Raw genomic sequence first — 72089 nt, 5'->3', positions numbered from 1 at the left:
ATAGCAGAGAATCAGGCTTCACGTCACCCACCACTGGAACAGTCCATTGTCACATATTTAGGCCCAGGCACCCAGGCAGAGGAGAGAGGTCCCATAACAGAGATTCAGGCTTCATGTCAGCAGAGAATCAGTCTTCATATCATAGCAGAGAATCAGGCTTCATGTCACCCACCAATGGAACAGGCCACTGTCAGATATTTGTAGGCCCCGGCACCCAGACAGAGGAGAGAGGTCCCATAACAGAGATTCAGGCTTCATGTCAGCAGAGAATTAGTCTTCATGTCATAGCAGAGAATCAGGCTTCACGTCACCCACCACTGGAACAGTCCATTGTCACATATTTAGGCCCAGGCACCCAGGCAGAGGAGAGAGGTCCCATAACAGAGATTCAGGCTTCATGTCAGCAGAGAATCAGTCTTCATGTCATAGCAGAGAATCAGGCTTCATGTCACCCACCACTGGAACAGGCCACTGTCAGATATTTTTAGGCCCCGGCACCCAGACAGGGGAGAGAGGTCCCATAACAGAGATTCAGGCTTCATGTCAGCAGAGAATCAGTCTTCATGTCATAGCAGAGAATCAGGCTTCATGCCACCCACGGCACCCAGACAGAGGAGAGGTTCATTCAACTTTGGGTTGCCCCGCAATATAATGGTAAAATGAAAATAAAAATAGGATTGAATGAGGAAGTGCCCTGGAGTACAATAATATATTGTTAAGGGGAGGTAGTTAATGTCTAATCTGCACAAGGGATGGACAGATCCTGTGGGATCCATGCCTGGTTCATTTTTATGAACGTCAGCTTGTCCACATTGGCTGTAGACAGGCGGCTGCGTTTGTCTGTAATGACGCCCCCTGCCGTGCTGAATACACGTTCAGACAAAACGCTGGCCGCCGGGCAGGCCAGCACCTCCAAGGCATAAAAGGCTAGCTCTGGCCACGTGGACAATTTGGAGACCCAGAAGTTGAATGGGGCCGAACCATCAGTCAGTACGTGGAGGGGTGTGAACAGGTACTGTTCCACCATGTTATTGAAATGTTGCCTCCTGCTAACACGTTCCGTATCAGGTGGTGGTGCAGTTAGCTGTGGCGTGGTGACAAAACTTTTCCACATCTCTGCCATGCTAACCCTGCCCTCAGAGGAGCTGGCCGTGACACAGCTACGTTGGCAACCTCTTGCTCCTCCTCTGCCTTCGCCTTGGGCTTCCACTTGTTCCCCTGTGACATTTGGGAATGCTCTCAGTAGCGCGTCTACCAACGTGCGCTTGTACTCGCGCATCTTACTATCACGCTCCAGTGCATGAAGTAAGGTGGGCACATTGTCTTTGTACCGTGGATCCAGCAGGGTGGCAACCCAGTAGTCCGCACACGTTAAAATGTGGGCAACTCTGCTGTCGTTGCGCAGGCACTGCAGCATGTAGTCGCTCATGTGTGCCAGGCTGCCCAGAGGTAAGGACAAGCTGTCCTCTGTGGGAGGCGTATCGTCTTCGTCCTGCGTTTCCCCCCAGCCACGCACCAGTGATGGGCCCGAGCTGCGTTGGGTGCCAGCCCGCTGTGAACCTGCTTCATCCTCATCCTCCTCATCCTCCTCATCCTCGTCCTCCTCGTCCTCCAGTAGTGGGCCCTGTCTGGCCACATTTGTACCTGGCCTCTGCTGTTGCAAAAAACCTCCCTCTGAGTCACTTCGAAGAGACTGGCCTGAAAGTGCTAAAAATGACCCCTCTTCCTCCTCCTCCTCCTGGGCCACCTCCTCTTCCATCATCGCCCTAAGTGTTTTCTCAAGGAGACATAGAAGTGGTATTGCAACGCTGATAACGGCGTCATCGCCACTGGCCATGTTGGTGGAGTACTAGAAACAGCGCAACAGGGCACACAGGTCTCGCATGGAGGCCCAGTCATTGGTGGTGAAGTGGTGCTGTTCCTCAGTGCGACTGACCCGTGCGTGGTGCAGCTAAAACTCCACTATGGCCTGCTGCTGCTCGCACAGTCTGTCCAGCATGTGCAAGGTGGAGTTCCACCTGGTGGGCACGTCGCATATGAGGCGGTGAGCGGGAAGGCCGAAGTTACGCTGTAGCGCAGACAGGCGAGCAGCGGCAGGATGTGAACGCCGGAAGCGCGAACAGACGGCCCGCACTTTATGCAGCAGCTCTGACATGTTGGGGTAGTTGTGAATGAACTTCTGCACCACCAAATTTAGCACATGCGCCAGGCAAGGGATGTGCGTCAAACCGGCTAGTCCCAGAGCTGCAACGAGATTTCGCCCATTATCGCACACCACCAGGCAGGGCTTGAGGCTCACCGGCAGCAACCACTCGTCGGTCTGTTGTTCTATACCCCCCCCCCCCACAACTCCTGTGCGGTGTGGGGCCTGTCCCCCAAACATATGAGTTTCAGAACGGCCTGCTGACGTTTACCCCGGGCTGTGCTGAAGTTGGTGGTGAAGGTGTGTGGCTGACTGGATGAGCAGGTGGAAGAAGAGGAGGAGGAAGCTGAGTAGGAGGAGGAGACAGGAGGCAAAGAATGTTGCCCTGCGATCCTTGGCGGCGGAAGGACGTGCGCCAAACAGCTCTCCGCCTGGAGCCCAGCCGCCACTACATTTACCCAGTGTGCAGTTAGGGAGATATAGCGTCCCTGGCCGTGCTTACTGGTCCACGTATCTGTGGTTAGGTGGACCTTGCCACAGATGGCGTTGCGCAGTGCACACTTGATTTTATCGGATACTTGGTTGTGCAGGGAAGGCACAGCTCTCTTGGAGAAGTAGTGGCGGCTGGGAACAACATACTGTGGGACAGCAAGCGACATGAGCTGTTTGAAGCTGTCTGTGTCCACCAGCCTAAATGACAGCATTTCATAGGCCAGTAGTTTAGAAATGCTGGCATTCAGGGCCAGGGATCGAGGGTGGCTAGGTGGGAATTTACGCTTTCTCTCAAATGTTTGCGAGATGGAGAGCTGAACGCTGCCGTGTGACATGGTTGAGATGCTTGGTGACGCAGGTGGTGGTGTTGGTGGTACATCCCATGTTTGCTGGGCGGCAGGTGCCAACGTTCCTCCAGAGGCGGAGGAAGAGGCCGAGGCGGCGGCAGCAGCAGAAGAGGCAGCAGGGGGAGCCTGAGTGACTTCCTTGTTTTTAAGGTGTTTACTCCACTGCAGTTCATGCTTTGCATGCAGGTGCCTGGTCATGCAGGTTGTGCTAAGGTTCAGAACGTTAATGCCTCGCTTCAGGCTCTGATGGCACAGCGTGCAAACCACTCGGGTCTTGTCGTCAGCACATTGTTTGAAGAAGTGCCATGCCAGGGAACTCCTTGAAGCTGCCTTTGGGGTGCTCGGTCCCAGATGGCGGCGGTCAGTAGCAGGCGGAGTCTCTTGGCGGCGGGTGTTCTGCTTTTGCCCACTGCTCCCTCTTTGTCTTTTGCTACGCTGTTGGCTCGGTCTCACCACTGCCTCTTCCTCCGAACTGTGAAAGTCAGTGGCACGACCTTCATTCCATGTGGGGTCTAGGACCTCATCGTCCCCTGAATCGTCTTCCACCCAGTCTTGATCCCTGACCTCCTGTTCAGTCTGCACACTGTAGAAATACGCAGCAGTTGGCACCTGTGTTTCGTCATCATCAGAGACGTGCTGAGGTGGTATTCCCATGTCCTCATCATCAGGAAACATAAGTGGTTCTGCGTTAGTGCATTCTATCTCTTCCACCCCTGGGGAAGGGCTAGGTTGATGCCCTTGGGAAACCCTGCCAGCAGAGTCTTCAAACAGCATAAGAGACTGCTGCATAACTTGAGGCTCAGACAGTTTCCCTGATATGCATGGGGGTGATGTGACAGACTGATGGGCTTGGTTTTCATGCGCCATCTGTGCGCTTTCTGCAGAAGACTGGGTGGGAGATAATGTGAACGTGCTGGATGCACTGTCGGCCACCCAATTGACTAATGCCTGTACCTGCTCAGGCCTTACCATCCTTAGAATGGCATTGGGCCCCACCAAATATGGCTGTAAATTCTGGCGGCTACTGGGACCTGAGGTAGTTGGTACACTAGGACGTGTGGCTGTGGCAGAACGGCCACATCCTCTCCCAGCACCAGAGGGTCCACTAACACCACCACGACCATGTCAGCGTCCGCGTCCCTTACTAGATGTTTTCCTCATTGTTACCGTTCACCACAATAAGAAAAATATTATTCGGGCCAATGTATTGAATTCAAATTCAGGCCTTTTTTTACAGACGCCTAACACTATCTGGCTATGTATTTAGGTACCGTATTACACTAATACAGGCACACCAGTAATGACAGATTTAGCTGAATATAAATTTGAGGCCTATTATTTAGGCGCTGGGTGACAGGTATACGTTTACGGACAGAATTAGACTTGGATCTGCACTGTAGCGTGTGTGTGAAGTTCTTGAGAATTACCCTATCAGCACCTTGAATCTAATATACCCTTTTAGGGATAGATTTAAAGTAGGCCTGATATAGCAGAAACCACTAATTTTGAGAATTGCAAAATTGGGAATTGTATTTCAACCCAGAACAAAAACTGTGCTTTGACGGACACTAAATAACTTGACCAGCTAAAACAGTAATGACAGATTTGGATGAATATAAATGTGAGGCCTATTTTTTAGGCGCTGGGTGACAGGTATACGTTTAATCACAGAATTAGACTTGGATATGCACTGTAGCGTGTGTGTGAAGTTCTTGAGAATTACCCTATCAGCACCTTGAATCTAATATACCCTTTTAGGGATAGATTTAAAGTAGGCCTGATACAGCAGAAACCACTAATTTTGAGAATTGCAAAATTGGGAATTGTATTTCAACCCAGAACAAAAACTGTGCTTTGACGGACACTAAATAACTTGACCAGCTAAAACAGTAATGACAGATTTGGATGAATATAAATGTGAGGCCTATTTTTTAGGCGCTGGGTGACAGGCTCAACTTGCCCCTGATGTAGTATATGGCCAAAAAATAACCACACTATTGATGGTTAAATGCACTTGATGACAGCTTGACCCTGATGTAGGATATAGCCAAAAAATAACCACACTATTGATGGTTAAATGCACTTGGGTGACAGGCTCAGCTTGCCCCTGATGTAGTATATGGCCAAAAAAATAACCACACTATTGATGGTTAAATGCACTTGATGACAGCTTGACCCTGATGTAGGATATAGCCAAAAAATAACCACACTATTGATGGTTAAATGCACTTGGGTGACAGGCTCAGCTTGCCCCTGATGTAGTATATGGCCAAAAAATAACCACACTATTGATGGTTAAATGCACTTGATGACAGCTTGACCCTGATGTAGGATATAGCAAAAAATAACCACACTATTGATGGTTAAATGGACTTGGTGGCAGCTTGTGCTGGCGCACCACAAGCCACAAAGTGGCCGCCGATCACCCCAGAAAAAAGTGACTGAAAAACGCTCTGGGCAGCCTAAAAACAGTGAGCAATTGAATAGCAGCAGTTCAATGATCCACAGCTGTAGATCGATCACTGAATGAAGTCTTTTGGAGGAGTTAATCACTGCCTAATCTCGCCCTAACGTCACAGCTGCAACCTCTCCCTACACTTGTATCAGCAGAGTGACGTGCAGCACTACGTGACCCAAGCTTATATAGAGGCTGGGTCACATGCTGCACTGGCCAATCACAGCCATGCCAAAAGCGCCGAACACCGAACTCGAACTTTTACGAAAATGTTCGGGTTCGGGTCCGTGTCACGGACACCCCAAAATTCGGTACGAACCCGAACTATACAGTTCGGGTTCGCTCATCCCTAGTATCAAGTCTTGCAATACTTTTTTATGGTATCGAAATCGAATCAAAAATTTGGTATCGCAACAACTCTACTCTGTACACTGTCACTGTATATGTGTGTGCGATTCTGTACACTGCCGCTGTATATGTGTTTGCGGTACTGTACACTGCCGCTGTATGTGTGTGCGATTCTGTACACTGCGACTGCATATGTGTGTGCGGTACTGTACACTGCCGCTGTATGTGTGTGCGATTCTGTACACTGCCGCTGTATGTGTGTGCGATTCTGTACACTGCGACTGTATGTGTGTGTGCGATTCTGTACACTGCCTCTGTATATGTTGTTAATGCCCATGTTGTTTGGTTCTAGACTTCTTTATATGTTAATTTAAGAGGTGTTATTTTTGTCACTGAAAATAAGGCTTTATAAGGTAAAAAAAAAAACGGCTCCTAACTTTTTTAGCTGGCTCCTAGATTCCAAGGAAATTTGTCAAGCCCTGATATAGTGTGCCATATCTCCGCCATGAACTGTCCTGCTGACATATACAGTGTGTCACCCAAGGTCTGACTTACTGCATGCTATGAGTAGGTGTTACTGTAGAAAAGGGCAGCAGTCAGGGCCCAGGGCAGATCTTCCCAGTGCTGGACTGGAGTGGTGAGGACTGGTCAGGTCACAATGCAGCACAACTCAGTTCAGTTTCTCTGCTGCGTGCTAGGCAAGTCAATCAGCAGCAGGCTCTGCTAACAATGCTAATGCTGATTGACCAGCCCAGTGTCCAGCAGAGAGACAACACAGAGAGCTCATTGGGACTTCAGTGCGCCGGCTATGAAGCAACTGATGTGCTGGCCTGCTGTGTAAGGGGGGTAGCAGGCATAGGGGAGGTGGAACGCAGGGCCCAAGCGGTTGCTTTAAGTGTAATTAGTGGGCAGGGACTTTCATCTATAGCTGGGCCCTCTCCCTCAAGCTACGGCATGTGACCCCCGCCAAACTGGAAGTTTACAAGCAGAGACCAGAGCACGGCAGCAAGTGACTAAACAAACTGGAACCCATTGGCGGGAAGCAGGTAAGTATGCTTCTCTTTGCAGGTCCGGCCATGTAAAAGGGTCTGGTCAAAATACCCTAGAAGAGGGACAACAAGGGGTTGTCTAGCCTTTACTATGTAATTGCTTAACCTCAGGCCATCACTAGCTGAGTGGCAGGGGTCCGACACCGAGCACCCTGCAAGATCAGCTGTTCGATTTCAAAAATGTAAAAAAAAAATTCAAGCAAAAAACTAAAATAAAATCGCCTTTTCACTCACAAGCATGATAATTAAAATTAGAAAAGAATAAAAAATGACCCATACAATAAAATGATCATATTTCTTTATCCTTTACATTGAAGAGCATAAAGAATGCAATAAAAAGTGATCCAAAAGTTGTATGTACCCCAAAATTGCCCCGATGAAAACTAGACCCTCTTCCGCAACAAAACAAACCACACAGCTCCATCAACAGAAAAATAGAAATGTTCGTGGTCTTTGAGTGAAAATTATTTTTTATTGTGCAAAAGTAGATAACATTTAAAACAACTGTGTCACTAAGGCCTCATGCACACGACCGTGTCCGTTGTTCCGTTTCTCGTGATTTTCTGCAGACCCATTGACTTTCAATGGGTCCGTTGAAAACTCGGCTAATGCACCGTTTGTCATCCGCGTCCGTGATCCGTGGTTCCAGTCCATCAAAAAAATATAACCTGTCCTATTTTTTTCACGGAAAACGGTTTGCAGACCCATTCAAGTCAATGGAACCGTGAAAAAACGCGGAGGCACACAAGATTGTCATCCGCGTCCATTTTTTTACTATCATTTGCATGGCAAACTTGACTTAGACTTTTTTTTACTTTCCTTCATGTCTGGTGATCCTCCAAAAATAAAGGAAGACACACGGAAACAAAAACGTAAACAGATCACGGAACGACGGAACCCCATTTTGCGGAACGGAACACAACAACGGTCGTGTGCATGAGGCCTAAGACTGAGTTCACACTTCAGTTATTTGGTCAGTTATTTCCATTAGTTATTGTGAGCTAAAACCAGGTGTGGGTTGAAACAGATTCAGATGAAGAATCTTTCCATTATACCTTATCTCTGAAGGCTTCACCACTGGTTTCGGCTCACAATAACTGATGGGAATAACTGATCAAATAACTGAATTGTGAACTCAGCCTTAGGCCTCATGCACACAAACATGTTTTTTTCCGCATCCGAGACGCATTTTTAGAGGCTCAGATGCGAACCCATTCACTTCATAGGGGCTGCAAAAGATGCGGACAGCACATGGAGTTGCTCCGTTTTGAAAAACAGAACATGTCCTATTCTTGTCCATTTTGCGGACATGAAGAGGCATTTCTACTATGGGCGGCCCATTCTGTTCCACAAATTACGGAACACACACGGGTGGCATCCGTGTTTTGCGGATCCGCAATTTGTGGACCGCAAAACACGGAGCGGTCGCGTGCATGAGCCCTTATACTGACTGCAAGGTGGACGCCATAAAAACAAACCCAAAAAACAGTGGCAGGATCACTGTGTCTTTTCTTGTCGTCAACACCCCCCTCCTTCCAAAAAATATAAATAAAAGTTATACAATACAATAAGTTGTACAATATATACATAATTAGGGCTCATGCACTTGAACGTGTGCCGTCCGATCCTGTGGTGTGGACTGCAAATTGCGGAGGCATGGACAGAAAACCATGGAAGCACTCCGTAGTGCTTCCGTACCTCAGTTTCACCCTCCATCTTCCGGATTGCAGACCCATTCAAGTGAATGGGTCCGCATCCGTGATGTGGTGCACAAACGGGCAGTGCCCATATATTGGGTGTGCATGAGGCCTTAGATACTGAACCCCCCCCTTCCCTAAAAACTATTTGTAAGTGTCCCTAAGACAGGTGTCACACACAGAGCTTTTTTTTGCTTGTTTTTGAGGGGTTTCGCTGTTTTTGGTGCACTTTTGGCCACATTTTTTAGGGTGGGGTTTCTCTCTTTAACGCAGCATGCTCTAGGTCTGTTTTTTTTCAAGTGGTGTTAAGGTGTTTCTGCCCATATAGTGTACTTTAGCACCTAGTAATTTTTAGTGGTGTCTTTTGCACTTTCTCTGGACAGCTGTATGTGGAATAAAGCATTGCTAAAAAAAAGTCATTCAGAAACACTATGAAAAAGTGCCAACACATACCCAACTCAAACACTGATGGCATATCACTAGGATATGCCATTATTGTCAGGTGAGTCCCCCCTCTGGGACCCGCTCCTATTACTAGAATGGAGCCCCTTCTATTGGAGTGTCAAAAATAGCGGCGCTTGGCTGTTTTCAGAAGTCTTATAGCGGTGAATGGAGAGAACACCATGTATGCACGGCCAACTCTCCATTCACTACTACGGCACTGCCAGAAATAGGCGATTTCTTTTTTTTTTATCGATCAATCACACAGTCGAGTTGAAGGGGTTAAAGTGTAACTGTAATTGCACTTTAACAAGCGATCAAAAAGTGTTATATACCCCAAAATGATGCCAATGAAAACTACAAGTCTTACAGCAAAAATCAAGCCCCCACACAACTCCATAGAAAGAAAAATATGTTTTATTGTACAAAAGTAGTAAAATGTAAAAACTATATGTATTTGGAATGACTGTAATCGTATTGACCCATAGAATAAAGATATCATGTTATTTATGTCGAATAATCCAAATCACCTCCCTTTGCCAAATTTACATATAAAAATAAATAAACAATAAAATAATAGCAGGTATTGCAGCATTTTACTATGTGGTGTATGCCGTAACAAAAAAAAAATTTTTTGGTCACCTCCCCCTCAAAAAAACAAAAATTAAATAACAGTGATCAAAAAGCCTTAGGGTACTTTCACACTAGCGTTATTCTTTTCCTGTATTGAGTTCCGTCCCAGGGGCTCAATATCGGAAGAAAACGCTTCCGTTTTATCCTAATGCATTCTGAATGGAGAGCAATCCATTCAGTATGCATCAGGGTGTCTTCAGTTCAGTCCCTTTACGGTATTTGCTGGATCTGGCATTAATTCCCATTGAAATGTATTAATGTCGGATCCGGTATCAAGTGTTCCGGAAAACCGGATACGGATTCCCGGATCCGTCTACAAATTATATCCGTTTGCATATGGATCTGCCGGATCCTCACAACGCAATTGTAAAAGTACACTTACGTACCCCAAAAATGGTACCAATAAAAACTACAGTTTCTCCTGCAAAAAAACAAGCCCTTATACAGCTCTGTAGACAGAAATATAAAAAATAGTTATGGCTGTCAGAAACGCAAAGAAAATTTTGATCTTTTTCAAAGGTTTAATTTTAAAGTAAAAAAAATAAATACAAATTTGTTTTCGCCGTAATCGTCTTGACCCGCAGAATAAGGATGGCGTGTCATTTTTAGAGCACAGTGAACACCGTAATATCAAAACCCAAAAAAAGTTGTCGGAATTGTGTGTTTTTTTTTCAATATCACCCCACAAAGAATTTTTTTCCCGTTTTCCAATATAAAACATGGTAAATTAAATGCTGCCATAAAAAAAAATACAACTTATTCCAAAAAAATAAGCCCTGATATGGCTATATGAACAGTGTTCCCTCTAAGCTGCGCGGGTGGGCGGCCGCGCAGCAATTATTGTGGCCCCGCTCACAATTTTATAATGCCCGCTCACTCAGCCTACAGCGCGCCGCTAAGTTCGCTAACGCTGTTGGTAAAATGCCAGCACTTGTCGTCAGACTCATCTGCGTGACGGCGCCGACGTCCTCCTCGTAGTCTTGTGCGGCTCAGCACAGCGGGGCGCCGCCTACCAGCTACCACGTGCTACTTCTGCCTCCTCCTTCTTTTTGCAGGAAGAGGAGGACTGAGCAGCAGCAGCAGCAGGCAGTAAGGTGCGATAGTGGCGGCGGCACCGCCATCTTAGAGCCAGGCCAGAGGCACACAGTGAGAGTGAGTTTCTCTTATGGGCTACCTACAATAAGTAAAATCCTAGAAACAGTCATTGATTGCTGAGCTGGTCTGTCCTGGTATTTCTAGAGTGTGAACTCGTGACAAGAAGTGGAGAACAGCGGGGGACAATAGTGGCACTAGTAGACTACTAGTGCCAATATTGTCCCCTGCTGTTCTCCACTTCTTGTTACGAGTTCACACTCTAGAAATACCAGGAGAGACCAGTTCAGCAATCAATGGCGGTAGAATGTCAGTAGTAGGGGAGAACACTAAACAATCAAAGTTATTTTTAATCCTATAGGCTAGAGTGAGTGAAGTGAATGCGTCTCTGGCCTAGCCTGATAGTGATAAGTCCTTCATGTGGGCAGCAGGAGCTGTGTCTGTGAAAGCAATGAAAACAGCATGTTCTGTATGGGCGGTTTTATCACAGCAGACTCGCCAATGCAAAACAAGGGAATGCTGGTTGGTGCCGCCATCTTAGAGAGGCTAAAGTGAGTCTCTCTGGAACAGCATTGCATTCCCTTCAGGTTTTGCATTGGCAATGTTGCTTGTCTCAGCCAAGGAAAATGGGGGGAAAAGTAACATATATGACTATATAAAACAGGAAGTAAAAGGTCCCCCCTGCGCTCCTATTGTTTGGATGTGTAAATCTACCTTAATAGGAAGATCCCACTGCTTGCTGTCTATCAAGGAGCTATTGTTCTCCTTAGGAAAGTATATATAAAATGGTATATCACCCATGGGTGATGCGAGACAAAAAGCGCTTTTTGTCTCACATCACCCACGGGTGATATACCATTTTTTATATACAACAGGAGACGCCTGGGTTATACCAGCATGTTCCATATCACTGTATACAAGAAGATGTATATCTTATACCAGCTGTACGTATATAATTATATACAGAAGATACCCAGGTTATACCAGCATGGTCCATATCACTGTATACAAGAAGATGTATAAGTTATACCAGCTGTACATATATAATTATATTATATACAGGAGATGCCCAGGTTATACCAGCATGGTCCATATCACTATATACAAGAAGATGTATAAGTTAGATGTCCTAGCCAGTGTCAGGTTAGCACTTAGCAAGGTCTTTCTTCACTCCGCAGGAGACATTTTGTGTGCGGTTCTGTTCTGACCCTTATGTTAAAACATAACTTTCATTTGATTGCTTTAATACCTAAAGGAAAAAAATAATTTTAAAAACCTGCTGTTTCTCTAGATGACCTTATGTTTATGGTAGTGGTAATAGAGTCTCAAGGGTCTATAAAAGCAGCTACACTATTTTTACAGACCTTTGAGACTCTATTAACACTACTATTAACATAAGGTCATCTAGAGAAAAAGCAGGTTTTTAAAATTCTTTTTTCCCCCGTTTAGGTGTTAGAGCAATCTAATTAAAGTTATGTTTTAACACCTAAAGAGAAAGAAAAAAAAGAAAAACCTACTGTTTCTCTAGATGACCTTATGTTGATAGTAGTGTTAATAGAGTCTCAATGGTTTGTAAAAAATAGTGTAGCTGCTTTTATAGACCCTTGAGACTCTATTACCACTACTATTAACATAAGGTCATCTAGAGAAACAGCAGCTTTTTAAAAAAAAAAAATAAATATTTAGGTGTTTAGGTATTAAAGCAATCAAATGAAAGTTATGTTTTAACATAAGGGTCAGAAACTGGGTTTTGTTTTAGCCTCTTGGTTATTAGTTTTTCTATGTAAGTTCTCTGGATCAAAGATTTTTTTTCCCTGTATGGTTTTTATATGGAGAGCAATGTCCAGTGATCACAGAGAGGACTATACTGTATATTGTATGGGATGGCGCAGGGGTTATACTGTATATTGTATGGGATGGCGCAGAGGTTTGTATGCTCTTTGAAGTGACAATTATCTTAGGTTTTCCTATCGCCCACCTTTGATGGCGCTGTGCACAGCTCTGAGCCGACCCCGCTCAGCAGCTGCCAAGGCTTAGAGGGAACACTGTATATGAATGGAAATTTTAAAAAGTTATGGCTCTTGGAATGTGGGGAGGAAAAATGAAAATGCAAAACGAAAATGGAACCAGTTCTTAGGGGGTTAAACTAGAATAGGACAAAATGTATTATTCTATTCTTTGCTCCACACACGAGTACAGTACTTCCTATATTTATACTGTATATAGCAGTGGACCACGCTAACATATTTCTTCCTTGTATTAGCTGTGAAAAAATCTATTTCAGTTGTCACCTCAAATAGTGACGGTAACGGATTCCACCCACCCATAACCCTGTTTCTAGGGATACAGTAGGTGGAGCATTTCATGTTCTCTTTGTTTTCAAAGTTTGAAGCCGTGGGGAAAACTGGTTCTGTTGTGTACGGAGACATTCAGTTTGTACAGCTGGACTCCACTGGAATTACCAGTCAGCAAGGACCCGCTAAGATGATGGAAAGACTTCTGGAACACATGACAATACACAGGGGTCAATTTGTCATGAGGGCAATATCTGAGGTCAGTTTTGCTTAAGTTTGTCTTGGATTACCAAATTTATCAAATGTTGCACGATGTTGATAAATTTGGCGCATCTTAACACTTCTGTCTAGATACGCTACTCCACTTTGTTGATCCCTCCCCCCTACTGGTGCAACTTTACAACTCTACAATGCTAAATCTGGAGTGAAACTCATTAACATAGCTAACCATGCTCACTTTCCAAACGTGGTAGGGGTGGCACAACAATGCAAAAGTTGCACATTTTGGCGAAAAATCAGGACTTTTTTACGCATCCCCCTTTTTGTCAAGTTTAAAGCAGCTCTGTCACTACTCACCCCAATTAAACCAGGCACATACCTTCCTCCTCATTGTCCACCCCACGGTTGTTGATAAAATTGTACTTTTAGGGTACTTTCACACTAGCGTTATTCTTTTCCGGCATTGAGTTCCATCCTAGGGGCTCAATACCGGAAAAGAACTGATCAGTTTTATACCCATGCATTCTGAATGGAGAGCAATCCGTTGACGGAACTGCCTGCCGGAATCCTCTGCCACAAGTGTGAAAGTACCTATATTCCTTTGCTGGCAGGCAATGTCAAGCACCAGGAGGCGGGCTTTTTTAGTACAAGTACCGCTATGCAATGCCTACCGATGTCTAAACATACCCCACCCCTTGATTGACACCACTAGACCAAGTTGAAGTTGTACTCCAGTGCTATCAATCAAGGGGAGGGGGGTGTTTAGATGTTGGTAGGCATTGCATAACGGCGCTCGTACTAAAAAAGCCCGCCTCCTGGTGCTTTACATTGCCTGCCAGCAAAGGAATAAAAGTACAATTTTATCAACAACCGTGGTGCCGACGGAGGAAGGTATAATTTTAAACTGCAGGATCACCCCTACTAGGCTATGTGCCTGGTTTGCTTGGGGTGATCTGGTGACAGGGCCGCTTTAACAATAAAACAAATTATCCCGTAGAGGACCCGCGCCGTACATTTTTTTTTTTTCTACTCTTTTCTCTATATTTCAAATTTATAACAAGCCCCTTCACGTGTGAAAACACTACATACACACCCCATACTAAATAAAGTTTTACACATTTCACACAAAACACCCCAATAAAATAAAAATGGCCTGTCCGTTCCAACAAGTTTACTCAGCTGAAGAGGCATACGCCTATCTTGCCTCTGATACTGAGTCGGCCAGTGAGGGAGAAGAGGATGCAACTTTCCTCTACTCCTCTACCCCTCATCATCATCATCATCCTCTGATGAGGGACCCTCTAGAAGGCGCCCCAGGGTAGCAGCGGAGGCAGCCCCTCCAGAGTGACCCCATATGGACCCCACCCCCTGACGATTATCAGCCCCAAATTCCGGATTTTGTGGGTAACTCCGGAATACAGATAGACAGTGTGGGCTTCACATAACAAGATTTTTTCAAAATCTTCTTCTCTGAAGATTTTGTAAATTTAATAGTGGCCCAAACCAATTTGTATGCCCAACAATTTATAGCTCAGAACCCTACCTTGCCATATGCTAGACCGCTAGGTTGGACCCCAGTAAGTGCAGCAGAGATGATGAAGTTTTGGGAACTAGTGCTGCATATGGGCATAGTAAAGAAGCCAAACGTCAGACAATATTGGAGTTCGGACACTTTCTACCAGACTCTAATTTACAGTCAGACCATGACCCGGAAGCGTTTTGAGTCAATTCAGAAATTCCTACACTAAAACGACAATACACAGTGCCCACCCCAAAATGACCCGACATTTGACTGTTCAAGGTTAGGCCCGTCCTTGACCACTTTAACACCAAGTTTGCTGAGGTGTACACCCCTGATAAAAATGTATGTGTAGATGAGTCCCTGTTACTTTTCAAAAGGAGGTTTAGATTCCGCCAGTACCTGCCTAGCAAATGGGCAAGGTATGGCATAAAAATTTACAAACTTTGTGAGAGTAGCTCCGGGTACACCCACAAGTTCCGCGTTTATGAAGCGAAATATTCCCGCATAGAACCCCCAGAATGCCCCCCCATCCTAAGAGTTAGTGGAAAGATTGTGTGGGACTTGCTGCAAGCACTGCTGGATAAGGGTTACCACCTCTATGTGGATAACTATTATACCAACTTTAGGTCCCTAGCTGCCAGAAGTACTGTGGCTTGCGGCACAGTGCGCAAAAATCAGAGAGGCCTCCCTAGATCCCTGTTAGGGCAACCACTGAGAATGAGTGACAGCAGGGCTCTCCTCCATGAGAACATGCTGGCGGTTAAGTACAAGGACAAGAGGGATGTCCTTTTACTGACCACCGTTCACACAAATACCAGCTCCCCTGCTCATGTGCGAGGTACCACTACCACTGTCCCCAAACCAGTTTGCATCCTGGACTACAATAAGCACATGGGAGGGGTTGATCTTTCAGATCAAGCTCTGAAGCCCTAAAGTGCCACTCAAAAAACAAAAGTGTGGAACAAAAAGCTGTCCGTACACATTGTACAGGTGGCAATGTCCAATGCGTACATGCTATTTCAATCTGTAGGCCACACAGGAACTTTCCTCCAGTTCCAGGAGGTGGTTATCAAGGCCCTAATTTTTCAAAGCCAGGCTGGGGAGGGTCCCAGTACTATTTGAAGTCATGGTGTCTGTGTCGTACCAGGGCAACATTTTCCAGGTCAAGTCCTCCACACAGCAAGGAAGGGAAGGACCCCAAAAAGATGCAGGGTGTGTTTCAAAAGGGGGATAAGAAAAGACACCATTTACCACTGCGAAACCTGCCCTGAAAAACCTGGACTATGCATGCAGGAGTGTTTCAGAATCTACCACACATCCATGGAATATTAATTTCATCCTTGATGTACCCTGTAATTTTACCACCTTATACCTCTGATTTAGTTCACATAGCTTACATATCCACTTTTCACCAACCACTACATATTCATTTCTATGAAACACCTGTTAGGTCAAAAGTGCCCTTTCCACCACTTAAAATGTTCGTACGGGGGTGCTCTTTCTGAAATGGGGTCTCTTCTTTGGGTTTTTCATTTCTGGGGACCTCAGGAAAGGTTTTAAATGTGACATGGCAGCTAAAATCCATGTCTGTTTATTCAAGCCTGCAAAAACCATATTTTGCACTTTGCCTCTAGAGGCCTGCTGTGCGCCAATACAGCAGGCTGCGAGCACATATGGGGTGTTCGCAAAATGGGGAACACATACTGGGGTGGATTTTCTCCTTTAACCCCTTGTGAAAGTGAAAAATTGGGGTATGCTAGTAATTTTTCATTTTTATAAATGTGTGCTTTAAAATGCTTCTCTCAAGTAATTCTGCCTTCTGTGAGACACCTGTTTGCTAAAAAGTACCCTTTCCACCAGTTAAAATGTTCGTACGGGGGTGCTCTTTCCAAAATGGGGCCCCATCTTGGGGTTTTTCATTTCTGGGGACCTCAGAACATTTTTTTAATGTGACATGGCAGCTAAAATCCATATCTGCCAATTCAGGCCTGCAAAAAACATATTTTGCACTTTGCCTCTAGAGGCCTGCTGTGCGCCAATACAGCAGGCTACAAGCACATATGGGGTGTTTGCAAAATGGGGAGAATATGGGGAACATATACTGGGGTGCTTTTTCTCCTTTAACCCCTTGTCAAAGTGAAAAATTGGGGTCTGCTAGCAATTTATACAAATGTGTGCTTTGAAATGCTTCTCTCAAGTAATTCTGCCTTCTGTGAGACACCTGTTTGCTAAAAAGTACCCTTTCCACCACTTAAAATGTTCATACAGGGGAGCTCTTTCCAAAATGGGGTCACTTCTTGGGGTTTTTTCATTTCTGGGGACCTCAGGAAATTTTTTAAATGTGACATGGCAGCTAAAATTCATGTCTGTTTATTCAAGCCTGCAAAAAACATATTTTGCACTTTGCCTCTAGAGGCCTGCTGTGCGCAAAAACAGCAGGCTACAAGCACATATGGGGTGTTTGCAAAATGGGGAGAAAATGTGGAACATATACAAAATGTGGTCACTACTTGAAGTTTTTCATTTCGGGGAACCTCAGAAATTTATTTAATGCGACATGGCACCTAAAATCTATGTCTGCCAATTCAGGTCAGCAAAATCCATATTTAGCTGTTTGTATCTAGAGCCCTGCCATGCGCCCATACATAATTTTTTGAGCACATATGGGGTGTTGGCGTATTTGGGGGGAAATGGGGAACAAAATGTGGGGTGCATTTTGTCCTGTTATCCCTTGTGAAAGTAAAAAATGTGGGTGTTTTTCTGGAAAAAAAATGCAATTTTGCCCACTACACAATATTCCTTGAGGGGTGTAGTTTCCGGAATAGGGTCACTTTTTGAGGGTTTCCACTCTAGGGCCACCTCAGGGTGTCTTCATATGCGACAGAGCTCCCAATTACCATTCCAGCTAAATCCTCTCTCCTAACCGCCATATGGTGCTCCTTCCACTCTGAAGCCTGCCGTGCAGCCATACATATTTTTTTTTAGCACATATGGGGTGTTGGTGTATTCGGGGGGAAATGGGGTGCATTTTGTCCTGTTACCCCTTGTGAAAGTGAAACATGTGGGTGTAAAGCAACTTTTTCTGGAAAAAAAAAATATATATATATTTTCACAGCCAAGCGTTTCCTAATTCTATGAAATGCCCGATGGGTCTAAGTGCTCACCACACAACTGCAATTTTGCCCACTACACAATATTCCTTGAGGGGTGTAGTTTCCGGAATGTGGTCACTTTTTGGGGGTTTCCACTCTAGGGCCACCTTAGGGTCTCTTCATATGCGACATAGCTCCCAATTACCATTCTAGCTAAATTCTCTCTCCTTACCGCCATATGGTGCTCCTTCCACTCTGAAGCCTGCCGTGCGGCCATACATAATTTTTTGAGCATATCTGGGGTATTGGCGTATTCGGGGGGAAATGAGGAACAAAATGTGGGGTGCATTTTGTCCTGTTTTCCCTTGTGAAAGTGTAAAATGTGGGTGTAAAGCAACTTTTTCTGGAAAAAATTGTTTTCATTTTCAGAGCCAAGCGTTTCCAAATTCTGTGAAACGCCTGATGGGTCAAAGTGCTCACTACGCACCTTGAAATATTCCTTGAGGAGTGTATTTTCTGGAATGGGGTGACTTTTTGGGGGTTTCCACTTTAGGACCACCTCAGGGTGTGTTCAATTGCAAGATGGCGCCTGTCAATTATTCCGGAGAAATCTGCCTTCCAGAAGCCATTTGGTGCTCCTTTCCTTCTGACCCCTGTGGTACGCCCATATAGCAGTATACAAGCACTTGTGGGGTATTGCTGTAATCAGGAGGAAATGGGCAATAAATTAGGGGGTGCATTTTCTCCAGTTCTACCTTGTGAAAGTGAAAAATGTGGGCCAAAATCCATTTTTCATTTTCACAGCCAATTCCATGAATCACCTTGGAGGACAAAGTTCTCACTACACATCTTGAAATGTTCCTTGAGGGGTGTAGTTTCCAGAATTTAGTCACTTTTGGGGGGTTTCCACTCTAGGGGTACTTCAGGATGTCTTCATATGCGACATAGCTCCCAAAAGCCAATCCTGCAAAATCTGTCCTGCAAAAGCCTTATGGCTTTACTTCCCTTTTGAACCCTGCCGTGCATCCATACATCATTTTTTGAGCACATATGGGGTGCATTTTATCCTGTTTTCCCTTTTGAAAGTGTAAAATGTGGGTGTAAAGCAACTTGTTCTGGAAAAAATGTTAATTTTTCATTTTCACAGCCAAGCGTTTCCTAATTCTGTGAAACGCCTGATGGGTCAAAGTGCTCACTACATACCTTGAAATATTCCTTGAGGGGTGTAGTTTCCAGAATGGGGTCACTTTTTGGGGGTTTCCACTCTAGGGCCACCCGTGTCTTCATATGCGACATAGCTCCCAATTACCATTCCAGCTAAATCCGTTCTCCAAAAATCATATAGTGCTCCTTCCACTCTGAAGCCTGCTGTGCGCCCATACATCAGTTTTTGAGCACCCATGGGGTGTTTCTGTAAACTCCAGATTCAGGGTAATAGATTTTGAGCTTTGTTTGTAAAATCAGTTTTGAATACCTTGAGGGGTGTAGTTTCTAAAATGGGGTGATTTATAGGTGATTTCTAATAGGTAAGCCCCAGAAAGTGACTTCATAACTGAACTGGTCCTGAAAAAATTGGGGTTTGGAAATGTTCTTGAAAATTTTAAGATTTGCTTCTAAACTTCTAAACTTCTAAGCCTTCTAACGTCCCCAAAAAAATAAAATGTAATTTTCAAAATGATCCAAACATGAAGTAGACATATGGGGAATGTAAAGTAATAACTATTTTCGGAGGTATTACTATTGTAAAAGTAGAGAAATTGACATTTGGAAATTTGCTAATTTTTCTATTTTTTTTGGTAAATTTGGTATTTTTTTATAAATAAAAATGAATTTTTTTGACTTAAATTTACCACTGTCATGAAGTACAATATGTGACGAGAAAACAATCTCAGAATGGCCTGGATAAGTAAAAGCGTTTTAAAGTTATCACCACATAAAGTGACACATGTCAGATTTGCTAAAAATCGCCTGGTCTTTAAAGGGAGTCTGTCACCAAAATATGACATTGTACACCACTTACATGGCTCTCTAGCACACCTATCCATGATTCAAATGGTACCTTTGTAATTTTCTTCTGAGTTTCACCAGCAGGAAAAACGCACTTTAATCCATATGCAAATGAGGGCTCACAAGTGCCCAGGGGCGGCGTTCTGTGTGTAGGTGCCCAGGCTGCTCTGCCTTCTTTTTACATTACTTCTCCCGAGCCTCTTCCTTGGCCCGCCCTGCAAGTCCCTTGCGTCATCCACAGGACCGGCCGATATCCCACGCGTGTGCAGTGCACCGCCGGCGCGAGCATGCGCACTGTGATGTCCATTGTGGGCACGGCATCTCTACATGTAGTGCGCATGCGCCGGCCTCCAGTCCTCCTGTTTGCTTCTGGTCCGCCCTCTAGTCACTGGTTTCATGCCCGTGCCGGCGGCGCACTGCGCACGCACGGTATATCGGCCGGTCCTGTGGATGACACAAGGGACTTGCAGGGCGGGCCAAGGAAGAGGCTGGGGAGGAGTAATGTAAAAAGAAGGCAGAGCAGACTGGGCACCTACACACAGAACACCGCAGAAATGGATGGAGAGTGCACCGTGCACCAAAGTACACCAGCCAATAGGTGGTACACAGTTAGAGCTTGTTCACATGACCGTGTGCTGCTCGTCCTGTGGACCGCAAATTGCTGCATGACCGTGGGGCAGCCGCATGCGGATCGCGGACCCATGGGGTCCACGATCCATCTGTTCCGCAAAAAGATACAGCAAGTTCTATCTTTTTGTGGTGCGGAGGCACGGAACGGAACCCCACGGAAACACTCCGTAGTGGTTCCGTTCCATGGTTCCGTTCTGCACCGCATCTCCGGATTTGCGGACCCATTCCGTGATGTGGAATGTACACGGCCGGTGCCCTGTGTATTGCGGACCCGCCGTATGCGGGCCGCGATACGGCAATGGAGGAGCAACGGCCGTATAAATGAGCCTAAGGCAAAGGTGTCTGCAGTGTATGAACGAGGCATTAAAGGGGTTTTCCAGTATTAGAAAAAAGATGGCTGCTTTCTTCCAAAAACAGCACCACCCCTGTCCACAGGTTGTGTGCAATACTGCAGCTCAGCCCCATTGATTCCATTGGAGCCAAGCTGCCATACCAGACACAACCAAGGGGCAGGGGTGCCATAGTTTTTTAAATAAAGCAGCCAACTTTTTTTTTTATCCTGTACAACCCCTTTAAGCCACTGTTTTTCAAATTGATCACTATAAGGCCCCATTCACACGACCTTATTTTTGTTCTCCGCATCCGTTCTGCAATATTGCAGCACCCGGTCTGCTTCCGTTTCACAATTCTGCAGCACACAGTGTGCTGTCCACATCTTTTGCAGCCTTGTTGAACTGAATGGGTCCGCATGCGAGCTGCAAAATTGCGGAACGGATCCGCACTTCTGTTCCGCGGCCCTACAAAAAAAGATAGAACATGTCCTATTCTTGTCCGTTTTTGCAGACATGAATAGGCATTTCTATCATAAAATGCAGAATGCACACGACTGGTATCCACGTTTTGCAGATCCGCAATTTGCAGTCCGAAAAAACGGATACGGTTGTGTAAATGAGCCCTAAGGCTGGATTCACAAGTGACTGAAAATCCAGCAGAAAATCTATAAGAAAACCGCATGTATTACATGTGGTTTTCACCAAGAAAAGGCCAGCAGATTTTACCCTCTCCATTGTAAAGGGAGAAATCCGCTGTATAAATTGACATGCTTTCGTTTTGTTTTTTTAAGCAGCGTGTGAATTCTGAATATTTCATCTACTTTACTGGTACTGTACAACGCTGCAGATTTGCTGCGTGAAAATCTGTGATGACAAATCGGCAGCTATTCAGTCACATGTGAACCCAGCCTAAGGCCTCCTGCACACAAACGTTTTTTTTTCCCCATTTACAGGCCGTTTTTTGCGTTCTGTATACGGTCCGTATACGGAACCATTCATTTCAATGGTTCCGCAAAAAAAACTGAATGTACTCCGTATGCATTCCGTTTCCGTATTTCCGTTTATCCGTTGAAAGATAGAACATGTCCTATTATTGCCCGCAAATCACGTTCCGTGTCTCTATTCAAGTCAATGGGTCCGCAAAAAAAACTGAACACATACGGAAATGCATCCGTATGTCTTCCATATCCGTTCCGTTTTTGCGGAACCATCTATTGAAAATGTTATGCCCAGCCCAATATTTTCTATGTAATTACTGTATACTGTATATGCCATACGGAAAAACAGAACCAAAACGGAAACGCAACGGAAACAAGAAAACGGAAAAACGGATCTGGAAAAAACGTCCTGCAAAACACTGAAAAAGCCATACGGTCGTGTGCAGGAGGCCTAAGGGTACTTTCACACTTAGGCTGCATTCACACTTCCGTGGAACACGGTCTGCGCGATACCGGCCTGGATTTCTTTGTGCGCTTCCTGCTGCCGCCGCAGTGCAGTAATACACTGGTATAATCATAGCAACCAATAACGCTGTGCGCTCCTGCACTCTGAAGAAATCCAGGCCGGTATCACATGGACCGTGTTCCACGGACATATGAATGCAGCCTTAGCGTTAAAGTTTTCCAGTATTAAGTTCCATCATAGGGGCTCAATACCGGGAAAAAACGCTTCAGTTTTTTCCACATTCATTGTCAATGGGGACAAAACTGAACAGAACGGAATGCTCCAAAATGCATTCCATTCCGTTTAGTTGCGTTCCCAGACCGGAGAGCAAACCACAGCATGTTGTAGTTTGTTTTCCGTCCTGGGATTTCCAATGGAGTTCAAAACGGATCCGTCTTGGCAATGTTAAAGAAATGTTAACGATAATACAACCGGATCCTTACATAACGGATGCAGACTGTTGTATTATCAGTAATGGAAGCGTTTTTGCTGAACCCTGCCGAAACCAGCAAAAACCCTAGTGTGAAAGTAGCCTAAGACTATTTTCACAACATTCTAAAACCAGTGGCAGAGCTGTCGTCTGATCAGTCTCTGAGGACAGCTCATTCTTGGCTGTGGAACACCCCCCCAAAACTTGCCAAATACTGCAACCTATTTTAGCCCTTTCTCTTTGGCTTCAATAAGGATTTCAGTTGAAATATGCTTGTAAGAAGGCCTCATGCACACAGCCGTTGTTTTGGTCTGCATCCGAGACGCAATCACTTCAATGGGGCCGCAAAAGATGCGGACAGCACTCTGTGTGCTGTCCGCATCCATTGCTCCGTTCCGTGGCCCCGCAAAAAAAAATATAACCTGTCCTATTCTTGTCCGCGCTTTGCGGATAAGAATAGGCAGTTATATTAAAGTCTGTCTGTGCCGTTCCACAAATTGCGGAACGCACACAGACGCCATCCGTGTTTTGCAGGTCCACGATTTGCGGACCGCAAAACACACAACGGTCGTGTGCATGAGGCCTAACACAGATGGAATACACCGTGTATTTTAGCTGTGTGATGGCAGATTTTCTTGCAGAAATGAGTTCCGATCCCCTGAATGGGGCTTGCAGAAATCCGTGCACTTGCCGCCAAAACAAACCCAATCAGATGAATGGAAGCAATTTTCATTCAAGGAAATTTCTTCCTAACATAATCTGCGGTGTGTGAAAGCACCCTAATGAGGGATCATAATGAGCTGGACACCTTTTGCTGTTTTTTGGAGAGTCATTGTGGAGCCGCCATTACTCACACACTAAGATCAGTATCATTCCCAGGGACTTTTCACCAATGAGTGACTGATTTGGAATAGGTTAGAGAACAGCATTTTATTGACACATGATACATGTCTTTGTGGTCACTGAGCAGGAGCACGGGGTTTCTGCAGATTACACGGGTCAGGGGTGCTGTTTGACCCCACCCAACCTCTAAACGTACAAATGCCGCGACTTCTCTCCTCCACTACAAGGACATAGACCTTTGTCATGCAGCGCACATTATCGCCGCTCCACAACACACCCGGTCATGTGAGGCTTCAATGAATGGATTATTATTAGGACTCTTTTTACCATTTCACTTCCTCTTTTCTCAACGTCAGCCGACCTTCCCTACAGCCAATCAGCGTTCTCCCTCTACAACCCTGTCAGCCAATGCCAGTGATCCACGCAGAGAAGGTCCTGGAAGGTTTCCGCCCCGCAAATAATTAGCGGCTACTCCAGCCAATGACACATCGTCATCTAGTTTTAGCCTCGCCCCAACGCATTTTGTAGCCAATAGATGAGCGAGTTCTAGGCGTGGCCAGTGTGGGGGTTCGGGGAGGCTGTGTCCTACCTTTTAGTGCGTGACTCCTCCCCCTCTGCTTCACTCCCGGCAGGACACGTGACGGAGCGGTTGGTGCAGCGACGGAGGGTAGCCGGTGTCTGTGGAGGAGGAGGGGAGAACCCTGTTCGTACGGTGAGTGGGTTTCTAGCAGGCATAGAAAACAATGGCGGCCGGTGTGGAGCTTCTGCACTTTTGCAGCATTAGGTCCTGGTCGCCTGAATCAGTGATACACCGGCTTCCACTCTGTCATAGCCCTAACGCTAGGCCTCAAATACTGTTCACCCTCATTACGGTAGGCGAACGTATCCTCTGACATGTCTTATCACCGGGTCATTCATTAACGCTGCTCTCGGTGACTGTGCGTGTGAATAAAGCCGACACCGCATGCGATTTCTGCTGCTCCGTCGAGTGTTGCAGCCAGTCTTTCATGTAGATTTGATGTGGTGTATATATTACCCCTTTAATAGGCGGTGTTATGTAATGACTACTTGCCAACGCCAGCTTCTATTGCAAGATGTCACAATCAGTGACAGAACCCGTTAGAGTGGGGTGAATGTATTGTCTGGCCCCTGTCACACTGCCCTTCTATTGAAGACTTGGGTGGGTGCCTCATGGACCCCTCCCCCATCTTGAGCATGGTCAGTCGTGGAAGGCCATTAGTTACACTGGGTGATCTTCTCTGGTTGTATATAGGGGGTGGGGTACCCTATGTTAAGAGCTATGGGTTATCAGCCACCCGAAGAGATGCCCTATCTCCACACATGTCACCTCTCCGATCCCTGCAGAGGTACAGGTTATCAGCCACGAGCTGAGATGCCCTATCTCCACACACATCACCTCTCCGATCCCTGCAGCGTTATGGGTTATCAGCCACCCGAAGAGATGCCCCATCTCCATACGTCACCTCCGATCCCTGCAGCGTTATGGGTTATCAGCCACCAGAGGAGATGCCCTATCTCCACACATGCCACCTCTCCGATCCCTGCAGAGGTACAGGTTATCAGCCACGAGCTGAGATGCCCTATCTCCACACACATCACCTCTCCGATCCCTGCAGCGTTATGGGTTATCAGCCACCCGAAGAGATGCCCCATCTCCATACGTCACCTCCGATCCCTGCAGCGTTATGGGTTATCAGCCACCAGAGGAGATGCCCTATCTCCACACATGCCACCTCTCCGATCCCTGCAGAGGTATGGGTTATCAGCCACGAGCTGAGATGCGCTATCTCCACACACATCACCTCTCCGATCCCTGCAGAGGTATGGGTTATCAGCCACCAGAGGAGATGCCCCATCTCCACACGTCACCTCTGATCCCTGCAGACTCGCAGAGGTATGGGTTATCAGCCACCAGAGGAGATGCCCCATCTCCACACATGTCACCTCTCTGATCCCTCGAGCTGAGATGCCCTATTTCCACACATGCCGTATTGCCACCTCTCTGATCCCTGCCCCCTGCTGACTCATTCCTGTTGTGAAGATAAAAAAAAACTGTGCGAAATGCTGAACCTCTTGCGGGCAAGTCCCTGGTGGTTACAGAAGCAGTCTGTGGGGGCACTGCCAGTAATGTAGGCAGGGTTACATGTATTTCCTCTTCTGAACCCTTATTCCAGGCCGCATTATTATGGCCCGTTATGGTGACCTAGTTATACATGGCAGCTGCCTGGGGCTGTCATGAAATGATGGGAGTTGTAACCTTACAACATTTGGGGGATCCCAGGTTGGCAGTGTGATGTCTGGTACCCTCGCCTTGTCATTTTCATGGCATGTCAGCCAGGTTTAGACAGATTTCAGGTCGCTGTTTTGCTGGGATTATTTTCTGTGGATTTAGTTTTCTTTGGTTGCCACAAAAAAAAAATCAAGCTCTAAAATGGCTTGTTTCACAACGCGCCTGGCAAGTGGCGGAGATACCGCGAGGCAGACGCCTGAGTCATTAGTTGTCCATGTCATACATCAAAAGCCTCTTCATACAGAGCAGCTGTCACTCATGGATTCGGGTCACAAGCCAACAAGAGGGTAATTTTAGGGTCCATTCACACGACTGTAAAAGTTTTGGGCCTGTATTGCGGACCGCAAATGGCGGATCTGCAATATATGGGCACTAGGGCTGCATGATATATCGCAAAAATAATCGAATCGCGATAATCGGCAAATGCGATTCGGCCGACCCGAAAATGCTGCGATTTATATATGAAGGGGCCCCTATTGATAAAATGTCCTCTCTCCTCTGTACTTTCACAATGAATGCACTGCAGCGAGCGAGGCGGCCGGCGCGTGACTGACGTCACTTAGTCACGCTCCTGCTTCCTGAATTAAGTGGGAGGAGCGTGACAGTGACGTCAGTCACGTGCCTGCCGGTGTTCTATGAAAAAGCCTTAAGTCACGTGGTGTGCCGGGGGGTGTGTGTGCTCATAATCAGTTATACGGTGGCCGCTCGCTCGGCAGTAATCCTTCACCAGCATCCATGATCCAGCATATTGGGGGGCATTGCTGGCTTTGGGGGGCATTGCAGTGTGAGACAACAAAACAAAAGATCTTCTTACACCAGAGGGCGGTTGGGCGCACGCGCGGCGTCCGTGCACGAGCGCCTGCACGAGTTAGCCAGCGCTGACTGTAATTTTAATTTTACTTTAACCTGCACGATGTTACTGCACTTGCGTGGAGGGGCCGACACACCCACTACGTCACGTGGGTTAAGGGTTTTTGCCGAGCGAGCGCTGGCTGTAATTTCTCTTTAGCAGTGCAAAGCAAATAGACCTCTAGCACAATTCCCTTAAAATATCGCATCGCACATCGTTATCGCAATTTTTAGGGCCCTAATCGCAATCGCACAAAATTCCCATATCGTGCAGCCCTAATGGGCACTGGAAGTGTGCACTCCAGGGTGTGGATATGTGGGCACCTGCCATGTGAATCCCGTATTGTGGTGTGGACCCATTGACTTGAATGTGTCCACGATCCGCAAATTATGGCAACAGGCCATGTCCTATCTTTTGCGTAGAGGAAGCACATCTGTGGGCTTTTGGGTCTGTATCTCAGCACTGGAAAAGATGATGGGACATGTCCTATCTTTTGCTGTATTTTGCAGATCGTGGACCTATTCAAGTCAATGGTTCTGCACCACAATACGGGATTCACACAGCCGGTGCCCGTGCATTGCAGATTGCTATTTGTGGTACACAGCATGGTAACGGAGCCCTTACTGTCGTGTGAATGGGCCCTAAACAAGCACAAATTATGAAGCCTAAATTAAAGTCTTTTTTTTTCAGGACTTAGATATTGATGACTTCATTAGTATCAGAACGGTGGAGTTTTGGGGGTGCTCCATTGGGTACGGGGCCTCTGTTCTCGTAATCGGTGAGGGTCCCAGTAGTAGGACCTCCACCGATCTGCTAGTTATCCCCTATCCTGTGAATATTGAATAACTTCATATAACCGCAATATCCAATTAACTATTCGTCACCTATGATCAGCTGATAACATAATGAGACAGATCAGGGTGAGCTAGGCCTAAATCTGCGGTCTGAACTGGAGGTCCAATGAGTTTGAGAGGGGCTGCCTGGATGTTACAGTATGGCTGCAGTCACATGATGTGGTGCGGCTGTTGGGCTGAAAGTTGTTCTGATGAGGAGGAGAGACTTAGACACTTGACCAGAGCCAAACCCTTTGGTTGCCAGATTAGATGACGTCTTGACACAGGCTAGAGAAAGCTGTTCAGAAGTTCTGGTATCAGGCAAAGCAGTGAAGTTCTAAATGAAGGTAAATGACTATAATGTGTATGTGGGTAAGGGGTTTCTAATGGAAACAATTTAACCCCTGGAATACCCCTTTATAAGGGTCATCTGACCACACTGCCATTTTACTTGCAGCCCTGAAAGTGCTCAGCCTAAGGCACCTTTCACACAAGTAAGTTTTCCGCCACACTCGTGTGAAAGAGGCCTAAAGGAAAAAACCTTCTAGCGCTCCATACCGGACCTGATCCCCGCTGCTTCCTGCTCATATACAAGGAAAAATATGTGCAGATGCCTGTAGGCTGCTGCTGAATTACAAAAGCAAGAACACCCTGAATACAGGGGTTATGCATCATACTCCATATATATTCAACTAGCAGAAGGACCCGGCTTCGCTCGGGTATATTTCATTTAATGTTTGTGTGTGTCGTTAAAAGATATCGACAGTATCCCCCATAACAGTGACATCTATAGCACCCCACCCCTGTAAAGGGCTTCCGTCACCCCCCAAAAATCATTTTTGGGCTAATTAAAATCCTTATAGTGCGATTATTCAATATATAGTGATCTTACCTTTTTCTGTTTAGTTTCTTTAAAAACTGCACTTTTATAATATGTTAATTACCTTGCTACCAGCAAGTAGGGCGTCTACTTGCTGGTAGCCGCCGCATCCTCCTTTAAAAAAAACGCCCCCTCCTCCTGTTGATTGACAGGGCCAGCGAGCGCTCTCCTCCTCCGGCTGGCCCTGTCTGCAATTCAAATCCCGCGCCTTACGTGTCTTCATTCGGTGCAGGCGCTCTGAGAGGACGACGCTCGCTTCCTCAGCACTCCCTCAGTGTGCCTGCGCCGATGACGTCACCTCTAAACCCGAAAGAGAAGAAGTCATCGGCGCAGGCGCACTGAGGGAGTGCTGAGGAAGCGAGCGTCCTTCTCTCAGAGCGCCTGCGCCGAATGAAGACACGTAAGGCGCAGGCGCGGGATTTGAATTGCAGACAGGGCCAGCCGGAGGAGGAGGAGAGCGCTCGCTGGCCCGGTCAATCAACAGGAGGAGGGGGCGTTTTTTTGAAAGAAGGATGCGGCGGCTACCAGCAAGTAGACGCCCTACTTGCTGGTAGCAAGGTAATTAACATATTATAAAAGTGCGGTTTTTAAAGAAACTAAACAGAAAAAGGTAAGATCACTATATATTGAATAATCGCACTATAAGGATTTTAATTAGCCCAAAAATGAAAAATGACTTTTGGGGGTGACAGAAGCCCTTTAACAATGAACTCCACAGTGCCCCACCCCTTAACACTGAACCCCATCCCCCAAGCCCATTCCCTTAACTTTGATCTTCACAACAGCCCGCCCCTTTATCAGTGAGTTTGACAGCACCCCACTCCCTTGACAGTGACCTCCTCAGGGGCCCGCCCCCTTAGCAGTGACCTCCACAGCGCCCTGCCCCTTTTATGCTAGGGCTACATGATGACACAAGACATTTTGTCTCAACAATTTTTATAATGATAGTCTATGGTGTCGCACTATAACATGTGACATACTGCGACTGTCGCCGTCGCAGTGCAACACCATAGACTATCATTATAAAAATTGTTGCGCGACATATGTAGCAGTGTAGCCCTACCCTAAAGCTGACCTACAGCAGTGAAGAAAAATGGCTGGGTTGTTATGGAAACCTGGAGTAAAGCTGTGTATGTGGAGACTAAGGGCCTGCGAGCTTCTATTGGCTGATAAGGGATATGTGACCGTGTGTACGGCAGTTGGGATATGAAGAGCGAGACTTGCAGGCTTGTATTGGCTAATGCAGGAATATCTCAGGAACAATATGTCCTAGAGAGCTGTGACTAGGGATCGACCGACTATCGGTTTTACTGATATTTTCGGCCGATATTCAGTATTTTGATCGTTATCGGCATCTATTTTGCCGATATACCGATAACGTATTGGGAACACAGAACGCGCTGCTGACTGCGCTCTCCGTGTTCCCTCGGCAGCACAGGGGAGAAGGAAGCAGTGTCTCCCTCCCCCTGTGATGCTGCTGCAGCCAGTGAGAGGAAGGAGGACGAGGAGGGGAGGGGCTGTGGCCGCTGCGCCACCAATAAAGATAAGTCTCTCAATCATTCATTTACAGGAGGCGGGAGCTGGCTGCAGAATCACATAGCCGGCTCCCGACCTCTATGAGCGGTAGCTGCGGTCCGCGGTAGTTAACCCCTTAGGTGCCGCGGATCGCAGCTACCGCTCATAGAGGTCGGCAGCCGGCTATGTGATTCTGCAGCCAGCTCCCGCCTCCTGTATATGAATGATTGAGAGACTTATCTTCATTGGTGGCGCAGTGCGCTTCCCCCCCCAAGCCCCCCAGTATTAATCATTGGTGGCAGTGGCCACAGGGTCCCCTCTCCCCTCCTCCTCTGATCGGAGCCCCAGCAGTGTAAGCCTGGGGCTCGGATCAGTTACCATGGCAGCCAGGACGCTATTGAAGCCCTGTCTGCCATGATAAGCTCCATGCTGCTGTGTGCACAAAGCACAGAGCAGCAGGGACAGTGTGAGCTCCTATTCACCCTGATAGAAATCTATCAGGGTGAATAGAACAAGGGTTCTAGTCCCTAAGGGGGCTAAAAGTTAGTAAAAAAAAAAACAACAAAAAAAACCCACAAATATTAAGTATAAATGAAAAAGATTTACAAAAAATAAATAAAAAATACACGTTAACAATAAACATATTAATTTTCAGCAGATTTGTGTAGGAATTTATTTTTTCTCAAAAATGAAAATTCCCAGAATATCGGTATAAATTATCGGCTTTCGGCCTGAAAGTTCGCAAATTATCGGTATCGGCCCTAAAAAATCTATATCGTTCGATCCCTAGCTGTGACCCACAAGATTTCTTTCCAGGTAGCAATGGATGTGTATACAAAGTTTTGTTGAAATCGATGGTTGCGTTTTTGAGTGATCGTTGAACATACACATATACGTCGTCTTTTATATATAGATATAAATGACTGAGGCACTTGACAGATTATATATACAGTAAATCAAAATCATTTGTGCCCCTCCACCATGACAAGGTGACCTCTTCTAGATGCAACCCTGCTCCATAACGGCTCCTCCCTCCACTAACAGGCCTCAAAGGGAATCTATCACCCTGATTTTGGACCATTATCTACAGTAATACATAGTGCAGATAAAGGGGTCAGATCACTGTTTATTTTCCTACTGCCTCCCATTTCCCCATTGTCTGCGCTCAGAGCTGCATTGACATACATTGTTAGGACTGCTTTGCATGCGTACATGAGTCCTCTGCATTTTGGGCTTGTACCGACCAGTCATTCTGGGTCCATTACTCCACAATCGACCCTCTTTTTGATGCTCTACAGGGGACAGGACCCTCTACGCTGGAACTGGGCGCTAGTGGTTAGGAAAGTGGCTTCTTATTTTTTTAGGCTGGGCACTTTCAGTGGTTTAAGTAAAATTTCTGTGGGGTCAGATAACCACTTTAATTGTGATCTACCCCTTTAAAGGATATTCCTGCCTTAAGCATATGACTGATAGGTTGGCTTTTTGCTTTCATCTGTAATCGGAGGTTGATGGTAATATCTGATTATCGCCCTCAGTTACCACTCTGGACTTGTATATACAATATCTTTTCCAGGGCCTTTCCTGGCATATTATTGGAGGGAAGGTGAAGTAAATTGCCCAGGAACTCTTCCTGTCCGTTGCTTACTTTTTTGCCCTTTTTTATTTATTGCAATCATTTTTGTCATGACAAAAAGTTGTCCATTCAACATTTAAGGTTGAAAGGGTCATGCAAGAATTTCTGTCGCAGAGCTTCCTATATCCCCTTTCCTGCAGCCCCCTGGCCTTACCATATAGAAGAAAGTTCTGACACTTTGCAGCCAGAGTGCAGCTTTTGTGGTGAAATCTGCTCTAAAATTGAAAGGCATAATTCAACTGGTTGCTAAGGAGTCACTTCAGGTGTTATGCATGAAATCCTGTGTCTGGCACCCGTTCAGTAACAGGTTGGCAGCATGCCAGCTGAACCTGCCACTTGGCTTTTTCCTGTAGATAACAGAATTGCACAGCTGGCAGTTTAGCTGACGTCTGCCCCTTCTCCCATATTGTGTGCAGTCTGGGAAACACGACCCTTGACTGCCGCTCCTCTGAAATGAACTCATTGCATCATTGAAATTTTTGGTGCAGCGAGTTCCTACCTCGCCGTTGAGCTGTACTCGCATTTCCATCAGATACGCTGTAGATTTTTAGGTGCAGGAAATTCACAGTGCTCATGTCCCATGCAAACGTTCCCACAAGTGGCTACAGACAGAAGATTGACCGATGATAGCAGGAAGTTTGTAAGATGCCACAGGTTTGGGGAGTATACCAGTTTTTACAGAGTTGTCATGATTTGGGGTGCTGAGAACTCTATAATCGCCAAAACAAAAGGGCAGTTAGTTCAGATCTGTGCCCTTTTGTTTCTATTTGGATCTCAGAATGGGCAATGTATGTATTCATACAGTCTGCAGCCTCAAAAGGGTTGTCCCATCTTGCCGTTTCCACAGCAAGATGGGACTTAGCGCTGGCCCTCGGTAGCTGAGCTTACAGACTAACATCATAAATGTGAACCATTAGTTGCAGACATCAAAGAAGGTTTAACAATTACAGGGTAACGTGACTACGTGCCAGCTCCAGGTGGCTGGACGTGCAGAAACAGACGAGTAGGCCAGCGCTCCGCTCTTTCCGTAGCTGCCATTACATTGGCAGAACAAGTGCCGCAGCTTCTGCAACTCCCAGGGTTACTGAAAGGGCTTGTCTCACTTCAGCAAATAGCATTTATCATGTAGGCAAAGTTAATAAAAGGTACTTACTAATGTATTGTTATTACCAATTAGGGTTGTTGCGGGAATCGAAATTTCGATACCCAATCGGTACTTTTGTCCCGGTATCGATACGATACCGGGATTTCCATTTTTTTTATACTGGCTTGCGCTTCTGCGCAGTCTACTATCTCTGAACATGAGCGCGCTGCTGTCAGCGCGCTCATGTTCCCTGAGCAGCACAGGGGAGAAGGAAGCAGTCTCTCCCTCTCCCCTGTGCTGCTGCTGCCAGCAATGGGGAGGGAGGGGCGGGCGCACTGCGCCACCAATGATAGTACCTTTCATGGGTCCGGACTTTAAGCAGCAGGCTACACAGAGCGGCGCCCAGAGATGTCCCAACACTTACTATTATTCCTGGGCGCAGCTCCGTTCGCCCGCTGTGCGCCTGTGCCCCATTAGTCTCCTGCAGTCCTGCTCCATATGCTATCGGAGCAATGGGGAGGAGACAGCAGCTTCTCTAGTGGGCGTTCCTTTTCCCCTGGCTGTAGCGCTGTTCAATCGCAGAGCAGGGAGAAGGAACGCCCACTAGAGAAGCTGCTGTCTCCTCCCCATTGCTCAGATAGTAATTAGCATATGGAGCAGGAGAGGAGACAGTAATGGGGCACAGGCGCACAGCGGGCGAACGGAGCGGCGCCCAGGAATAAGTGCTGGGACATCCCTGGGCGCCGCTCTGTGTAGCCTGCTGCTTAACAAAGTCTGAACCCATATAAGGTAGTCTTTAACTTTTAATACAGGAGGCAGGTGCCGGCAGCAGAATCGCATAGCCGACACCTGCCTCTGACAGGGAGCTGTGATCAGCGACAGTTAACCCCTCAGGTGCGGCACCTGAGGGGTTAACTGCAGCGGATCGCAGCTCCCTGTCAGAGGTCGGGTGCCAGCTATTTGATTCCGGCACCCGCCTCCTGTATTTGTATTAACAGGTCAGTTATCTTCATTGGTGGCGCAGTGCGCCCCCAACACCCCAGTATAATAAACATTGGTGCAGTGCGCCCTCCCAACACCCCATTATAATGGCTACTAGGTATTTTTTTTTTGTCTGGGGCACTGCCCCTTTCCCAATTTTACATATAAAATATATAAACAATAAATAAACATTGCCACGTCCGAGAAGTCCAAACTATTAAAATAAGAAAAAATCTGCGCGATTCGCCATTATTAAAAATGCGGAATGCACGTGGCTATTTTTTTCGCGTGGTATCGAGTATCGCAATACTTTTTTATGGTATAGAAACCAAATCAAAATTTTGGTATCGCAACAACTCTTTTACCAATATTGCCTCCTTTGCTGGCTGGATTCATTTTTCTATCACATTATACACTGTTCAGTTTTATGGTTACTGACCACCCTGCAATCCATCAGCGGTGGTCGTGCTTGCACAATATAGGAAAAAGCACTAGTCTATGTGCGCTCCCATGGTCCTGGCCACCAGAGAGGCTAATGCTTTTTCCTATAGTGTGCAAGCACGACCACCACTGATGGATTGAAGGGTGGACGTAACCATGGAAACGAGCAGTGTATAATGATAAAAAAATGAATCCAGCCAGCAAAGGAAGAAATATGGCCAATCACAATACGTTAGTAAGTGCCTTGTATTAACTTTCTCTACCTGATAAATGCCATTTACTGAAGTGAGACAACCCCTTGAAGCAACGTAGCTTGCTGTGTTACTGTAATGGCGGCTACGGAAACAGCGGAGCATTGGCCTGCTCGTCAGTTTCTGCCACCTAGAAATGGGGATTAGTGCAGTTTGGGGACGCACCCAAGGCTCCAGATGGCGACCAAAATGGTCGCCAATGCGACTTAGAATTTACAAATGGCGAAAATACTTTTTAGTCTTGTCGCCATTTGCGACTAGACCTGCCGCCGCAGCTCTGCAATTGAATACAGCGGCGGGGCACAGGAGATGATAGATCTCTGCCCCGCCACCAATGTTCTTCTCAGCAGCGCAGTGGAGAAGGAGTCTCTCCCTCCCCCCTGTGCTGTTGCCGCCGCCAATAAGAAGAGAGACGGGAGGAGGAGGGGAGGGGCTGTGGCCACTGCGCCACCAATGAAGATAACTGACCTGCTAATACAAATACAGGAGGCGGGTGCCGGAATCAAATAGCCGACACCCGACCTCTATGACAGGGAGCTGAGATCAGCTGCAGTTAACCCCTCAGGTGCGGTACCTGGGGGGTTAACTGCAGCGGATCACAGCTCCCTGTAATAGGTCGGGTGGCGGCTATTTGATTCTGGCACCCGCCTCCTGTATTTGTATTAGCAGGTCAGTTATCTTCATTGGTGGCGCAGTGCGCCCCCCCCCCCCCAACACCCCAGTATAATAAACATTGGTGGCGCAGTGCGTGCCCCCAACACCCCAGTATAATAAACATTGGTGGCGCAGTGCCAATGAGGGCTAAAAATAAAAAATTAACTCACCACCTCCAATTGATCGCGTAGCTGCCAGTCTCCTGTTCTTTCTTCAGGACCTGTCAAAGGACCTGTGGTGTTGTCACTGAGCTCATCACATGGTCCATTACCATGGTGATGGATCATGTGATGAGCGCAGTGACGTCACCACAGGTCCTTTTCCTCATAGATGAAGACAGATGAGAAGCCGGGCTGCGCGAACAAGTGGATTAAGGTGAGTTGAATTATTATTATTTTTTTAACCCCTGCAGCCCTATTTTACTAAGCATTCTGTATTAAGAATGCTATTATTTTCCCTTATAACCATGTTATAAGGGAAAATAATTACATCTACACAACCTTGAACCCAAACCTGAACTTCAGTGAAGAAGTTCGGGTCTGGGTACTACAGTCAGTTTTTTATCACGCGCGTGCAAAACACATTGCACTCGCGCAATAAAAACTGACTGCAATTGCATCCGGAGCCAAAACGTGACGCCCGTCTGAAAGAGGCCTAAGGCTACTTTCACACTTGCGGCAGTGTGATCCGGCAAGCAGTTCAGTCGTCGGAACTGCCTGCCAGATCCGCTGATCTGGATCTGACTGAAAGCATTTGTGAGACGCATCCGGATGCGGATCCATCTCACAAATGCATTGCAATAACGGATCCGTCTCTCGCTTGTCATGCGGACAGACGGATCCGTCTTGTATCTTTTTACACAATTTTACAGATCCGGCATTCCGGTATTTTGAATGCCGGATCCGACACTAATACATTCCTATGGGGAAAAATGCCGGATCCGGCATTCCGGCAAGTCTTCAGTTTTTTTCCGCCGGAGATAAAACCGTAGCATGCTGCGGTTTTATCTTTTGCCTGATCAGTCAAAATGACTGAACTGAAGACATCCTGATGCATCCTGAACGGATTACTCTCCATTCAGAATGCATGGGGATATGCCTGATCAGTTCTTTTCCGGTATAGAGCCCCTGTGACGGAACTCTATGCCGGAAAAGAAAAACGCTAGTATGGAAGTACCCTAAAATATTAAGTATAAATCGCCCCCTTTCCCAATTTTACATCGAAAATATATAAACAATAAATAAACATATTACATAGCGCTGCATCCGAAAAGTCCAAACTGTTAAATTATTAAAAAATATCTCGTATGCGGTGAGCGCCGTAACAGAAATAAATAGAAACCATGTGATTCGCCGTTTTTTAGTCACCTTGTCACCCCAAAAAATAGGATCGGACTGTTCTATTATGGGCCGAATGTTTCATAAAATGCACGCGGCTTTTTTTTTTTTTTGGGTGTTTTTTATTTTTTGCGTGGTATTGAGTATCGCAATTATTTTTTATGGTGGCGAAAGCGTATCAAAATTTTGGTATCTAAACAACCCTACGCCGATCTGATCGGCGTAGCGTTGTCACGATACCAAAATTTTAAATCGGTTTCGATTTGGCGACTAAAAATTTTATTTTGCTCCTAAAATTTTCAGTTCAGGAGCCAATGGCTACTAGGTATTTTTTTTGTCTGGAGCACTGGCACCCTTTAACATACCCGGTATTCTAGCAATTTTTAAACCTTGGATGTCTGCTCTGCTTGTTCACATTTATGACATACTTGATAATTAGAATAGTATTGATTATTTTAGCCTAATTCCCCATTATATGATATATTGGTATCATTTAGGTTTATTGCTTAAACACATGGATTGATGAAATGTAGGTTTGGGTTTATGTAAAAAAAATAATTTTTCATTGATACAACTTTGTATCTACAGCATTTTCAGTGGCAAATGTGATCTGTTGCACAACCGCATGGTCAGTGAAAGCTCCCAAGTGCATCATTTATATTTGCAAGGCACTGTCCTGAAAATGCAAGTAGGAACCTTGCGTGAAGACTGCGGCGTGCCATAGATATTGACTGAATCGGCAGGCTTCTCATGTATGTGGACTTCTAGAAGCGGTTACAGCAGAAAGGACACATCCCCTGGTCTACCAGCTTGAGCGATGGGTGGGCGGGGGGCACTCATATTCTAGGTAGATTGTCATGTACATGGTGTACGTTCTGTGTGGGATTCTGGTGCAGATTCCAAAATAAAAACTGAACTCTCTTATGACAGACTATATAATGCCTGGTTGTTAATGGCCACCAAATAAACTATGTGCAATCGTGTATCTGTCAGGCCTTGGAGAGACCACTATAGGTTTCTTTGTATTAGGATAGACTAAACCTCCACATACAAACACATATCCAATAGTCTGGTTACCTCTGGCCCATTCCTTGTATGTGATTAGAAATCAGGGTAGGGTGATAATGACCTACCTGGACACGTCAGAGGGCATGCCCACAACGCTTTTTTCATGTAAGTCAGTAAATGTTCTTACATTTCATTTACTCAGGAGCCTGCTGTATAGCAAATCCCTGGAAACTGGGTGAACCAAACTAAACTGATGTCCTATGAAACATTCAGTCCCCTTCACAGCCCTGATTCACAGTGACCCGTCTTCATGGAACATGTCTTTCATCGTGTTAAACAAGCCTTTAGGGATCAGATTATCATCTGGGGTAGTAGAGGCTTATGATTCACTTTAAACAAGGCATGTAATCGGCTATAAGGAGCAATCATAGGTGCCCAGTACCTGAAGAACCCCCTTCAGTCAGCTCCCACTTATCTGATATTGATCATCTGTGCAATTCTAGGTAACCTTGGTATTGAAGAGGGTTACCCTGGAACTTGATATTGATGACCTATCCTCAGAATGGGTCATCAGTATCAGATCAGCGGGGGTCTGACTCCCGGCACCCCCAATGATCTGACATTTGAAGAGGCCACTGCGCTCTGTGAACGTTGCAGTCTCTTCACAGCTTACCAAGCACAGTGCCGCACATGGTATAGTGGCTGTACATGGTATAGCAGCTCAGCTCCATTCACTTGAAAGGGACTGAACTGGGTCTAGGCCAGGAATGGCAAACCTGCGCCTCTTCAGCTGTTGTAAAACTACAACTCCCACTATGCGCTGCAGTAGGCTGATAGCTGTAGGCAGACTGGGAATACTGGGAGTTGTAGTTCTGCAACAGCTGGAGAGCCGCAGGTTGGCCATCCCTGGTCTAGGCCATGTGTCTGATGCACTGGCCTAGGAAAGGCCTCAGCACTCAGGTAATCAGTATCAAATTCCTGGATAACCTCTTTAATATTTCAGTAATGAGAAATGGCAGATTTCCAGCACGTGCTCTGTCTGACAGATTGGATGTGCTCAAACAGTGGTTACTAGCAGAATGAGATCACTGACAGTTAAATATTAACTTACTCTTCCATCAGAAAGGGAAATTTTATTTTAAAGGGTTTGTGTCATCAGAAAAATTGTCATGTAGCTGGCTGACCGTAGCGATGTGCTAATGTCAGCAGTACATAACTGTGACTTCTATCTCACTGCTTGCTGCCGTTCGCGCAAAATAATGAATTTTATAATATGCAAATAAGCCTCTAGGTGCTAGTGGGGCATTGCTGCAGCACCTAGAGGCTCCGTCCTCTTACCGTTTGGCACGCACTTGTAAAGGTGATTGAGATTTTCTCCTCTGTGCCCCGCAAATCCCCCACCGCCCATTTTAGTATTTTAGCCGCACCCACATCAGACCATGTGACACAGAAGCTACCAGGTGCAAAAGAACGTTACCAACAAAATAAAGTGGCACATTCCATACACATAAAGACAAAAACTCACTGAAAAAAGTGGCCTAAACGGGTGAAAATGCTCCAAACCCATACACTGTAGCGTGTCTCTTCAATGAAAAAATAAAAATGTGTGTGTATATATATGGATCGACCGATTATCGCTTTTACCGATATTATCGGCCGATATTCAGAACGTTATCGGCATCTATTTTGCCGATATACCGATAACGTATTGGGAACACAGAGCGCGCTGCTCTCAGCGCTCTGTGTTCCCTCCGCAGCACAGGGGAGAAGGAAGCAGTGTCTCCCTCCCCCTGTGCTGCCGCCAATTAGAGGAGAGAGGACAAAAGAAGGGGAGGGGCTGTGGCCACCGCTCCACCAATGAAGATAAGTCTTTCATTAATTCATATACAGGAGGCGGGAGCTGGCTGCAGAATCACATAGCCGGCTCCCGACCTCTATGAGCGGTAGCTGCGATCTGCGGTAGTTAACCCCTTAGGTGGCGCGGATCGCAGCTACCGCTCATAGAGGTCGGGAGCCGGCTATGTGATTCTGCAGCCAGCTCCCGCCTCCTGTATATGAATTGAGAGATTTCTCTTCATTGGTGGCGCAGTGCGCCCCCCCCCCCCCCCCCCCCCCCAAGCCCCCCAGTATTAATCATTGGTGGCGCAGTGCGCCCCCCATCCCAGTATTAAAAACATTGGTGGCGCAGTGCGCCCCCCCCCCCCCCCCCCTCAGTATTAATCATTGGTGGCAGTGGCCACAGGATCCCCTCTCTCCTGCTCTTTCGATCGGAGCCCTAGCAGTGTAAGCCTGGGGCTCCAATCGGTTACCATGGCAGCCAGGACGCTACTGAAGCCCTGGCTGCCATGTTCAGCTCCATGCTGCTGTGTGCACAGAGCAGCAGGGACAGTGTGAGCTCCTATTCACCCTGATAGAGATCTATCAGGGTGAATAGGACAAGGGTTCTAGTCCCTAAGGGGGCTAAAAGTTAGTAAAAAAAAAAATAATAATAATAAGTATAAATGAAAAAGAAAGATTTTCCAAAAAAAAAAAAAATACACGTTAACAATAAACATAAATTTTCAGCAGATTTGTGTAGGAATTTATTTATTTATTTATTTATTTTTTTTTTTCAAAAATGAAATTTCCCAGAATATCGGTATAAATTATCGGCTATCGGCCTGAAAGTTCACAAATTATCGGTATCGGCCCTAAAAAATCAATATCGGTCGATCCCTAATATATATATACATCCTAGATCTGAATTAATTAAATATTCTTCTGAAATACTTTGTTCTTTACATAGTTGAATGTGCTGACAACAAAATCACCCCAAAAAAAAAATTTGAAATCAAATTTTTTAACCCATGGAGGTCTGGATTTGGAGTCACCCTCAAAATTAAAGTGGAAAAACACACTACAGGCTGATCCAACTTTGATGTAATGTCCTTAAAACAAGTCAAAATGAGGCTCAGTAGTGTGTGTGGCCTCCACGTGCCTGTATGACCTCCCTACAACGCCTGTGCATGCTCCTGATGAAGTGGCAGACGGTCTCCTGAGGGATATCCTCCCAGACCTGGACTAAAGCATCTGCCAACTCCTGGACAGTCTGTGGTGCAACGTGACGTTGGTGGATAGAGCGAGACATGATGTCCCAGATGTGCTCAATTGGATTCAGGTCTTGGGAACGGGCGGGCCAGTCCATAGCATCAATGCCTTCGTATTGCAGGAACTGCTGACACACTCCAGCCACATGAGGTCTAGCATTGTCTTGCATTAGGAGGAACCCAGGGCCAACCGCACCAGCATATGGTCTCACAAGGGGTCTGAGGATTTATCTCGGTACCTAATGGCAATCAGGCTACCTCTGGCGAGCACATGGAGGGCTGTGCGGCCCTCCAAAGAAATGCCACCCCACACCATTACTGACCCGATGCCAAACCGGTCATGCTGGAGGATGTTGCAGGCAGCAGAACGTTCTCCACGGCGTCTCCAGACTCTGTCACGTCTGTCACATGTGCTCAGTGTGAACCTGCTTTCATCTGTGAAGAGCACAGGGCGCCAGTGGCGAATTTGCCAATCTTGGTGTTTTCTGGCAAATGCCAAACGTCCTGCACGGTGTTGGGCTGTAAGCACAACCCCCACCTGTGGACGTCGGGCCCTCATATCACCCTCATGGAGTCTGTTTCTGACTGTTTAAGGAGACACATGCACATTTGTGGCCTGCTGGAGGTCATTTTGCAGGCTCTGGCAGTGCTCCTCCTGTTCCTCCTTGCACAAAGGCGGAGGTAGCGGTCCTGCTGCTGGGTTGTTGCCCTCCTACGGCCTCCTCCACGTCTCCTGATGTACTGGCCGGTCTCCTGGTAGTGCCTCCATGCTCTGGACACTACGCTGACAGACACAGCAAACCTTCTTGCCACAGCTCGCATTGATGTGCCATCCTAGATAAGCTGCACTACCTGAGCCACTTGTGTGGGTTGTAGACTCCGTCTCATGCTACCACTAGAGTGAAAGCACCGCCAGCATTCAAAAGTGACCAAAACATCAGCCAGGAAGCATAGGAACTGAGAAGTGGACTGTGGTCACCACCTGCAGAACCACTCCTTTATTGGGGGTGTCTTGCTAATTGCCTATAATTTCCACCTGTTGTCTATCCCATTTGCACAACAGCATGTGAAATTGATTGTCACTCAGTGTTCCTTCCTAAGTGGACAGTTTGATTTCACAGAAGTGTGATTGACTTGGAGTTACATTGTGTTGTTTAAGTGTTCCCTTTATTTTTTTGAGCAGTGTGTATGTATGTATGTATGTATATATATATATATATATATATATATATATAATTAAGAAATATTACAAAAAATATATATAATAAAGTTCACCACTGTGTTTTCTTCTTTTTTGGCGTCGCAGACTACCGTGTGAAGCTGGCTTATTCACATTCAACAGACAGTTCAAAGAAGGTGTCGCGCTGCCTCACTTGTCTCTAATTCGAAGGTCTTGATCAGGATAGGATACAACAGCTTTTAGATGATGCCAAACAACGAGGTTCCACAGGAGGATAATCTCGGTCACAAAACCACCCCTCTGTAGTTATAAAGGTTCAGGCACATAGTAAAGGTCCACCAATGTTTCCAATGGTAATAGCTTTTATTATACTCACAAAGGTATAAGATCAATAGGCATAAAACAGACTAAAATCTCTGTGGTTATAACACCGCTTGTTTCTAGCACTGTTCAGACCCTGATCACACACCACGGGCAGTTTAGTGGTAGGACCCCATGCGTGCTGAGACACCGTGACGTGGTGCATGAGGGGCTCTGATATGTTCCTGATTGGAAGATATTGGCAAAGTTCTCAGCTTTTAACATCGGCCTGAGGAATTGGCTAGTAGTGTCAGTTGTGTATCATTTTGGTGCATTTTCTGCAGTGAATTGGGGTTCTGTAATTGGACATCATTTATTCTGAATAAGCTTCTTTTATATTATGGTTTTAATATTATGTCTCATTTGTCTTTTCTATTTAGATCATGGATCTGAAATGGCTTTTTTGCTTGACCTACCTGGTTATTGGTGCTGTGATGATAAATGCTCATGATGGGCATCACCATGGCCACCACCATCATGAACATGACCACGACCACGACCATGATGATGGACTAGACATAGAAGATGACATAGATGATCTCCTTGATGATCCCGAAGAGCCAGAACCAGAAACCAGTACTCCACCCCCTGCTCCTAAGGTGTGTATATTGTCCCAGCCTAAAATGAGTAAAGGCTTCATGACACAAATGCAAGTTCTGACAAGTTTATCAGACAACGTCTAGAAATCTATATAGACCTTTTTCTTCCTGGTTTACTAACAGGTAAATTATGCTGATCGCCCAGTGTCATAACGTCTTACGAAAGTTCTGCATATGACCACATGCTTAATATCAGATGGGCGGGGGTCCTACACACATCACCCCTGCTGATCAGCTGGTTGTAGAGAAAGCCGTGCTGTGTGTGAGCGCAGCCTTCCCTTTCCGTCAACATTGCAGCAGTGAGCTGGTGTAACTACAAGCAGCTGTCCCATTCACCTCCTATATGGGGCAGCTCGTTCCTATACATTTGAATAGGAACGAATCTTCCCATAGAGGTGATTGGGACGGCTGTTTGTAGTTACATTTGCTCTCCGCTGCGATGCCGACAGCGAGCAGGTAAACAATGAAGCGAAGGCTTCGCTCGCACGGAGCGCGGCTTTCTCTTCAACCGGACCCCCGCCAATCTGATATTGATGACTCATCCTTAGTATAGGTATTCCATATTAAAATCTTTCCAAGATCCCAGATAATTTAACAGTTGTGCAAGAAGCGAGGGTGCAGTTTGGCCAGAGCTATAAAAGGAAGCTTACTTACCTGCTTCCTGGTGCTGGCTTCTCTTCCAGACCTGGGCTGCTCCATTGTGCAACCTCACTGTAAACATCAGGTTTGATATCACCTGCAGCCAGTTGCTAGCCACAGGGGTGACCAGCTCACCTTACATCAGGACAAATGGTCTCAAATGATGCTAGGGGATCCAGTCTCTGCCGCATCCTAGTGATTGGGTGCAACGATGTCAAATCGTATGTTTTCAGTGAGGGAGCCAGCAGCTGAAGAAGGTAAGTAAGCTTCCCTTAACAGGTCCAGCCAAGTGGGGGGATCTGCCAAAATTCCCTTATTCTTGCATAACCCCTTTAAACAAGGCAGAGAATGTTATAAAATAAAACCAACTCCCCCCTCCTCAGTTTTCCTGCGTATCCTGTCTCCCCATTCTTAGGCCTCATACACATGATCATAGTTATGGTCCGTATCCGAGCCGAGGCTCGGATGCGGACCCGTTCACTTCAATGGGGCCGCAAAAGATGCGGACAGCACTGTGTGTGCTGTCAGCATCCGTTGCTCCGTTCCGAGGCCCCGCAAAAAAATATAGCATGTCTACAATGGGCTGCCCGTTCCGTTACGCAAATTGCGGAAGGTACACGGGCGGCTTCCATTTGTTTGCGGACCGCAAAAAACGTCACGGTCGCGTGCATGAGGCCTTATGCTGCTGGTGGTCCTTGTTTGCAGTGATCATGTGCCTCAATACTGCACATGGTTGCTGCAGCCATTAATTTGAGACTGTTGGACATGCCGTCGCTGTGATTTAGGAAACAAGGACCACTGGTGCACCAGAATGGCAGGGAATTGAGTACGTGAGGCTTCTGTCTTTATTTTATAACATTCACTACCTTCAGCCCAATATTTTGAGGTCTCAAACATTAATTTAAAGCGGTAGTCTGTGATTAGCGAAACTTTTGGGAATCTCGCCTGACCTTGTCTTCTCGCCCATGCATCGTAATTGCCTGTGTTCTTGCACAATGATGTCGATCTCCACCTGAAAGAGACACATTGTCACTGCCTCATCGATGCATGCGCAGTGACTTTGGCCTTAGTGAGAATTAGAGCTATACTGCGTATGTGCCAGTATGCAATGTGACTGCATATGTGTGAGAACATAGGCTGGATATGTTAGTCAAAGAAGGGAGAGATAAGATGGGCACTGAAAGGAGTGGTGGTTGGGTGCAATGGCGACACCTAAATGGCTTATTCTCACTTTTGGAAAAGGCTTTGCATCGGGAAATAGAAGTTTTTGCTCAGGTGACCTAAATATATTTGTCTTTTTTGCTTGATATGGAGTTTTTCTAGGACTAACATATTGATGACTTCTCTATAGGATAGGTTATCGGTATGAGATCGGTGAGGGTCTGACATCTGGCTGCTGTGGGTTGTGGAAGTAAAGCAGTGTATGTAGCTGGAACACCACAGCGCTGTACACTGTAGTGGCCGTTCTCTGCTACTGCAACTGATGCTCCTACTGAATGACAGCTGAGCTGCAGTACCTGAGAATGGCCACTACACTGTGTGGTGTTCCAGATACACTGCTTACTTCCTGGACAGCTGAGCATGTGGAGTGTTGGGCTCCAACTGATCTCATCAGTCTTCTCATCACTTTTAATATCAATTATGCATTGCAATATTTTTTTAGGTAACTTACAAAATGCCGGTCCCAATTGGTGAAGTCTATGTTGCAGAGTCATTTGACAAGGGAACGTTGGATGGGTAAGAAGAGATTTTGTTTTCCAGTGCTTGCTGTACAGTTCATTAATAAAAAGGATAACATACCATTTATTTCCTTTTTTTTGTGTATAGGTGGGTTCTTTCTAAGGCCAAGAAGGATGACACAGATGATGAGATTGCTAAATATGATGGTACGACTTCTTAGATGTCCTAAATTTGACATGATGGCAGTGGCGTAGCGTGGGTTGCCAGCACCTGGGGCAAGCCAAGTATTGCGACCTCGCCCCTTTTTACAAATAATGCAGTAGATGTTAAATGGGTGCAGTACTATGTAACACAGGTAACACAGGGATAACTCTGAGTATAAATAATGTAGTAGATGGGTGTGAGGCCCCAGAATTCAGAACACACACAGTGTGACCTGAAGTTTGGGGCCGGGCTTCGGCAGTGTGGCCCAAATTCTATATCCCCCCCCCCCCCCCACCCCCCCAAACAGACATTTGGATGGACAGAACATACATTGCTATGAAATATACAGGAGAATACCGCACCATACCTGTTACATCTAGTGACCTCTCCTGTGATGTAGACTCTCCTCGGCATCTTCATTCGGAGATAGGACCGTCATGATAACTTCTTTCAGCCGCGTCTCATCTCTGTAGAGTTTCACAGAACATTTTTGGGATTTCTCACTTTACTATCATCCTCAGATAACAGACCTCCCCTCCCCCGTAGTGCCCATAACTATAATGCCTTCTGTATAAGTATAATATATACTGGCCCCTCTATATTATTATTATTTCCTCCTCTGTATTATTATTATAATGGCCCCCTTTGTAGTATTATAGTAATAATTATGCCCATGCTTCAGCCCCTCCAGCATACAGTCCCATGTAAGAGACAACCTTCCCACTGCCTTCAGCCCCTCCAACATACAGTCCCATGTAAGGTAGATCACTCTCCTGCCTTTACCCCTCCAGCATATACAGTCCCATGTAAGGTACATCACTCTCCTGCCTTCAGACCCTCCAGCATACAGTCCCATGTAAGGTACATCACTCCCCGCCTTCAGCCCCTCCAACATACAGTCCTATGTAAATAATATCACACTCCCTCTCTTTGCTGTCTGCCTTCAGCCCCTCCAGCATACAGTCCCATGTAAGATACATCACACCCCTGCCTTTCAGCCCTTCTTGCACAGTCCCATGTAAAATGCATCACTCAGCCTGCCTTCAGCCCCTCCAGCATAAAGTCCTATGCAAAATACTTCACTCCCCCTGCCTTCAGCCCCTCCAGCATACAGTCCCATGTAAGATACAACCCCCCTGCCTTCAGCCCCTTCAGCATACAGTCCCATGTAAGACACATCACTTCCCTGCCTTAGCCCCTCCAGCATACAGTCCCATGTAAAATATTACCCCCCTGCCTCCAGCCTCTCCAGCATACAGTCCCATGTAAATAATATCACCCTCTCTTGAGACCCCTCTAACATAGTCTCCAGTACAAAGATGATTCCTTCTCCCTTCAGCCCCTGCAAAAAGCCCTCCAAGTAAAAATAACAGTCACTATAGTCCTCCACATACTTACCTGCAGACTCTGCTCCTGCTCTGTAGAATCTCCCACACATCTTTAGGCTCTGTCCCCTGGATCATGAGACTCCGCCTCTTCCCCTGACATCATACCTCCCAGGATCAACTACATTCTAGACACTACACTCGCTCTACTGCCTCATAGGCTTCAGGCCACTAGCCTGAAGTCTATGAGGAAGAACGGAGGGGACGGGAGCCATAGGCTCCCATGACCCTCATTGAAGTGTTTGCTGCCTGGCGCCCCCTGCAATTTTGCTCCCAGGGCAATGCCCCCCCCCCCCCCCCACGCTACGCCCCTGCATGTTGGCTATGTGCTTGTATGCAATAGTGTCACAACTGACCTCAGCAATAGTATTTGAAAGACTTTTTAATACTGTTATTGGAAAGTGGGTGTTATCTTCTGCCCTATCTGAGAGCTGGATGTAATATGGGGATATAAGCTGAGCTTGTGATGCTGAATAAATAAAGACTGGACTCTTTGGAGACACAGCAAGAGTCCTGCTTACTCTTCCCACACATTTGCACAGGCCTTCCAGTATCCGTACGTGTACAAATAAGCCTGTGTGGGTGAGCTAACTGGTTTTCCATTCTGTGTGTGTCAGAATAGTGGCATAAAGTACACCGAAGAAAGCGGTCATACTTGCTCTGTGCAGCATTTATGTTTTGCACACTATTTTTAAACGGTCTAGAAATTAGGTTCTGCTTTAAATAAAAAAAGCGTCAATTTGGTGTAAAGTAAGCCAAGTCATGAGTTAAAGTAAGGAAAACTTATTGTAGTTATTATATTAACCATTTGTCGATAAAACGTATGTTAGAGTATTGTGGTATACAAGACGCTGCAGTGTTCACTGCTGATTTGTGCTGTTTTGTGCTATTTTCTTTAGGCAAATGGGAAGTGGTGGAGATGAAAGAGACTAAACTCCCCGGGGACAAAGGACTTCTGCTGGCGTCACGTGCCAAACATCATGCAGTTGCCATCAAGCTTAAAAAGCCCTTCGTCTTTGATAAAAAGCCTTTGATTATGCAGTAAGTACAGCAGTTTCAATGTCCCCAGAGAGCGAGCGAGGGGGGGGGGGCATGATTAGGCTAAAGATGCTTGTCAATTTGAGTCAACTCTGAGTTTAATAATGACTTCCACGTGCCACGCTAACATGTTGGAAGGACAGTTTTGTGGTTAATCTTATGTCACCTGTACATATTGGAAGCATGCTTTCAGTATTCTGTACATTTATTATTTCCCTCTACCAAGTCAATCTGCGGCAGTCTGAGATCACTTACTCTGAGTCCTCACCATGAAATATACTGAAGTCGTAACGAGATTGGCCTTCTTTTGAGGGTGTGTTTTTTTTTTTTTTTGACAGGTCTCCCATCCTCGCTAGATATTTAAAGGAAGCATGCTTCCCTGCCATGTCTTCCTGCTCTTTTGCTCCCTGGCCTCGGCCGCCTTACTCTGGTCCCACGCTGTCAATATCATCTTTGTTGCTGCTGCAACCGATGACTGGCTGCAGTAGTGACCTTACCCCCTTGCGTCATGTCAGCTGGTTACATGTGATTTGCCGTAAAGTCGCTGTTCAGCTCTCCTACCCCATACAGCTGAATAAAGTATAGAATACTTTCTACCCACCTTTGTTTGTGATGACATGCTGTACTCTGTGATTGGCAGCACTTGTCACAGCGAAGCTTTATTGTTGAGCCAGAAATGTTATATAACCCCTTTTTAAGGTTCAGACTACACAATGTCTTTGGCTGTGACAAGCGTTGCATGACCCAAGATCGCTGTATAGCAGTGCATCCTCAAAACATGGCGCTGAATAGGGTCACAGCACAACTTACCATAACACCAGAATTGCAAAGAATCCAGCTTGTCACATCCATGTGCATCCCCTTACTTTAAACAGGAGTTCAAGTTGCTATGGGACCCCTTTTAAGTAAACAGAGCATCCAGAAATGTATATAATGGCGTTGGCCCAGAAGATGAAGAAATACTGTACCCAGGGTGATCCAAATCAAAGATGCAGATGTTTTCAAACAAGATGGGAGTCTTCAAGTGTATCGGAATAATAGGGAAGCCATTCCAATACTCCTCTCAGCATACTCCATTCTTTTCTAAACCTGTCCTGATCTAGTTATTTTCCCTATTGAAACAGTTTCTAAGCTATAATTAACAGTGTACAAGAATATCAAAGTAGAGCTACCAACTGGAGTGTCCCCTCCGCACAACATAGATTACTGTAATGACCCAACAGCAGTGTACATGGGGCATAAACTGAGTTGTCTAACCTCTCTGATCATACCTGATCGAATTTGCAAATCGCCATACTTTTAGCCTAACAACCGTGTTAACCCTATTTATATATTTAGTTAGTCGAGCCATCGTAGTCCTTCCAATGGAAAGCAATTTACACGGCTGCTCCGTTCAGTGCACCTGCCTGGCAATCAAACAAGAGAAGGTGGTGGGCAACGTTATGGTGTAGCGAATGTGCACCTAACAGAGCAGCCCTGCTCACAGTACCTTGAAAACTTTCTTTTCATACAAATAAAAAATATTCTCAGAATTAGCGACCGGATTTTCAGAAGAAGGTATGGTTATGTATTGGAGACTCTACATGCAGTATGCTTACAGATTTTGAAGGTGACAGGCTCCCATTTCCATCTGGTACTGGTATGGCATATTCTCATCTATTTCAAGAACTAGGTCCTGTTTACCGGCTGCATTGTATAGGGAGGTGACTATGATTACACAGCTCTGTTCCCTTCTGAGAACAGCTTACCTGTCTTCGGATATCCGATTGAAGTGAGTAGAGTAGTGGTGCTCATGTGTGACCACCTCTGTGAGACTGCCATCAGACACTATGGATAGGGATGTGTTAGAGGGGAAAATACCTTTAAATAATGGCAAATATGATCATATAAATCTGTCATAACCTTTCTAAAATAAATTGGCCTGGTGAATATTGGGTAACTTTTTGCCACTCTTGATTAATGTGGTCCTCTGTCTTAAAATATTGATGCAGTGGTATTAGTAATATGCGTTTGTATGTAATGCTATAAAACAGGATACATTGGCAGATTAGCGGACAAGCCCAAACCATGCATACAGGTATAGCCTAATAGTTTTACTCTTTACGTTTTTGGGTTGTTTTGCCAGTTAGGCCTTGTTCACATCACCGTTTCTCCTTTCCATTCTCCGGCTCCGTTGAGGAGCAGAAGAACGGAAAGAACGGATTCTGCAGATAACTGAGACCTAACTGAGCGTAACGGAGCCTAAAGACCCCATAGACTATAATGGGGTCCGTTCGGTGTCCGCTCAGAACATGATTTTTGAGCGGAGACGAAAGTCCTGCATGCTCAGTTAGGTCTCAATTATCTGCAGAATCCGTCCTTTCCGTTCTCCTGCTCCTCAACAGAGCCGGAGAACGGAAAGGAGAAACTGTGATGTGAACGAGGCCTTAGCCAACTTCATTTCTCCCATGGCATTGAAGATTCAGAACAATGTACCATTTATGCTGCAATCTGTTATGTTCTATGCATTATTATAGTTGCCATTGTTTTGACTTTTAAGGTATGAAGTAAATTTTCAGAGTGGAATAGAATGTGGAGGAGCATATGTGAAGCTACTGTCCAAAACCTCGGATCAGAACCTAGTAAGTCTACCCAGGTTTTCAAGAGCATAAAACACCTATAAACTGTGGAGATGTAAAAACTTTGTAATGTTCTTTCTTTTCTTTGAATATATCTAGACTGAAAGTGTTCTATGTTTTTTTTTTTTTCTCAGGATCATTTCCATGATAAGACACCTTACACCATCATGTTTGGTCCTGACAAGTGTGGTGAGGATTACAAACTGCACTTTATCTTCCGTCACAAGAACCCCAAGACTGGAGAGTATGAAGAGAAGCATGCAAAGAAACCAGATGCAGACCTGAAATCCTTTTTCACAGACAAGAAAACCCATCTTTATACTTTAAGTGCGTGATTCTGACCTTTTATTTATATTATAGATTGTAAAATTAACTATTTGAAAGTCACATAAGCCTAGTTATAAACCCCATAGCCAGTTTCACTTAAAGGGGTTATCAAATCCTATAGAATGTCGCCCCCATATGTTGGGCTCCCCACACTGAATATGCTTGCCTGGGTCCCTGCTCCCCGACCGCCACCCCAACACCGGATGTTTTTATCTGCGCACTGGGAGAACCAGTGGCGACCCAGGTAAGTATATTCAGTGTGCGGGCCCGGCTTATTGGGGGGGGGTGCTTTTTATAGGATTGGATAAACTCTTTAAGTAATATATATGCTGCCAAATTACTGTTTACATCTGTGGAAAAATGGATAGTGTAAAGCAAGGATGTCAGGACACATGTTTTCCTGAGAGGGGAGTCAGACCTCCAACATATGTTATAATTAAGAATTTCTCAACTTTTCTTTAACTTGGAGACTGAACAATGTCTTTTATGCTCTTTTTTTCTATTCAGTACTGAATCCAGATAACACATTTGAGGTCCTGGTTGACCAAACTGTTGTAAACCGTGGCAGCCTACTTACTGATGTGAATCCCACCGTCAACCCACCTAGTGAAATTGAGGATCCTGATGACAGGAAGCCTGAAGATTGGGATGAGAGACCAAAAATACCTGATCCTGATGCTGTCAAGCCTGATGACTGGTAAGTGATCACAGTACACTCATGATGGAATGGGTGTATTTACAGGGAACCTGTCGGAACCTGCAACCCGCAGGCAGCATGTAAGGTTATGTTCACAGCACATTTTTTTTCGTGCGATCTTTTTAACCAATATGCTTTTTTTTTTTTTTTCTTTTTTTTTTTTTTAATGCTTCCCTGAATGGGGAATTCAGCCCATAGAGCATGCTGCCACATGGAAAAAGAAAGCAAGTACTGATTCCCATTGAAATAAATGAGTTGTTTTTGAGGCGTTCTTTGGCGCTGAATCAATGCCAAAAACTTGGCCCTTTATAGAACAGGAGGAGCTGTGCAGATGACATATAATCCTGCCCTATATCATACTCAATGCTGATTGCTCCCAAACAACCCCCCTCCCATATTTGTAAATGTACTTGTATACATAATCGTGCCATTTCAAACTTTTACTTTGGGCAGTTAGATATTGTGACATGCATGCAATCCTGCACTGAATTGAAATCGAAGTTGCTTTTGCTTTTTGATTTCTATAACTTCCATTCATTTCACTGGGGGAAGAGACCCAACACTTTGCTCCTCTATTTGTAAGCTTTTGTAAAATGCTCAACTGTTTGGCTGAGACCTCAGTTTTTTTGTTTTTGTTTTTTTACATAATTTTACTCATATTTGTATCAAGATGCTCCCCCTGGGGTACTATTGGTAGTATCTTCGTAAAGAGATGGAGGCAGAAATGAGTGAAAGGTTTCTTATATCTGGTCCAATCTCAGTATGCTGCTGTTCATTTTAGTTAACTGAATTTGTATATTTATTTATTTTCATGTATTTTTTTTTAGTAAGTTGCCATAGTTTATAGAAATAGGGATATACCGTATATACTTGAGTATAAGACGAGTTTTTTGGCACATATTTTTGTGCTCAAAAAGCCCCCTTGTCTTATACTCGAGTCTAGGTCTGTATTATAGCAACTTACATTGCCATAATACAGACCATGACATGTTGGGCGCCCGAGAAGCTGTTACTTACCTTTACAGCTGCTCCGGTCAGCTCCCAGAACGTCCGCGCGGCACCTCTGTTAAATCTCCCAGTAGGAGCGATTTGGCCAACCCGAAAATGTTGCGATTATATCTTTCACGGTGAATGCACTGCAGCGAGCGGCCCGGCCGGCGCGTGACTGACGTCACTTAGTAACGCTCCTGCTTCCTGAAGTGGGAGGAGCGTTACTAAGTGACGTCAGTCACGCGCCGGCCAGCTCGCTCCTGCTCGCTGTAGTGCATTCATAGTGACAGTGAGTACAGAGGCGGCCATGTTATCAATAGGAGAGAGCTTGTTTTACACACTAGTAAAAATACTTTACACACAAAGCCAGTTATGTGCGCAGTTTAGGACACATGAGGGGACACATAGGGCCATGAGGGGGACCAGCATAAGATGCTATATGTACCCTAGTTTTATACTCGAGTCAATAATTTTTCCCATTTTTTGGGGGGTAAAATTAGGGGCCTCGGCTTATATTCGGGTCGGCTTATACTCGAGTATATACGGTAAAAAGTTTCTAACTATTGTATAAATTGGATTAGGGATGAAGATGCTCCCTCAAAGATCCCAGATGACAACGCAGTAAAACCAGAAGGATGGTTGGATGATGAACCAGAGTACATTGGTGACCCTGATGCTGAAAAGCCTGAAGACTGGTATGTTCCCCACGGTCTGTTAACATATCCGTTCTATATCTTAGCTTTTTTTTAAACAATTTACTTTTTCTCTAATAGGGATGAAGATATGGATGGTGAATGGGAGGCACCACAGGTGGCAAACCCCAAATGTGCATCTGCTCCTGGCTGCGGAGTGTGGCAAAGGCCAACAATTGACAACCCTAACTACAAAGGAAAATGGAAGGCACCAATGATCGATAACCCCAATTACCTGGTATGATCGATAACCCCAATTACCTGGTTTGATATTTTAATTCTTAAAAGGATTGTCACCTTGATTTTGCCTATAGAGCTGAGGACATGCGCTGCTAGATCGCCGCTAGCACGTCCGCAATATACTTTCCCCATAGCTGTGAGTGCTTTTATTTAGGGATTTTATATATATATATATATATATATATATATATATATATGTGTGTGTGTGTATGTATGTGTAAATGAGGCAAGTAAGGTGCCCAAGGGGCTGTTACTAACGTTTCTGGCGCCCAGCCACGCCCACTGTGAAGGAGCCCTCCGAGTCTCCTCCTTGCTCCCGGACATCACAAAGTTAGAGCGCCGTAATCTCGCAGCTAGCGCATGCGCAGTTCGTTCCCTGAGGCTGATGCCAGCACAGAGAAGGAACACTATGCCGGCACTGACAGGCCGCATACTTGCGCATGTGCGGGATTACAGAGCTCTAACTTGGTGACCTCAGGGAGCAAGGAGGAGATTCGGAGGATGCAGGGCGGTGCTGGGCTCCAGAAACGTTAGTAACAGCCCCTTGGGCTCCTTACTTGCCTCATTTACATATATATAAAATCGTTTTTTTTGCCTAAATAAAAGAACTCAAAACTATGGGGAATGTATATTGCGGATGTGCTAGCAGCGATCTAGCTGCACATGTCTGCAGCTCTATAGGCAAAATCCAGGTGACAGAATCCCTTTTAACTTTGAGGTTTCTTATTTCAAAGATTATTTCTTAAAGTTTTTTTCCCTGTTTTCCATTAAATTAGATCCGTTTATCCTGCAGTGCTATACACAGACCATTGTTAGATACAGACTGCCTAAACCAGAGTTGGGATCAAAATCTTTTTCCCAAAGTTGGGCATGTACATGCTTTCTTCAAACTTTGCTCATTGGTATGCTGTTGAAGTGTGGGTGTAGAGCTTACCCTTTAGTAAACGCATACAGGCATGGCAAAGTCATTCAAATTCCATATAATGTTTGCTATACTTGGATTTGAATTTCATCTAGACATTCATGACCTATTGATAGACTATGCCATTAATGTCTGATAGGTGTGACTCCCATCTCTGGAACCTTCTGCACCGGTCCACTGGGAATTAAGAGGACACTGTGCATCTGCAGTTTTCTCCATTCCTTTGGACTTCCAAAAATAGCAGAGTGTAGCTTTGGCTGTTTTTGGAAGTCGCATAGTGGAGAATAGTGTTTTCTGCATATGCGTAGTGTGCTCTTTTTTTTTTTTTCATGGCAGGGCTCCATTCTTGAAAAGAGAAGCATGTCCCAAAGGTGGGACCTGCACCTATCTAACATTTGTGGCATGACCAAAAAGTGGTTAATAGGTATGCCTTGATATTTTGACTATCACTCTGTGCTAAAATGGACACTAATATGTACTTATATTACTATCTAATCTTCAACTCAACCTCAAAACTGCAGAAAACATAGCACCATAGACCAGTTTTGTCAATTTTCATTGCAGGGTATCTGGAAACCACGCAAAATCCCCAATCCAGATTACTTTGAGGACCTGGAACCATTCAAGATGACTCCATTCTATGCTATGGGTCTGGAATTGTGGTCTATGACTTCTGATATTTTCTTTGACAACTTTATCATATGCTCAGACAGAGCTGTGGCTGATCAGTGGGGAAATGATGGCTGGGGTCTGAAGAAAGCAGCTGACGGTGCTGCTGAGGTGAGAAAACACATTCCATGACTGTTAAGTCATTCTACTGAAAATCTTTAAAAATTTGGTTTGACAGGCCATATCAGCAATTTGATATTCTGATCTGGAAAACTGCAAATAAGCTTTACCCTTTAGAGAAATGTAGGAGATAGTTTTCTGATTGTGGTAATAAAGCTGAAACAAGGTTTTAAGTGAGGTTGTGCAACTTTCTAAAATATGTTGCCATAACTTTCTAAAATATGTTGCCATAACTTTCTAAAATATGTTGCCATTTAATTCGTCACCATTTTCAAGATGTAGTTTGCTGTCAGTGAATAAGAACATTATATTTAAACACTGCAAACATAAATATCACCTAGTATAAACTGAGAAGTGGATACAGTTGAATCCAGTCTATGTAATGTGAGCTAAATAAGTCAGCAACAGCTGCAAAAATCTCTGGTAGTTTATAAAAATGTATGAGTCTTGGAGTCCAGCCTGTTAAAGCTACTTTCACACTGCCGTTTCTGGGTCTAGCCCCAATGCATTCTGAATGGATAAGGATCCGCTCAGAACGCATCAGTTTGGCTCCGTTCCACCTCCATTCCACTCTGGAGGCAAGCAGCGTTTTGGTGTCCGCCTGGCGATGCGGAGCCAAACGGATCCGTCCTGACTTACAATGTAAGTCAATGGGAGCGGATCCATTTACATTGACACAAATATGGTGCAATTGTAGACGGATCCGTCCGTCCCCCCCCCCCCCCCCCCCATTGACTTTCAATGTAAGTCAGGACGGATCCGTTTGACTTACACTTAGATTTTTTTTTGGACAGAATAATGCAGACTGATCTGTTCTGAACGGATACCAGCGTTTGCATTTATAGGTGTTGATCCGTCTGTGCAGATACCAGACAGATCCGCACCTAACGCAGGTGTGAAAGTAGCCTAAGCTGACCGTATTGGCTAGACTGAATACAATTGTATCCTCTTTTCAGCAGGCCTGGTGATGGCTTTGTTCACATTGTGTGTTAGCATGTTTCAGCATATGCCTTGGGATGAGAGAGGCTAGGAATACCCTCCCCCTTTTTATGTCTTGGATTTTGTATGCAAAATAAATCATGATCCACATGATTACAAAACTTGTACTAAATCCTGCCCCTTCCATACACTTCCCTCCCCTTGCAAAAAAGAATTATATAATAGATGATACATGTACCAATAACTTCGTAAGGGTCAATTTCCCTAATGTGGATGCTTCGATGCATCACACTTTTTCTAGATCTAGTTCGGTATACTTTTTCATATTATAATGTATTTAACCCAGTCCTGACTTCTGGGAGTTTCAGACATAATCATGTTCTTAATGGGGTTTTCCAGGCTCCTCATATTGATTACATCATCAATATAGGTCATTAATTGGGGAGGGTCCAACACACTGCACCCCCACTGATCAAATGTTTCCCGCAATCACTGGTGCTGGAACTAGCACTATGAATGGAACAAGAAACACGGCTCTGTTCAAAATGTAGTGACCTCGCTAGGTTACTACAGCTGAGATGTCCGCATGGCATCAGTATGTCCCTGAAAAATGTCTGTCCAGTGTTTCCTGGCAATATCCGACAAGAAGTAAACCGCATACAGATGGCGCCCATGTACTGCCTGTTTTTTGTGTTCATTGATCCATTTACTTACATGAGCAATGTGAAAATCAGACCAAAATAGTGCATGCTGAGAATTTCTCTGCATTGACAAATGATCTGTGAAGAAAATAGGTTGTGAATTGGCCCTTGACTATAGTGGGTCAATGTTTAGTCTGTGAGCGGTCTTATACACTGGTACAGCACACAGATTTTACATTACTTATCTGAATGAGCCCTGAGAGGGATTATATCACATGGGTTCTACAGTGGTCACTTGAGTTGCATATTTATGAACTGTTTCCCTTTTTTTTTTTCAGCCAAGTGTTGTTGGGCAGATGATGGCAGCAGCTGAAGAAAGACCATGGTTGTGGATAGTCTACATTCTGACTGTGGCTTTGCCAGTCTTCCTAGTTATCCTGTTCTGCTGTTCAGGCAAGGTGTGTGTTAAATGGCTTTATGCATACAAATGAAAAATTTTATTTTTAAAGGGGATTTCCAGGATTTTAAAATTAATGACCTATCCTCAAAATAGGTTATCAATATACAATTGGCGGTGATAAAGAAAAGGCCGTGCTCCTTGTGAGCACAGCCTTCCCTTCATTGTTTCTCTGCTCGCCCTCGACATTGTAGCGGTGAGCAGGTGTAATTACAAGCCGCCCCATTGAAATGAATAGGGTAGTTTGTAATTACACCTGCTCACCGCCAAATTGTTGACGATGAGCAGGTAAACAATGAAGGGAAGGCTGCGCTCAGAGCCTGGCCTTCTCGTCAACCAGCTAATCAGTGGGCGTGCTGGGTGTTGGACCCCCGCCGATCTAATATTGATGACCTATCCTGAGGATATAGTTTATCAATATTAAAATCCCGGAAAACCCCTTTAAGTCTTTATTTGGCAGAACATTGTCATCGGTCAGGTATCAAATACCCAGGTCTAAAATATCAGAAGTCTGATTAGGGATCGACCGATTATCGGTTTTACCGATATTAAGGATTTTGAACGTTATAGGTATCGGCATCTATTTTGCCGATATATCAATAACGTATGGGGAACAAGGATCGCGCTGCTGACAGCGCTCTCCGTGTTCCCTCAGCAGCACAGGGGAGAAGGAAGCAGTGTCTCCCTCCCCCCTGTGCTGCTGCTGCCACCAGTGAAGAGACTGATGGGAAGAGGGGAGGGGCTTTGGCCACTGCGCCACCAATGAAGATAAATCTCTCATTTATTCATATACTGGAGGCGGGAGCTGGCTGCAGAATCACATAGCCGGCTCCTGATCTCTATGACAAGTAGCTGCGATCTGGTAGTTAACCCCTCAGGTGCCGCACCTGAAGGGGCTAACTGCCGCGGATCGCAGCTACCGCTCTCCCCTCCGGAGCCCCAGCAGGGTAAGCCTGAGGCTCCGATCGGTTACCATGGCAGCCAGGACTTCAATAGCGTCCTGGCTGCCATGGTAAGCTCCATGCTGCTGTGTGCACAGAGCAGCAGGGACAGTGTGAGTCCTATTCACCCTGATAGAGCTCTATCAGGGTGAATAGGACAAGGGTTCTAGTCCCTAAGGGGGCTAAAAGTTAGTAAAAAAAAAAATGTTTTCATTTTCAGCAGATTTGTTTAGTATTTTTTTTATTTCTTTTTTTAAAGATGAAAATTCACAAAATATCGGTATAAATTATCGGCTATCGGCCTGAAAGTTCACAAAATATCAGTATCGGCCCTAAAAAAATCTATATCGGTCGATCCCTACTACGGATATCCTTTTGTCTTGAAGTAGTAATGTGTTGATGCATGTTGGAAATGTAATATATAGGTTGTTCTTTAGACTAATTTATAGACCTTTACAGCTCTATGGTACTAGGGTTGTTGCGGGTATCGAAATTTCGATACCCAATCGATACTTTTGTCCCGGTATCGATACGATACCGGGATTTCCGTTTTTTCGATACTGGGCTGCGCTTCTGCGCAGTCTAGTATCTCTGAACATGAGCGCGCTGCTATCGGCGCGCTCATGTTCTCTCTCAGCAGCACGGGGAGAAGGAAGCTGTCCTCCCTCCCCCCTGTGCTGCTGCCGCTGCCACCAATGAGAAGAGAGGGGCGGAGGAGGGGCGGCAATGAGAAGAGAGGGGCGGAGGAGGGGCGGCAATGAGAAGAGAGGGGGTGGAGGAGGGGCGGCAATGAGAAGAGAGGGGCGGGCGCACTGCGCCACCAATGATAGGATTACTATCGGAGCGATGGGAGGAGACATCAGCTTCACTAGTGGGCGTTCCTTTTCCCTGCGCTGCGATTGGACAGCGCTACAGCCAGGGAGAAGGAACGCCCACTAGTGAAGCTGATGTCTCCTCCCATCGCTCCGATAGTAATCAGCAGCATGTGGAGCAGGAGAGGAGACAGTAATGGGGCACTGCGGGCGAACGGAGCGGCGCCCAGGACTAAATGGTGAGTGCTGAGACATCGCTGGGCGCCGCTCTGTGTGGCCTAATAGTGAAAGTCTGGACTCATATACAGTAGTCAGTCTTTAACACATACAGGAGGCGGGTGCCGGCAGCAGAATCGCATTGCCGGCACCCTGCCCCTGACAGGGAGCTGCGATCAGCGGCAGTTAACTGCCGCTGATCTGCTAGTACCCGCCTCCTGTATAAAGGGGTAAAATCATTGGTGGTGCAGTGTGCCCCCCCCCTCAATCCCCCCATCCCATTAAAATCATTGGTGGCACAGTGCGCCGGCCCCTCTCAACCCTCCAGTATTAAAATCATTGGTGGCAGTGGCCACAGGGACCTCTCCACTCCCCCTCATTGGTGGTGCAGTGGCAGCTTCTGATCGGAGCCCCAGCTGTGTAAGCCTGGGGCTCCGATCGGTTACCATGGCAGCCAGGACGCTACAGAAGCCCTGGTTGCCATGGTAACATCCCTGATGCTGTGTGCACAAAGCACAGAGCAGCAGGGACAGTGTGGAGTCCTATTCACCCTGATAGAGATCTATCAGGGTGAATAGGAAAAGGGATGAAAGATCCCAGGTTCTAGCCCCTAAGGGGGGAAATAGTTATTAAATAAAAAGTGGAAAAAAAAAACACTAAAATATGAAGTATAAATCACCCCCCTTTTCCCAATTTCACATATAAAATATATAAATAAACATATTACATCGCCACGTCAGAAAAGTCCAAACTATTAAAATATAAAAAAAAAATCTAGGTGGTGAATGCCGGAACAGAAAAAATAAAATAAAAACTGCGCGATTCGCCATTTTTAAAAATGAGGAATGCACGTGGCTTTTTTTGTTTATTTTTTTCGCGTGGTATCGAATGGTATCGAGTATCGCAATACTTTTTCATGGTATCGAAACCGAATCAAAAATTTGGTATCGCAACAACTCTATATGGTACATTAATGTTAATATGACAGCCATTATGATTTATTTATTTTTTGTGCAGAAGCAAACACCAGATGCAAGCCACAAAAAGACTGATGCCCCACAACCTGATATAGAGGAGGAGGAGGAGGAGGAGGAAAAAGAGACCAACAAGGAGGATAAAGATGAGGCTGCTGAAGAGCAGGCTGAAGAGCAGGCTGAAGAGCAAGGTAAGATATACATTTTTAGAGCTGATGTCAAATGTTTAATTTTTTTTACTTTTTTTTCTATCCTTCCTTTTCTTATGGTGAGTTATGTCGGTCTGTAATATTTATAGTCTTATCTCCTCTATTAACTCCCTTCCAAAGGTTATCCCAGTCTGTTTCTGAAGGCAGGAAAAGACCATACTGTTTTGAACTAAAACTGTTCAGGGCATTTGTGGCTGCAGAAGGGGGGTCATTTCTAAGGGCCATTTCTTAAGCTGTCATTGGGCTATAGGTACAATTTTGGTCATGTTGCGTAAAACTGATAATCTAGGCTCTTAAAGACCAAGATAATGACACTTACATTGCATTACAACCCTTACAAATGGTTCCTATGGAATGCTGTTTATACTTGCAACTTTCACTCCTGATTCTCTTCTCCCGTTTTACCTGTACATGTTCCCAGGGAAAAGAGAACATGTATTTTATCAATCCCCTTTCACCTGTCACAAATGGTTGTCCTTCTCTAAAATTCGTTTTAACTCTAAAGGTTTAAAATGCACTTTCGTTACCTCAGTTGTGTGCCAGCTATATCTGCAATAAAAAAAACATTTGCAGAAGAGTTTTCAATTTTGATGTGACGGGGGGGGGGGGAAGATATAAAGGGGTTTCTCCATCAAAACATTTGTGGCATATCACTAGTATATTCCATAAATGTCAAGTGTGGGTCCCTCTCTCTTGGGGCCCCTGAAGTGATGGAGAGCACACCAACAGGCACAGCTTGCTTTTCAATCTCAGCAGTAAGACTGCTTTTTTTTTTTTTTTTTTTTTTTTTTTTTTTTCCTCAGAGGTCCATAACAGTAAATGTAGAGCAAGTCGTACAAGCACAACCACCACTACATTCGCCGCTGTGGGACTGCCAGAAATAGCCAAGCCAGCGTTTGGCTATTTTCAGAAGTCCCTTAGCACTGAATGGAGGGTGGCTGTTTTCACTTCACTTTTGAGTGCCCAGTTCACAGGATAGGAGCTGGACCCACATCAGGGGTCCCAAAAAGTGACCCCATTTTGGAAACTAGGGGATAAGGTGCCAGTTTTATTCGTACTATTTTTTGGGACATATGATTTTTTTGATCATTTATTAGAACACTTTATGGGGCAAGGTGACCCAAAAATTTGTGGTTTTAGCACAGTTTTTATTTATTTTTACAGCGTTTACCTGAGGGGTTAGGTCATGTGACATTTTTATAGAGCAGATGGTTACGGACGTGGCGATACCTAATATATATACTTTTTCTTATTTAAGTTTTACACAATAATAGTATTTTTGAAACAAAAAAAATGATTCTTTAATGTGTCCATGTTCTGAGAGCTATTTTGTATTTTTTGAGCAATTTTCTTATGTAGGGGCTAATTTTTTGTGGAATGAGGTGACTGTTTTATTGGTACCATTTTGAGGGACATGCGCCTTTTTGATCACTTGGTGTTGCACTTTTTGTGATGTAAGGTGACAAAAATGCTTTTTTTGACAGTTTAATTTTTTTATGGTGTTTATCGGACTGGGTGGATCATGTGATATATTTATAGAGCCGACCGGCACAGATGCGGCAATACCAAATATGTCTATTTTTTTTATTTTATTCCCTACTGACATAGTAACCCCAGTTACAGGGGAAATACACCCCCAGAGAGGCTGTACAAAGACCCAACAGCTCCTGCACTCTCCCGGCCGTCACATGTCCGCCGGGCAAGAACAGGAAGCTCATAGAGCTTCCTGCACTGTATACACAGCGCTTGGGAGCGCTGTGTATACAGCGCTCTAGAAGGCAGGGACACCTGGGAACTGTCCCTACCTTCTCTAAGGGTTGCCCTGCTGTCACTGACAGCGGGCAACCCGATCTGCGGCTGCACGATTAGTGTGCAGTTGCGCTCTCTAGATGTTCAGAATGGTCCATTCAGAGATAGAAAACCACCTCCCGGACGTTTATAGTCGACGTTAAAGAGGTTCTCTGTAGCTATACCTAAATTCTCTGTCAGGCTGTGCCCCTGGCTTTCTGTTGAGCTGCATGTACATTATGCAGTTGAAGAGGAAGAAACGTGAGCACATCTGTTTGGGTCCTGCTGAAATGATATTCCTTCCTCAGGTTAGCTGAAACAAATAAATTAAATAAACTCCTGGAAGAGCTCCTTTAGTGTATTACAGTGGTACTTTATAGGCATACAGCGGTGGAAGTATAAACAAAAACTAGTGATGACGACTCAGCAGGAGCAGTACCATTCAAGTGAGGGAGTGTCAGTCTTTAAAGTGAAAAAAAAGTTCTCATTAACGGGAGAGCAGAACATAGTTACCATCTTTTTAGCTGCAGATCTGCTAATTCCTGAACTTCTGTTCTCACATCTAATATGGCTTCAATGCTTATCTCATACACACTGCATCGGTAGCCAAAGACACTGCCTACTTGTCCATCCCTGCTCTTGGGTTGGCCAGCACTGTTTGTGAGCCTGAGAAACGGTGCAGCCAACTTGGATGGCAGAAGAGAGGCCCAGGAGTTGACCGATCTTCAGCTAAATAGAAGTAAAGGAGTTCATCATGTAACTGTTCGGTTAGCTCCCCAGTTAATGTGGATTTTATTTTTTCTTGAACCAGACTGCAGCTTTAACAACACAAGACTTTAATTCTCAGTTCCAGTGTGCAATATTTTGACAGGTGGCCTGAGCTGGTTTTTCATACATATTTGACATTAAATCCAGTATGGCTTTGTGTTCCAAGTAGTTTCTGTTCCAATTCTTATAGATTTTTTTGTTTTGTTTATAATTTAAAGCACCTGAAGAAGGGGAGGGAGATGCTGGGCATGGAAGTAACGAAGAAGAGGAAGAGGAAGATGATGAAGAGAAGGAAAGCAAACCTCAGGTAACCCATCGCAATCCACACTGCTAACTTTATTTGTATTATGTGGTAACATGTTTCCAAACAGTGGTTGAAGCCAACTGTATACCCAATAGTGACTAGAGGTTATGCTAGGCTAGATCCCTCGTTCCTCATTACCATTGCTTCATCCAGCTAAATATTCTTGCCTTCAACAGTGAGATGTCAGTTTTTCGTTGATAGTTGTTAAAACATTCTTACTAGGCCGGTGCACTCCCTGATCAAATTATGCTCTAGGCATTTCCTGGATGACATGCTGTACAATCCACAATGAATGGCTGAGGATGGACAGGTGCAGCTGGCCTGGTTAGCTGTGGGATACTATTCTTTGCTGTGGTGATGGAGCGCAGGGTCTGGCCATGATGGAGCATGATTTGATCAGAGAGCGCAACACTGGCCTGGTAGGCAAATTTTTATTACTGTCGATAGAAACAGTTTTCACATCATAGGAGCGACATGAAATAATAAAAATAAAGTCTCAAATATAAGCTGCAGCTAGATTTCTTTGGCGGCATCTTATCTTCCTTGAGAATGAATGTCTCCCGAATACCTGATACTCATAAGATGATTGACTGGTCTTGCTGAAATAGGCAGGTTCCCTTAACCATAGCTTAATGTGTAAGGATGAACTTTGGGTTCCTGCCATTGGTCTGCACGCTGACTTAGCCCTATTCAGTTTGTGGTGGCCCTCAACATTTTTAGTACAGTTTCCAGATTTGAAACTAGCAAGATTGTGCAGAACACTTGTTTTTTCAGAGCACAGGAAAAAAAAACATCGGTCACTCATTTTGAGACCTTTTTCCATGCTGATACAGGTGCAGTTTCCACTTTGCAGTCTGCATTAAAAAAACAATGTGTGAAGGAGCCCTTAAAGGGACATTGTCACCTGGATTTCACTTACTGAGCTATTAACATCACCACATCAGTCTCCACGATTTACATTAAAATATACTAGTATTACTGCCCTGTCTTGTAATTTGTCTATAAAATCACTTTTATTAATATGCTATTACCTCAATAAGGAGCCCAAGGAGCTGTCCCTCCGGCCGTTGGAGCCCAGCACCGCCCCACTGCTAGTTTATTCACTCCTCTTCGCCGACGTAATGTTTGTGCAGCGCCCGTAATCCTGCGCATGCACCCTGGATACACGTCAGCGCCTGCGTGGTGTCCTGGCATAGGCCTCACAGAACTCATTGCACATGCGCCAGCTTTGCTCGACCCGGAAAGGAAGACCGGAGTGGCACGACTTGGCGGGCGGAGGATGCAGGATTGGGTCGATGGTGCATGCGCAATGAATTCGAAGAGGCCGATGCCAGGACACAGTGCGGGCACTGACGTGTATCCAGGGCACATGCGCTGGATTACAGGCGCTGCACAAACATTACGTCGGCAAAGAGGAGTGAATAAATTAGCAGTGGGGCGGTAATAGGCGTGGCTGGGCTCCAACGGCTGGAGGGACAGCCCCTTGGGCTCCTTATTGAGGTAATTGGCATATTAATAAAAGCGTTTTTATAGACCAATTACAAGACACAGGTAATGTAAATCTTTAAGACTGTGGTGATGTTAATAGCTCAGTAAGTGAAATCCAGGTGACAGTGTCCCTTTTTAAAGGCTATGTACACCTTTTTAGAGGGGCAATTTATTAGTGCATTGTACTCAAGTCCTTTTTTTTTTTTTGGTCTTTATTAAAAATATGGAATCTTTCTCTGTACTGAGCTGAGATGCTCTACTAGCAGGATCTGAATTTTCTCTTCCGTCACATAGGAAGCTGATGGGTTCCTTATATCTGACCTTAAAAACACTCATTATAGCTCAATTCTTACGCTGGGTTCACACCAGAGCGTACTGAACGTACACTCTGTATGCGCGTTTGTACGGGCGTTTACAATCGCGCATACAGAGACAAGCGAACGCCCAGTGTCGCGTGTTCCCGGAAGTCTATGTACTGGAACGCGCGACACTACGCCCCAAAGAAGCTCCTGAACTTCTTGGGGCGTCGGGCGTTTTACATTGCGATTGTACGCGCTGTAAAACGCCCAGGTGAGAACCATGCCGATAGGGAAGCATTGGTTTCTCCTTGTTGAGCGTTTTACAGCGCGTAGGAACGCGCTGTAAAACGCTCAGGTCTGAACCGGCTGTTACTGATAACAATGTATCTTAAATAAGTGTTTTTGACCTTTTTAGTAAATTGGAGATAAGGGTTATTAGAAGACCTGCAAAGTCTATGCTGGACAAGATGGGTTTTGAAGGTCCTTTTCGAAAGCTGTTGGGTCATATTTACAGACACCCCAGGCGAGGGTTCACACAGATGGCTATCTGTCAACCCCCTTTGAGCTGCAAAAGGGTACCAGACAGGGCTGCCCTCTGTCGCCCCTGCTATTTAACATAGCTATACCTTATCCCAATATCTTCAAACATCAGAGGTCTTTAGAGGCATTAAGATAGGAAAGCAGGAAGTGAAGTTAGCAGGTAAATGTATTAGGCTAATGTATACGTTGTTATAACATCTGTTTCATGTAAAGCTTGATTGTAAAACATATAAAATATCTTTGAGAAAATAAAAAAGACCTGCAAAAAGTGAAAGTACCATTCCCACAGCTAGAAAAACTATGACAGAATGGCTCAATATTTTTTTTAATAAAGACCAATTGAAAAAATTATTTTTAGCCCCGAATTAGTAAAATGAAATCATAAAAAAAATGTCCCCAAAGGTGTACTTAGCCTTTAAGCTTTGTTTTAAAAGGGGGTGTCTTGGTGACAGACCCTTAAATTGTTCATTGTAAACAAACACTATACAGTGTGAAACTGTTTCATAATTGGCTGCAGTGGTCACAAGTGACATCAGTCCTACTGGATCTGTCGCCCATTGACTTTATATGCAATTGGTGACAGATCAGTTGAATTCCAGTATTTATATTCTCTGCTGGATCTCAATAAAACAACGCAAGTGTTAAAGTAGCCTTATTTGGTACTGGATATGTTTTGATTTTTCTTACCATTGGTCTTAAATAATTTTTTTTTTCTCTCTCCAGGAGGATGATATAATGCGACGATCCCCAAGAAATCGAAAATCTAGAAGAGATTAAAAGATGTGTGGGGGGAAAAAAATCTACCTACGAACTTGAATTATTTGGCAAATTTAATATAAAAACCTTGCAATTTATGCAGAGTTGCAACAATATGACCACCCTGGTTTTCCGTGTGCTAAAGCCACAAGATGTGTTACCAGCACATCACAGACGAAAACTCAGCGCGTCTGCAACTGTGGCAAAGTAAATCCATGATTTTTGTGTTTAACCTTAGTTGACCTCTCTGTGGGGATATGCAGTGTATGATGAACTAACTGTATTGTTTCTTTGGGTTTAAAGATCGCTTAAAAAAAGAACAATATAGTATTGCCAAACTCTTCCAAATGTCAGTGTATAAAATGTATTAATCCTAGGGAGAAAAAAATTATGAAAAACTTTAGGAAATATTGATGGCCATTAAAAGCAGAGGTTCTCTACTTTTTAAGAGCTTGTCTGGTGCTCTGTCCACTAATGTTAGAACTCACTCCCCTTCAGTTGTCCCTTTTTTTTTATCTGTTCCACGTATCCTTATTAAAAGTACTCCCTAAATGTGCAGTACATGCTGATTGGGTTCTAGAAGGCATGTTTCTACCATGATTTCATGCATGCTGCCTTTGGGTTCTGTTAAGCCGCTTGCACTGTCTCATAAAAGTTAGCCTTATGGACCAAAATATAAAAAAACAGAAACCCATAAAGTTGTCCATAAGCCGGTTCAAGATCTCCTCCCTTCCCTGTGTGAGGGTGCGCATATGTAAATATAAATATATACATACAGTAGATTTGCTTTGTGTGCTTTCATCGTCTTTCCTTTTTTATAGTGACTTTACACTGTTCCTTTAAAGTATAGGTTAACTTAAAAAAATAAATTAAAAAAAAAAAAGACTTCATTAGGTTCTTGAACTGTTTCCTGCAGTAAAAAAAAAAAATCTTACTGCTGCACAGCATTTGTGTAGTCTGGACTGCCCTCACTGCCTTAAGAGGTAATTGGGTTATTAGACTACACAAGCAGATTACTGTGGAGCAACTGACTTGACTTTCCTGCTTTAACAAAAACAAATGTTGGTAAATTACGATTTCTGTATTTTTAGGCTTATCAGTTATTTATGTTTATCATTCTTTTTCTTGTTACTTGACTTTATTTAAAGAGAAATGGGCCCAGACTTAGTTAAAGCAACACAAACTTGCTTTCAGTGTTAGACTGTTGGTCTGTTACCTGTCACAGATTTACCCATAGTTGAGGTGGCCATCATTTGGGATGAACCATTATTCAGCCAACTAGGAATTAACTTAAATAGTCTGCAATTTGATGAATGTTGGTTCAGCCCACAGTCTACTTCTCTTGACATGAGTACACTGTAATGCTTCCGTTTTGGGGTTCTAGCCTAAATATCTGCCTAAAAGCTTTCAAGGAAGCACTGGGGGAGGTTTATCAAACTGGTGTAAAGTAGAACTGGCTTAGTTGCCCATAGCAACCAATCAGATTCTACCTTTCATTTTTTTTTACAACTCTTTTGGAAAATGAAAGGTGGAATCTGGTTGTGATAGGAAACAAAGCTAGTTCTACTTGACACCAGTTTAATAAATTTCCCCCACCGTTTCTGCTATCTTCTCTTGTAAAGATTGCAGTGACATCGACACCTAGTACTGTAGAAGTAACCTGACATTGTCGGCACCTCAGCTGCACAATGGTTTCACTATAAAAAATAAAAATAAAAGCTGATAGTTGAGGTTTTGAGAAGAAGTCTTGTGATCTAAATACCTTGAGGCTGATATTGCCTACACCTTTGTATGTCATCACCAGCTGCAGTGTTGGTGCAATAGTGGGAAAATGCGTAACCTTGCTGTAACATAGCAGATATTTAGGATAGACCTTTATTGCAGTCAAATTTGCTGTAACCATGTGAAGTTTTGTGTTTGGTTATGTTTTGTTTTTCCTCATTTGCTCTTGTTGCTGTTGCATCATAAATTATATTGTTGATGTAGGGATTCAGACACTGAACACAAAATAAAGCTTTTATAAAAAAAATATATATATATATACATATAATACCTGATTTTGCCCCTTCCTTTTGTCCTCCACAATGACACTACCATGAGAGAGACCTTCCTTCAACCAGGCGGGGTCAAGAAGAATAAATTTGACCCCCCCTCATAGTCTTCCTGTCCCTCCAGGTAGGTAGAGGTCTCTTGCAGTAGTGATGTGAGGACATTCCTTTTAAAGGAGACGGGGGTGTTTTTTTTTTTTTTTTTCCTAGCTTATGCCTTACAAGTGGTTAGGTTAGCAGTTACTTTGTCATCATGCAGCAGGTCATATGCTTGGCTCCAGAAACAAACATTTTGTTTGTTGAGCCGGACCAAAATGCCACATGATACCTGACACATTTATGAAGTTAATCCAGTTTTTGAAGCCTCTGGTATCTGCTACTTTCATCGTGAGTGGAATATGTCAGGAAGGGGCCTTGCAGAAGTGGTTGTGATTTCCAGTGGGCCTCTTCTGGCATAGCGGGGCACTTGGGCGAGGTGTGGTTAAGCATTTGCAAGTGCGCAGCTCAAGGCGGATCTCAATCCTGGTCTGAAGGTGAGAAACTATATATTAAGCACATTTGGACTTTTCCAGTAAATATGGCTGAATTGCTCTACCCACAGTCAGGCGTTATCCTGTTGTCTTTTTCTCTTGTTGAATAGTTGTATAGTGTGAGAAATACAGCTCACATAAAGTAAAATTGGCCCTTAAGGCTATAAGTATGCAGTTTGAGTCCGATTTGGACATCATCTGATGAAAAGAATTGGATGAGGGCTACTATGAATATAACTGATGAGAAGATTCAAAGAACCTTTAGTGGCCTAGAACAAAAAAGGTTTTTCTGGTTCATAAAAACCTTCATTATTCAGTTAAAAGGGAATGAAAGGTTCCTGATGGCAAACTTTTCATTCCTAGAACCAATAAATGCAGACTCTCCTTTCATGAAGAGGATGAAACATTATTCCTAGATTGCCCAAAAATAGATGTCTTTAACAAAGTTAGTAAAACACACTAATGCTTTGCCCTTGGATCATTAAAACATCCGGGCTAAAAAGGTATTGAGAGGCAGCGTCGTCGTTATTCAAACCTAATTTGGCTTCCACCTAGCTCCAAAAAGGTAACCAAAATACTCTGTGGACCGGGTATCTTAACATAAAATATAACTTTTACTAGATATGCCATAAAATTACCAATAACAAGCATACACAGTGAGAAAATCAACAGAAACTGAATCTGGATCAACACCAGAATGCTGTCTGGTCAAAGTAATAGTAAGGTTCAATCTTACCACCTTCAGACGTATGGACCGTGGACTAGCAGCCGGTGTGTGATTGAAATGTATCCTTAACTGCAGTGGCCAAAGGTAGGTGATGACTGGCGCTCTGGTTGTAGGGATATAGCATGGATATTACCTATGATGCCCTAGTTCTAATATCCTCCTTAAACAGGGTGGGGGACTATTTCATTATCTGCTTAACAAACACAGAGCACCCGCCCCGTACGGAACCTGTCACTCACCTATGCTTACCCTCACTATTTCCCTACATGGAATGGGCAGATCCGCCTCACTGTTGATGTCAATGAATGGGCAGAGCGCTGACTTGTGCGCCATCCCTCTTTTTAAAATGCGCCTGGCTTTACCACCCCATCCCGCTTCCTGGAGGCATGTAGTGACGTGCCCCTGAACACCGTGCGTTGCACATGCTGGAAGTTGGGATCATGTGACTGCGGGGCCGCACAGTTAACCCCAAACCCGGCATCCACCGTTACTAGGTAACTAGAAGGGCTCTGGATCATGCTCACTCGCTGTCACAGATACTGTACAGCCATTCAACAGTAACATGGAGCCAAAGGTAGACTCATGGATTTGAAAAGGGCTGGTTATTCATACATAATAATTTAAATACAATTATTGGTATCTTCAATTTTACAAAGTTAGCTATGTAGACCAGAGGTATTTCATGCCTAAAGTATTATATGGTCACAGTTATAGTACACTTCAGACCACAATGTTCATATAGGGTATGTATAAACCACAAATAAAGACTGAGTATACATGATAAAATGATGACTGATAGGATTATACATCAACCTCCACATAAGTGGATGGGACGTTGCATCTGTCTCAGGGTCAATATCACATAAAAACCTCTTTAAATAAAGCAGCTAAAATTCTGCCGTTCATTTAATACATTAGGATGTACAGTTTTTAGATAATAGATCCACTTTGCTTCACACTGGAGAATTTTCCGATCTCAGTTGCCACCTCTTCTTGATGGTTTAATCAACTCAATGCTCATGAATGAGAGACACTATTTTGCTCTCATGCTCATTCCTCACATGGCAAGAGATGGAGGTGTCTCCAGGGGCATGTCACTACATACCTTCAGGAGGCTGGATGGGGCGGTAAAGCCAGGTGCATTTTAAAAGGAGGGATGGCACGCAAATCGGCGCTCTCCCTATTCATTGAGGTGGTGGTACGTAGGGGACATTCCCCTTGCCATGACACATTCGGACCACTGTCCCATTGTGCCCACCCCTTATCTGGGATGAGACGTTGTAACTTACCAGTAAGTAGGGGTGGTTTAATTTTATTTTTTTCTGTTTTGAGAGTGACTGAGTCTCGAGTTATGACTAAGCAATGTGTTTGTTTCCCTTTTTTGTTTTACAGTTTGCATCCCTGCATTGGGACTCATCAGGGGACTTAGCCTAGTGAAGAAATGTGGCATTTAGGGAAACAGTGAGGGTAAGCATAGTGAATAGGCCCCAAGCGAGGGACAGGTTCTGTACGGGGTTGCCCCTATCGGGGCGGGTGCTCTGTGTTTGGCAGATAATGAAATAGCCCCCCACCCTGTTTTAGGAGGGTATTAAAACTAGGGGGTCATATCATAGGTAATATCCATGCTAAAATACCTTCAACCAGAGCACCAGTCATCAATATCCTTTGGCCACTGCAGTTAAGGATACATTTCAATCACACACCGGGTGCTAGTCTGCTGTCCATACATCTGAAGGTGGTAAGATTGAACCTTACTATCACTTTGACCAGACAGCATTCTGGTGTGTTGATAGAGATTCAGTTTCTGTTGATTTACTCACTGTGTATGTTGTTGGTAATTTTATGGCATATCTAGTAAAGGTTATATTTTATGTTGTTTAAGATGACCAAAATACTCTGTAGATGTTATACCTCGGCACCCTTGACCATAGTGCATTAAGGCTTTTGTAATCTTTGTCTCCAAAAAGGTGCTTAGTCCAGCTGCAGCCTTTCTTAAAGGAGAATACTTCTCATGATTTTCTATCAGACGCAATGGCAAAATCTGTTAGAAGAACAGCTATGACTTCTGCCCTTTCTGTAGCGACTAGGAGTGCATTATGGCTAAAGTCTTGGTCTGTAAAGACTAGTACAAACCTTTTATTGAGGTTTATTATTCGGCTAGGATCTGTTTCCCGTCCTATGGATAGGACGGTGGTGGAGAGCTAAAGTGAAGGCTCCAGGAGCCCCTGAATTGATATGTGTATAGGGGTTACCTAGTGCGGCCTAATTCTCCACTAGGAGCTGCTTGGCAAGACAGGGGCACTCCTTCTTGGTCCTGGACTTGTTAGGCCAGCGTTCCTGGGCAGTCATGTTGTCTCGCCAGGGCCTATGTTCTCTCCTTCCCTGGCTTGCATCGGCAGGGGGCGGGCTGAGAGCGTTCCTGGCGCGATGCGCGTGTGCAAGTCTCATGACGTGACTTCAGATATTTGGAATACATGTGGTTCCGTGGTGGAACGCATGGCGGAAGCAGGATGGGGATTAATGCTTCTGGTTTGGCCGCATGGGAACACCGGCAGGGACCTTAGCTTGTTTTTTTTTAAACCCTGTTTTCTCTTCAGCATGCTGCCAAAAGGATCCCAGCCAGCCTGAGGGTGTGTGTGGATACCCTAAATGTAAAACGCTTTCTCATCATCTGGTATTATGGAGGAAGAGCGTAATCAGCTCGCTGATATCCAGGAGGGTCATGATGGAAGACCGGCATTCCTGGTGGGGTAAGGGGGCTTTGAGGAAGAATCCCCGTCCCTGCTTCAGAGTATTAAGGACATGGTTAAATCGGAAGTTTCGGACTCTATTAAAGTGTTTAAAAAATGCCTCCCTTCCTCTGCAATGGGCAAACAGGCTCATGTTAACGTAATCTCGGATTCAGAATCTTCTGATGAA

The 72089-nt window shown here is 44.9% G+C and overlaps 1 protein-coding gene across 2 annotated transcripts; it reads left to right on the top strand.

Moving 5' to 3' along the window:
• The first annotated feature begins 24116 nt into the window (after positions 1 to 24116).
• CANX (calnexin) lies at positions 24117 to 66781 on the top strand. Of its 2 annotated transcripts, none has more exons than XM_040440928.1 (15): positions 24117 to 24221; positions 42294 to 42512; positions 44815 to 44888; positions 44979 to 45037; positions 47320 to 47461; positions 49998 to 50079; positions 50211 to 50403; positions 50911 to 51100; positions 52672 to 52785; positions 52864 to 53020; positions 54509 to 54724; positions 56652 to 56771; positions 59757 to 59889; positions 62694 to 62785; positions 65833 to 66781. In XM_040440928.1, exons 2-15 carry the CDS (start codon positions 42297 to 42299, stop codon positions 65884 to 65886), a joined length of 1842 nt encoding a protein of 613 aa, XP_040296862.1. In that variant the 5' UTR covers positions 24117 to 24221; positions 42294 to 42296; the 3' UTR covers positions 65887 to 66781. The 2 variants fall into 2 exon arrangements, with proteins under 2 accessions (XP_040296862.1, XP_040296852.1); XM_040440918.1 differs by having other exon boundaries at positions 59757 to 59904; positions 62697 to 62785.
• The last annotated feature ends 5308 nt before the right edge of the window (positions 66782 to 72089 follow it).

Source organism: Bufo bufo, chromosome 1 (assembly GCF_905171765.1).
Source record: "Bufo bufo chromosome 1, aBufBuf1.1, whole genome shotgun sequence".
NCBI classification, from domain to species: domain Eukaryota; kingdom Metazoa; phylum Chordata; class Amphibia; order Anura; family Bufonidae; genus Bufo; species Bufo bufo.
This window is presented reverse-complemented; position numbering and strand designations above follow the sequence as displayed.

Bases quoted from the DNA above. Each gene is read 5' to 3' on its own strand.
- CANX (XM_040440918.1), top strand. From the start codon at position 42,297: ATGGATCTGAAATGGCTTTTTTGCTTGACCTACCTGGTTATTGGTGCT. The intron at 44,889-44,978 runs GTAAGAAGAGAT...TTTTGTGTATAG, and splicing joins GACAAGGGAACGTTGGATGG to GTGGGTTCTTTCTAAGGCCA. The intron at 51,101-52,671 runs GTAAGTGATCAC...AAATTGGATTAG, and splicing joins GCTGTCAAGCCTGATGACTG to GGATGAAGATGCTCCCTCAA.